The following is a 72089-nucleotide window of genomic DNA, read 5'->3' as shown; positions in this document are numbered from 1 at the left end:
CCACTATAAACTATCTATATCCACGTTAAACAGAATTGCATCGAAAGAGGAAGGTATATTGTGATCCCTTCCGCGCACACAATTATAATCCCTTATTGTAGGGGTTAACTATAGTAGTAAAAGACTTGGGGATATATAATATACATCAGAGATAACACATTTATGTTATTTCCTCGTTTTTCGTTTTGAGATTTTGAAATAAATTGAGGATTCACTAAACAACCTGGCTAAATTGGGTCCTATGCCACTTAATTGGGGCCTATGGCAACATGAAAAAATAGGGTTATTAAGAAGTAATTTCTAGAAACTCCTTATCCACCATTTATGTTAATGCCTAATATGCCCTTATTAAATTAATGATGATTAATTAAGTTAATATTTGTTAAATTAATTAGTGTTTGAGTTTGATTATAATGTTAGGATTAGAGTAGAAATTCATTTTCTTTTTTAAGGTTTGGAGGGAAAGAAGAAGCAGGGGGAAAAAGAAAAAACTAGGGTTTGTGATTTTCTTAGCAAAAATGAAACTTTATAGTGATGATGAAGACTCTAGTAGTGATGAAAAAGTGGGTGCATCAGATTATCATGATTTTGATCCTACCGAATTGGATAATTTGTTGAATGAAGCAGAGAATGTCAACCAAAGAATGTTTTAGGATATTATTCAAGCAAAAGAACAATTTCGTCAGGAAGAAGAAGGTGATAATGCTTCTAATAAACAGGTATAAGTTGTAACGATCTACAAACATGTATTTGCATGTACCAATCCCCAAAAAGGGAAATTTTTTCAAAACCTTAAACCATAATCGGTTTATTTGATAGCACGACATAAACCGATTCTGGGTAAAATCCTCAAATTGGGTATATTAATCGGTTGTTGTTAGTCACCATATAAACCGATTGTAGTAAAATTTTGGCGCGATGGGTACGTGGAGAAAATCAGTTTTTGTTGGTGATGTGCATAATCCGATTTCTTCACTTGAATAATCACGTAGAATACACGAAGTTTACAATCGGTTTATTTACGTGTATATGTAATCCGATTTCGGAGAAACAAAGTTCCAGGACAAATGTGAACAAAAATCGGATTACATGATATGCAACATGAACCGATTGTAGGATTTGAAATTTTTTCCGTAAGTCCTGAATCGGACTTTATAGTTGCACATATAAACAGATTAATGACAATCGGTTGTCTCGACTGTAACATATAAACCGATTTTGAATCCTCAACTTGTTGATATTTATTGTAGATTGTTGTGGCGTTTGAAGAAGATCATCCCAAAGACATACATTAGCTGGGTCATGATACCTCTGCCCACTATTTCACCGATTTGGAATGGAAAGAAAGAAACCATGCAAAGCAATGGTTTATATACAAGGGAATAGAGATCAAATGCGCGTTAATTTTAGGCCGTCATTCAAGTGAAGATCGTTTGGAACTTATTTGTGAGAGAGGTGGAAAGCAAGAAAGTCACTGGGCAATGGACATAATGTACGTGAAAAAGACGACAAGGGAATACATTACTAAATCAAAGAAGTATGGGTGACCGTTTAAGATTATATTTAATAGACCCAAGGGACCCAATGGTAAGGTATACAAAATCTCTAAAGTGATGAATGGTTGTCATAATCATGATGATCCGGAATCTCTTGTTGGAAACGCGGCCGTTTGTAGGTTGAAACCACATCGATTGGAAAATGGTGAGGTCGATGAAAGCGTGTAAACCAAGTGAAATCCTTAGGAAGATTAAGTAGGGCAAGAAGGATAACTTTTCCACTTTGAGGCAAATTTACACGGAAAGATCAGCCTTTAGGAAGAGGGAATGAGATGGTAGATCGATTATGAAACAATCTCAGCGGTTAGCCGATCAACACGGATACACAATGAGGAAGCAGGTATTGGAAGGAAAATTGAATCGTATTTTCTTCGCACATCCAGAGATGATCAAGTTGGACCAATGCTTCTATCAAATTTTGTTAATAGGTTGTACATACAAGACCAACAACTACAACATGTCGTTGTTAAACATTGATTTCCATACTTCCGACAAGCAAACTTTCACTGTAGCATGGGGGTTTATGGATCGGGAGAATGATGTGAGTTTTACTTGGATGCTAGAGACCTTGAAGGATATATACAGTGGCGATCAAACTCCGAGGATCATAGTAACGGATAAGGACCAAGCACTAATGAATGCCGTAAGAGTGGTTTTTCCGGACGCTAAGCATTTTCTTTGCACATGGCACATACAATGCAATATTAGAAGTAATTGTAGGGGTCATATCCAAAATCCAAAGCCACAAAAAGATACCGCTCGTGAAAAGGCCGAAGATGAGCTTTTTCAAAAACTAATTCCGGAACAACGATAGGAGGACAAGAAGAAAAGGAATGTGGAGTATGAAGTGAATGGGTTACTATGGAAGGATTTTCAACATCATTGGGATTTAATGGTACACTCAATGTCCATGGCCGAGTTCGAATCCTATTTGGAGAGTTTTATTGGGCTATGGAAGAAGGATGAATATAAAGGATTCCTCAGGGTTTCGAATACAGACAAGAAAAAGTTTCTCCTATAAAAAGAGACAACTTTCGGACCAAAAGACCTCTGGAAAGTCAGAAAATATAAGACAATATATTACGTTTCCTTAGTCCGAGAATACTAAGTTGGAAGGTTTATTAAACACATCCGAAAATTCCAAATAATCACTTATTTTGGAAAATCATGTTAAACATGACCATTTTTTTGACTTCCATGGATTTGCAACAACCCATATACTTCCACAGAAAATTCTCTGATAATCAAGTACACAACAATTATCCTCCTGTTTTATTGTGCCTTTACCATCAAAGATTATGAGCACGAAACGATGAGAAAGCACAACATATGATGCAACTAAGTTGCATCGGACTAAGATTTTTCCAGCTTATAGTGAATATCAGAAACATAGTTCATGTTTCTTTTAGGGAATTTCTGCCCAAGATATTTTCTCCCAAGACGATGATCTTTTCTAACTCTAGAGATATGATCATGTGGAGAAAATGTACTAATGTGAGAATTCTCGGAGATAGCTAGATCTCTCTTAATTCTTTCAATGAGATTTTCATAAGATTTTCTCATTCTAAGGACTTCCTTATTATTCATATTAGTGTGATCATCTGAAACAACTATCGGAAATTCCTGATTGTTTCTTTTGGCAGAGATTCACTCTTTCCCTTCCTTCTGAACTCGTTCCTCATCAAAACCAGAACCGTTTCGATATGGGTGTGGAGGAATCTTTTACAGAAGCGATTATCAACTCTTTCCTTTGACTCCTTTGAGTTTATCTTATTGAGATGTGGTATAATCTGTCTTTCTAATGAGGAATAATCTTTCAGTTTTTAAGACAAGAAACTTCTTTCAAAAATTTTACAACTGTATGTTGAAGAAGTATAAGTTTCCTGTCAAGTGACTGAAAATTGTATTCCTTAGAGTCAACACGGAATCGGTTCAAAGTTTCCTTTGGACAAGATTTCGTTTGATCATCAGTAAATCTAGAAGCTGGTTTCTCATCCTCTTCTAACTTGATGTAGTTAGGAAAACTACCATCATCTTGATCTTTTTCAGATGTGATTAACCCAGTTTTGTCACAATCTGTAAAATCGAGCAAGGACTTTTAGTTTCCTTATCAGAAGAAATCACAACATCATCATTAGTCAGAATCATAGGATGTGTCTCTTTATCTGTAAGAGATTTACCAAGAGATTCTAGTTTGACAGCGAGATCCATTTTCTATTTGGCTAGACAGTTCAGTTGAATGTATTTTTCTCTGATCTCCTGCTTAAGAAGATTCGACTATGTCTTTAAAACAAACACTTTAGAAGACAGAGATTGTATCGGCTTTAGGAGTTTTATCAACTCTTTATCAGCATCTTCTTTTTCCTCAGAAAAAGACATGGATGTTTTCGTTACTCCTGGATCATGAGTCAACGAAGTATTAACATCTTCAACTTTTGAGCATTCAAACTCTTGCATAACGTTAACTGAATATCGGACATAAATTTAATTCTTATAGGTTGGATCGCACCAAACACAGATTGTTAGATCTTTTCGTGTTTGCCTGCTCTGATACCAATTGAAAAGGCGAGGGTACTCAAATATACCTCAAGCTAAAACTTTTCCTACCTATAAGTCTTTTCTCCGAAAGTGATTTTCTATGGACTGAGTCGAGACAATACAACTAATCGGTTCACACTTCGTGTGATCGTCTATGGACACGGGGTCGAGACAATACAACAACGAAGTATGTTTACTGGATATAAAGGTTCGGGCTTAACCAAACACAATAGGATTGCTTATCAAGTAAATAGGAATTAACGTTTGTGTAATTTACTTTAATTATAATAAAACAATTTTAATGCGGAAAATAAAAGTAAATGACACAACAAGATTTTGTTTACGAGGAAACCGCAAATACAGAAAAACCCCGGGACCTAGTCTAGAATTGAATACTTAATCGGTTGTCAGCCGTCAAATATAATTTCACTTTCTTACTTAACTACAATAAATATAGTATGTGGTAGGAAAGAGTTCATATCCACAGAGAGGCTTTTGTTGTTATAAAATTTTAGTTTCTTAAGTAACCAAGGGGGATTTTTGTTGTTTTAGCAAAGCAAATAAAATAATTGAAAGCAATAAAGAATAATTTAAATAATCAATAAGGAGAAGATATTGGTCACGGGATAGTATTATTCACAAACATGTATTTTCATAATCTCTCATCTATTAAAAGCCCTAGGATACCTTGATCGCAAGAATATCCCGCTAATTCCCTAATTTCATCACAACCACATTAAAAGATGCATATGTGAATTCTTCCTAGAAAGTAACCCAAAGTGTAAAAGCACAATTAAGTTTAACTCCCTAAAAGCTTTAAGATTTATGGAATAAGACTAATCAAAGCAATCAAACATGTAAAAGCACTAATTCGATTTAACCAAGGTTATGATTCATATATGACTAGTAGGATATATCTCTACAAGCACTACCCACAATTATGCTACTTAAAATCAGGGACAAACAACCTTTTCGTATTGAAAACCCTAATATAGCTTTAGAGATGAATGCAAATCGGATTGATTCCGGACTCAACCAATCAAACAATCAAATCCTATAACAATATAGACCATGAATCATAAACAATAAAATATTGAGACAAAACTAATCCATAGATTCAAATAACATATTTGAGAAATCAACTTTTATCCCATAACCAATAGTAGTATTTAGTTACTCATAATATTGGAGTTCATCGTAATCATAATCAATAAAATAAAGAAGATGAAAACAAATGAAAGCAAACCCTAGAAGAAGTTCTCTCCAAAACTCCAAGTAGAAAATGATACGTGATACCCAAAGTTGTAGAAGTCTCTCTCCTTTTGTAGCTTTCTTGTGTCCAAAACTAGGTCATATTCTCAAAAGTCCATTAGATAGAAGTCCTCCAAGCCCATATGTGGGAAGAATCCATGTAGAAATTGTACCCAAAAGTTGTTACCGGAGGTCCCACAAGGAAGCCGGAAGTTGGCCTGAAAGTTGTCGGAAAGTAGCTCAGGTGACCGGCAAAGTCCATCCGATCACCGGTCATAGTCAGTCAACTCGGTCAAAGCTCAGCCGAGTCAGGATGAATCATCGAGCTAACTGAGTGATGCCGGCTACATGTAGTCAGACCTGAGACAGAAGCTAGGCTAGGTTGCCAGGCCAAAGCCATTTTGCCACGGCCTACTCCTGTGTTGCACCATGATGGTGCAACACTACTCAAACCCGGACATGATGGCTGGTCATTCTTGGCAGCCACAGTTTCAAACACAACACCAGCACAACCCTTACTCAATTCTTTCTTCCAACTTCTGCACAACTGCAAATGCATAACACCTGGGGTTTCCACCCTATTGCAGCATCACCACTGCTTCAGCCACCACATCCCTGGCAATGCATACTCAGCTCCATTCCCTGCAATGCCGCAAATCTGCACAACCTTGCCATCTGCATCTCAACACCCATGCTCTACCTACAGCAGCACAAATTCCTTCTTTGCAATTTCACTATCCCCATATACTGCATCTTCAATTATCAATACACTGCCTGCTTCTTCTTGCACCTCCTTTCAACACCACTAACAGCTGCCATTTCAGTTCCTGCAAATTCAGACTCAAACAAACCCTTTAATTCTTCATTGTTCACTGATCATCACTGGCACAGAATCACTTGTAACTGCACACCCAATATCTTCCTTGTACAGCATGTAACAGCACCAGCCTTGAAATCAACATCCTACTGTAATCCATTGCAACAACAACAGGTAACATTCATGAACAAGATTAGCAGCTCAAACTCAACCAGAACCTGTAATTGCATCCATTCCCATATCTCAGTCATTCCATTTCAACCACCACCTGCAGTCTCGCATATAACCAGCACCATCTTAGCAGCACCATTTCTTCCATTGCTTCGCCAGCTGCAACCATCACATTTACCTGAGCTCCATAATCTCTCCTCAGAAACCATCAAGTTCTCAGCAAATAACACTAGCATCTTCTTGTTCTTCTTGACTTACAACCACAATTACTTCTACTGAGTTTCTTTACAGCCTCTCCAAATCTTCAATTTCATCTTTCCTGTAACTTTCATACACAGCACCAATAGCATCAGCATCTCAGCCAACACCAGCTCACAGCACCATCATATTCTACACATCAGATCAGCTTCAATGCCTTTGAGTTCCAGAATTCCATCTCCAGCTACAGCAGAAACCCATTTCTTCACCCTGTTCATCATTGAAACCCATTTTCTCACTGTAATTTCACAGAATCTAACACAAACCCAGCTCAACTCCATAAACCATTGGTAATCACCCTCAACAGCACATACCACCTGAATTTAGTTGTTTTTCGTCATCATCTTCTTCTTCCTTGATTCTAAATCTCAAATTCAGAAACCCTTTGAACAACCACAAACCCTAAATTCGTCACAAATATCAACAGCGAGAAAACATCAACAAATTCCTTCTATCCTTCATATCCAGTATCGATTCGGCTGAAAACCCATCTTCCTTGTTCACCTGAATTCAAATTCAACCCCAACGAATCTGTAATTCTTGTTGATTTTTCATCAATTCCATTATTGGCTGCAGTTCACAATCAAACCCAAAATAAAGATAAGACAACCCATCTCTGTGAAGCTCTCCTCTTTATACTGCACAAAGTCACCAGATACGTCTTCTTCAAACATCGCAGCTCAAAATCCTCCTCTCTGTAGTGATGCCGCTATTGTTCCGACCGAGAAGGAAAACTAAAACTAATGAGAGAAATGAATTTTCTATGATTTTTAGGTCTTGTGTTGGAATGGCAGTAGATACAGCCACCCCAGAAGAGTAGATAAGGGGAACCCAGATGACTCTAGACACCCAAATAATTGATACGAGCCGCCATAGAATGATGACTCCTTTCCTCCATTGTGCTTCCCGTGGCACTTGCCTATGCAACGACGATATTGTCCTCCTTGCTCCAAATGAACGTTCTTTTCTTCTCTTGAATTCTTCTACCAACAGCGGTCGTTCTTTACTTCTCAGATTTACTTTTTCTCTCTAATTTCTCTTCATCACTAAAGCTGCCATGTTTTTCAGACAAAATTTGCATCACTAAAGATGACATGCTTTTCAGACAGAAATTAAGAAATAGAAGCAAATAATGAGAAATAGTTCGTCTCCAACAGCAGTTGCACTTGAAATGACACTTTTTCCATGTTTCTTCTTCTTTTGTTCCAAATGACTCCAAACTACCTAAATACTCAAAAGCAAACATAAGATACATATTTTACAAGAAAACTTATCAAAGAAAGTATAAACAATAGAATAATATCAAGGTATTTTAGACACCTATCAATACTCTCAGGATTAAGCCGCTACATAAAATTACACTTAACTTCGTATAGTTGAGACCAAGTAACTAACCCTATAGTTCACCTAGTTTCGTATGTATTCCCACGCCTCCGAATAATGATAAGTCACGTACTTGGAACAATCCCTTTGGTTCGTATTCCAAACAGTAAAGGAACAAGAAATCTGCTTGGTATCAACTCTATTCAACCAAGTGATATGAGTCGGACAAAGGCTCTTCCGTTTATCTCAACATAAACTCCTTCGTCGGGTCTAGATCTATCTTATGTTTAATCACCCGAAGGTAATCAATTAAGATTAAGCCAACAACACCTTTAATCCGAAGAACCGTGTTGATGCCGATCTACTCAATTAATCAATCCAATCTACCACAAGGATAAACCGATTATTAATTGGATCTTATTTTACCCCAAACAAGTATTGTGCACACCAAAGATTATAAAACCCAAGTCAGATCTTCAATATCTTCTTTGTCTTGTGATCAACGCGCAGAACGGAGTCTGTTAAAAATTGATTATCACAAGATCGTCTTTAGAACTAACAACAGTCTAAAGATCCCTGTCGAAACTCTGAACTAGTTTGAGTGAATCTTATATCAGAAGAGAAGATTCTCAAGAATAAACAAACAAGGTGCAATCAGATTTCAACCATCGTTAGTCAATCAAATCAATCGAAAACAAAGATAAACTGCAATTATCTAGTTTCCCACCAACGGGTCGTGTTAGAGCTTCTCAATCCCAAATAAGACTTTAAAACGAGCGGTCGTAAGAGATTTCACCTAATCAGATTACTCTCCTCTCCGATAGGCGGCTACACCAGTAACAAATACAAAATAGGAAGCCAATTGTTACGAAGGATTAGTTTGCTAGAAAGACAAACTTCGTGTATTTATAGACAAGGAAGTTTGGACACCAAGGAATTTCCAAAACAGAAAATTTTCTCAAGATATTCATAAATGCACAAATTCGGTTTTCATAATTCCTGGAAATGCTCTGTCCAAAAATAACAATCGAAATCTCTCGGAAAATCTAATTAGTAAATGCACATTACTAATTCTATAATTTCCCTACAAAGTTAAATTAATAACCTTAATTAAAAGATTCTTAACTTACTTATGTTTCGATCCTGGGATTCTCTTCCTTTAGCCGTCAAGGAATATCTTTGAACAATTATAGAAATAAACATTCACAGCACGTGTTCAAAGTTTTGTTGACATCTTTACTTTGTAAGTTCTCTTTCACACTTGCAACCGTGAAACCGATTTTCCACACTTCCAAACAAGTTTAGAATTGGTTCATCTGACTTTCAAGAACTATGTGATTGATCAAACCAACATTCAACCACAATCATGGGTTTACGGTTCTACCAAAACAAGTTTCGGTTCTACCTCCATGTGAGTACTATGCATAGTCATACTAACTGTCCAAAAATTTGGTTGACTAGGTACTAGGATCGGTTCCCCACATATATATGGTATTTAACTTATATGTGTTGCACATGTCCATGGGATCGGTTCCCCTTTCTGCTATAAACCTTATTGGACCCCATACAAGGATCGGTTCCCCTTGATGTACTGCACCCCTTACAAGGATCGGTTCCCTTTCCCCAAGGCAGACATAATCCGATCATACCACAGGTGATTACTTAAGATTGGTTTTACTAATAAAAGTTATACCAATACAAAAGTCAGGACTTTGTGAATAAATTCTACCAAGAACACGACAATTTGTGAGTGGTTATACTTCTATCACACATATTGGTTGTTCATAAGATATGCAATGAATAACAAAACCAATAACTCCTGGAAATTTCCTTTTCGGTTTACAAACAAGCTTATGAACTTACTTCCTTAGAACACATGTAAACATTGTTCCCTAGGATGAAATCCTCTCTTCATACCCATACATAATCACAGTAGCATTCAAATGATTATGGTGATGTCTTATCTACAAAGTTTAATGGTTAAGCAATAAACCTCGTATTTTATTCCTTAATACTATGTCTATCTAGAGTTCATATACGCTTCGCAGTTATGTTTTCAATATGCATGACTTGAAAGATACGTTAGGGAATGAAACAGTTCAAGTCAAATATCACTAACCTCAAGTGGAAGGATGATTGTTGTCGTTGTATCTCCTTGCTTCTTCGCATCTTCAAGACTTAGCAATACTTGTAATGTCTCATATACTAATGCTTTCAAGCTAACCTATGCGAAGTTTAACTCTAATACATAATCAAGGGACTCTTAACATGAGTTTTGATTCACTAAAATATGACAATCAAACTTTACATACCAACGCTTGGTGGGTTCAACCGAGCAATGCTTTAATATCCTCCTCAAAATATTTGTGTTTTTTCCTTACCAGTTGTGCTAAAAACAACCAAATACATCTATCACAATAAAATGTTTCCATTTTGTAAAGACACAAAACTATTATTGTCCACTACTATTCACTAACATCCACCACCGTATGTAAAAACCAGCCACGCCCATTATTTTTTCCACCACCAGTAATGTTACCACCTCCACCACTCACAAATACCCGTCATTGTTTCCAGCACCCATTGTTTTTTTCATTGTCACCATTAAATATTATTAATATAATTTTTAACCGGGGTTACTGTAGTACAATAGTAAAGTCATTGGGTGATGATACCAGTTACCTGAATTCGAAACTCTCCAGCACCAAATTCTTTACCGATTAATATATATATATATATATGTATATAGTTTTTAATAAAAATTATTTATTAATAAAAATACGTATTTATTAGATTATAAAAAAAAATAAAACATCAAGGTTGACATACAACTTTTGTTGGAAGCCTAGAAACAATCTGGGTACCAACCCCTTTTTGAATAGCAATCCCTAATCTATGAAAAATAAAACTACCAAAACCACTACTAACATCGTTGCTGATTAAACAATTCTTCAAACGCTTGAAAAAACACAAAGTATCTTCACCGAGTTCCCCTAAGGTAGAGAAGGCTAGATCACCCAGACCATAACCATGTGAAATACACTTGTCCAAGTACTTAGTGCGTTCACGCGAAACATCACTAGAAATAGCTTTACCTGGGACAAAGGAGCGAATACCCTCACCAGTAAAGGGCGAGACACCTATGACATCCATACAAATATCTTTACCATTTTCCCAATTAAGAACAAGGATATAAGCAGGCCGTAAGTATTTGTCATCATCCAAAAAAATCCCAAGAGAAACTTTATTACCCGCAGGCACATTAGCTTTGTAACAAATGTCGGTGATTACATCACGTACATGGTCATGTCGGAACTTACTTCCCACATCCTTAGCACAATGAAGCGCGTGGTCCCAAAAGATATCCATAGATTTTTTACAACTTGAGCATAGACCGTTCTCAACAAACAACGGGATACCAAGGCGATAGCAAAGAACAACCCTGAACTGTCTTGGTCCAAGGCATTGATTAGGCCCACTAATTGGTACAGCCAAAAAATAATCTTGTGTATACTTAATACGGTTGCATTAATACAAAATAGAGTCTCTTGCAGACATAGAAAATTGGTATGGGATTTGCTTCTTAACCGCATCAAAATAAGTGACTGACAGGGAGTGCATGGAAAGGGAGGCAGTATCATCAACGCAATAAAAATAAGTAGTCCACATACCTGGATAAAGTTCTGAAGAGCCAACTGATAGGCAAACCTTTGTCTGTTAGGAATAAGCTACCAAGGATCACCTTTGCACCGAAGCAGTCTGGCTCTGTGAAGCAAGATACCTGGTTAGATTTATTAATTGAACATTTAATGTTACCACCTCCACCACTCTCAAATACCCGCCATTGTTTCCACCACCCACTGCTTCTTTCACTATCGCCATTAAAAATTATTAATATAATTTTTAACCAGGGCCACTGTGGCACAGTGGTAAAGTTATTGGATGATGATACCCGTTACTTGAGTTCGAAACTCGCCAGCACCAAATTCTTTACCATTCAATATATATATATATATATATATATATATATATATATAATATATATATATATATATATATATATATATATAGTTTTTAATAAACTTATTTATTAATAAAAATATGTACTTATTACATTCATTAAATGAACATTTATCATGAAAAATTAATTAATCATTCATCATGAGCAATTAATAGGACACTAATTAATAAAGTATCTATAATGGTTAGTTGAAAAAACCATGGTCGTAGATTTATCCATCCTAGAAAAATCTCGGCCGCTCTTCATCTAGCCTAACTTAGCCAAGCTTTGTTTTTTATTCTAGAAAAATCAATTTGTACTTGGTTAAAAATTAAAATTCTAGTTACTCTTATTATTTTTATAACATTGTAGAGCTTGATACTACTTTATGGGTGGAACCGTAATAAAGTTTGAGCTTGAAAATTGGGAACTTCTAATTGTAATAAAGTTTGTCAAAAAAAAAATAATTTGTTGCCCAGAAAGTACATATTTGAGTTTATTTGGTGATTCACATGATGTCAACAAGAAGTTGTTGCGTGCCCCCAAGATTTGCTCTATCTCATTAGTCATTATAGTATTGAGTGAGTATATGTGAAAAAAATTCTATGGAGGTCTTATAAAGACCTTTATTTATGGGTTTTTGCAAAACAAAGTCAAATTTCAATCCATTATTTAACAAGGTACTTAAATTGTTATTTTATACTCTCTTATGAATCATAGGCTGATAAAAATACTAGGTAGTATGGTTGTGTTACATAAAAATGCTTGGGCTTCAAGTTTTTAACAATTGAGTTGGTTAGGCACTTGATAATTGCACCAAGAGGTATAATGACGAAATTCCACTTGCAAGGGGGCAGTTTTTTTATTTATTTGCATAGTTACTTAGGGTTGTCGGGAAAGAAAGAAGATTGAGAATGATTTTATTTTTTTTGGAAATCTATTTTAAATATTTGATTTTGGATCGTAATGTGCCAACAGCTAATTTGTTTTTCTGTTGGAAACTTTTCATTTTTCATTGAGTGATTTGTGCTTTGTAAATGGGTAGTACTAATGCAGACGCGGTAACACGAACACGACACATATATGGATATGAACAAATTCCTAAAAAAGTAGAATGGAGACATGTTACGAAATGAGTGATATTTTCATTAAAGTTTATATATTATGAATATAATTTCTCAACCATGCTGATAAATTGTTGAAAAAATAACAAACCATTGTAAAAATAAATACATACCAATAAAATGATACATACAAAAAATAAGCCATTTACAGTACACATCAAAATAATATGTGACAAAAGCAATTAATATAATCGATGTGTCTGACATTGAAAAGTCTGTTTCAAGGGTCGTATGCAAGCATATGACTATATTAAGCGCATAGCTTTGTAATCTCTTTTGAATTTATATTCACCTTTTTGCTTCAAAAACACAGACACATCTTCTGGTAAAAGTGATTTATTTTTTTTAAAAGGTATTGTCCGTTACCTCTCATACGTAAATAAAATTAACAAATCTCCTTTCATTAACCATTTTGTCTAGATCTCAATTAGCTAGTTGTGTACATGTGGCAAAAAAATTTTTTTTGCAAAATCCCCAAAATATCCTCACCTTCTCTGATTTATTAAATCCAGTTAATCACGTTTCTTCCATACTGCCTATAGAAATTTGGGTATTTCATAGGAAAAAGAAAGGTTGGCATAAATAAGGACGTGGGATTGTTATAATTGCTTTTAGGTGATGAATATTGAAATCAATCAATAGTTCCTGATTCGATCCTATGTTTTTTTTCCTTAACTGAACACTTGATTGCAATTTGCATATATATATATATATATATATATATGTATATATATTTTTGATTAAGTTCAATATACAGATTTGGGTTTTCTATTAAATGGTTCAATTGTTCATTTTGATTTTATATTTGGGATACAAACAATTGAGTGAATTAAATTAGAAATTAGATTTTTTTTATTTATCAATTGACTAGAAAGTAGATGAATCAATCATTGTTGGATGTTGATAGGTACATGAAATTTTGGCAATGAACCGAAATTATTCTAAGTTAATAACAAATCAAGGACACCGTTTTGATAATTATGTTTTTCTATGGCCTTAAGAAGTTGATAGGCATGGAATTAAACATATCAAATATATAACCTACAAGTAATTGCAATTGTTATTGTATTTATATTCTCTATATTAAACACCGTCTTATCATTGTTGGAGAATATCAACGGGTGTAAAAATCCTGTATTTTACTATTTCAATTGATCTAATTGGAGAACTTTCGAAGGTACATTTCTTCTAAATATAATATCATTTTGTAAAATGCAAGCATACCTATGTTCTTTTTAATGGCAGATATGTTCTGTTCGAGAAAGAAGCTGACAGTTTTTTTCTCTACCGCCACCGCTAACACCACTTCCATCTTCGACACCGTCTTCTCCACCAACGACCTCATCTGGCGTCGTCACCCCCTTTATCTGTTTTATTTTTTATTTTTGAAGCATGCATTTTATTAAAAGGAAATTATTTTACAATTTTTCATGGGTACGTAGTACCCACAGAATCATGAAATAAAATTTGACTAATAAAAGATGGGATTTCCTGGTCCCATATTTTGGTTGATGAACTTCCCATTTGACTTCCATATGCCGCATGATTGGCCAAACCATCTGCTGCTTGATTTCCTTCTCTGTAGTTGTGCTAAATAACAGCATGCGGGATCTGCCGAAATCTAATTTTTATTTTCCTCAATCATCCCTGATATGTGCCAAGGTGGGGGTAGAGGAAGTGATTAAGCTAGAAGGTTCTCCGAGTCGGTTTCAAAGAGAACTTTTGGCTATTGCCTTTCTATTGTTGTTCTTGAAGCCAATAGCAGTGCCCAAGTTTTTGCAGTTAAGGCAGTCTTAATTCCTAGTGGCAGAGCTAGAGACATTAAAGTTCGTGCGTCGGAAGCTCTGCAGATGAACCATGCCCCTTGGTTGGACCCAAAACTACTTTTAGGCGCAAACACGATGAATTGTGATGATTATTAAGAATTAAGGTAAAATTAGGTTAAAACGAATCGAAGGAAAAACAAAGAAGACAAGGAATTTAACGTGGTTCGCATTGTGCCTACGTCGACGGATGAATCTCCCTAAGGAGAGTATTTTATTTTATTGATTTCATTATAATGGTTTTCTCTCTCCGCTTTTTCTTTTTAACCCTCCCTCTTTTAGGGTTATTATTTTTTATACAATTGTGGATGTTATAGAACATTCTTCTAGGGTTTCAGATGGAAACGGGCCTCTGGAAATGGGTCAGCAAACTGGACCGATCTTTATTGGCTATTGGCCGACAATTATTCCCCGCTAAAAGTGATGTAGTTAGCCCGTATCGGTACTCGAATATTATGGTATAAACATCCCCCCTCTTAACCTATAATTTATTATGGGATTAAGACAATTGGATTCTTCTTGAACCGTGTTTATTGAAGTGCATTGCCACTCGCCCCCAAGCATGTTCCGCAAATGTTGAAACCTCATGTACGGTTGATCGAAGCTACTGCAGTTCATCTCTGTTTGCCTCTTCTGCAATCCAACTGATCGCATCTGCTACAAACCAGCTTTGCTCGAAGCTGTTGCAACCCAGTTTTGCTCATGACTACAGAGGATAGTTTTTTGTGGCCATCGCAGTCCAGTTTACCACAATCATTGCAACCCAGTTCCGCAGCAACTATTGCAGTCTAGCCTACATCGCTGCTGCTATTCTGATTCATATAACTATTGACAACATATAAAATTGATGTCATATCCAGTAGCAAAACCAAGACCATTGGAGGTCCAACAACACACAAAGTCTGTTACCATCTCAACTATTGAAGGATCACACCCTTTCGCTCGCAACTACCGCAGCTCAGCCCGTAATTGACAGCAGCTTAATACCAACAACTACTACTACCTAGTTTGGTCGGAAATTACTGACAGTCTGCAAATTCAAATTTCGTTTACAACAACAGCTCACACAGATTCCAGCCGAGCGACGTCAAATATAACTCATATTTTCCAAACAACAGTTACTAGTCAAGTTCTGCGCAACTACCACAGTTCAGTTTTACATCAACAGTTACAGCTCACTTTCAACACCACTCCGCTCCAGCATCACGCTTCCGTTGCAGACCAGTTCAGCCTTCAGTCCTGTTTTTGCATACAACAATGGTTCATACTCAACTGTTTCCCTTCGATCTTCCAGTCACAATAGCCTCACTTGGGGGCGACTTGATTATGATTTCCACAATCAACGAAGGTAGTTTTCTTTACGCTTCAACAACAAAAATTTACTCTTGGGGACGTCTTGATTTTCGCAAACAACAAGATAAGGTTGCCAATCACTTTAGCAGCAATGTTCCATACTTAAGGGAGAATTTTTTCATTGATCAAAGGAAATGAAATGTTCTTAACCCCCAACAAGTTGCAGGTTAAGAGGGGGCGATGTTTGTACCATGAGTAAAAATACCACATATTGGGCAAGAATATTGTTTTGGGACACTATTATGCTACCACCAGCCTACCCACTGAAGTAGCTACCAGCAAGTCCAGGTCTCCACGAAGTCAATGCCAGGTCAATGGTCAAATTCAACCGTCGGTCAACTGTCGAAGTCAAGTTTCCAGTCGTGCTTCTAACAAGTTTCAGTTAAGTACTATGCCATACTTCCAGCCAGTCTCTACCCATGCTGTCAGCCGTGCTGCCAGCCAGCATCCATCCATACTGCCAGCCATTATACATGTCAGCCAGTCAATCCAGTCTGCCAGTCCATTATGCATGTCAGCCAGTCAGTCCATCATGCAGAATTAAGACAGGGAGGCATGGATAGAGGTTTCATGCAGAATTAACATAGGGAGGCATGGATGGAGGTTTCATGCAGAATTGATTCAAAGAGGCATGCAAGGGCAGTTTCATGCGGATTAATGTCAGGAGGCATGCAAGGGTAGTTTCATGCGGATTAATGCCAGGAGGCATGCAGAAGCCATGCAGTGCAGGATTAATACAACATGCATGCAGGGGAACTTAATGCAGGGCATGGCCAGCAGGCATGCAGGGAAATTTAATTGAATTTTATGCTACTTCGCAATTAAGAGAGGAGTGAATTCGCAACTGTATATATAAGGGAAATTGTAACCCTGAGAAGGGGAGCTAGGGGAGAAAAAAGATCCAGGTAATTCTGATATCAATAAAATATCACTCCCCAAGAGGATTCGTCCGTGGATGCAGGCAAACCATACCGAACCACGTTAAACTCGTGTATCTCCTCTTTATGCTATTTCATGTTTTTAACCTTGTTTTCATCAACAACACCAAAATCATCGTGTTTACTACCCAGAAATATTTATGGGTGCAAACACCCCTGCAAAACCTGGGTGACCTATGGATGCTCCATTTGTTTTACTCTTAATCCAGTTGAAGTTCAAAATGGACCATCATACCGATATTGTTGATATCCTTTTTTATTTTGTTGGGTGGTTAAATATCGGTGCATCTCCTGGTATGATTGGTGGTGAGGAATCTAGTGCCGCGAAGAATTCTTGTTGCAGTTTTCGTACCCAGGATAAGATTTCTTCCGAAGTTGTTTGTTTTGTTGGTATATTAGGTCATTCCTAGCTAGCCATAAGGTCTAGAATATAAAACAGAAAGAGGATATTACATATGTTGACGCAGATTGTTGAAGAATTTGGGAAATGGTTGTCTGAGGCGTTAAGGTGAAAGTATGGGGATTGGAGTTTGGTGTATTTGAAGGTTGAGTGAGTAAGGTGTTCCAGGATGTATTTTCCGTTAGACAATGAATTAGAAGGTGACTTGCCAATTATGGATCAGCGTTGCATCCGGTACATGTGTCCGAGTTGGTCAAATTGATGTGATGTAAGAGGGAGAAGGTTGGTAGTCCTTCATTGATTGCTTTCCACAAGAAAGGCCGAATATTTTGTGGACATGGTAAAGTCCATAGGAATTTGGTAGGTGGTAGAGTGGTGTGAGTTGGTTGACCATGGGTTAGACATTTGTATCCTAATGAGGTAGTGTAGTTTCCAGATTTTGAGTGTGGCCAAATAATTTATCCTAGGGGCTATTTGGGGAAGGTGGATGTTTATGATTTTTGGAATCTATGATTGGGAAGGGTGCTTGATTTTTGTTGATTCCAGGAGTGGGAGATTGGGTCGATGATATCTTCTGCCATTCAGATTGGGTAATATTGTAAGGGGTCCAGATTTGGTGAGTATGGAATCCAATTGACTTCTACCGGAGTTGATATCCAATACGATGAAATATCAAATGTTGCATGCCAGGGACAATCGATGCTAGTTGTCTCCATTGAGGACTGGAAGATGAGGATATGGAATCAATGCCTTTTAGAATTGGTTGTTGATCTAGATACTTTGCACTGAAGAGACTTCCACAGATGGAGTTAGGTTGTTCATGCAAATTCCAGATTCTTTTAATGAGAAAAGTTTTATTATGATCACTGCTCCTCATTATGCCTAACCCTCCTTCAGATAATGGTTTTGTTACTTTATCCCAGCCTATAGGGTGAAGTGAGTCATGTCCGCGAAAAAAGTTCTTGGTGATACGATCTATAAAGAAATGTGTAGGTTTTGTGTTTGCATAATGTGGGTGGTATATAGTTATACTGTTAACATCTATAAAGAAATGTGTCACATATTTGTTTGTGTTTTTTTTTCCACCTATACATAGCTGCTGACTCAGCTAATTGGGATTTGGACCAAACAGTTAACTAAATGAGATTTTCCTAATTTTATTTCCGTATGGGAGATAATGCAAATAACCAATATTTACAGGGTGGTAACACAAAATAGCCCAAATAAATAAATAAAATAAAGGGATTTTAAGAAGAAAGAAACACTACGAAATGGACAACATGGTTCCAAGGAAGATCATCCGATTCTATTTTAAGATTCACTGTTATTTAAAGAAAACTAAAAGGGCTCTTTTGTACTTTGGTCCTAGGAAGTCACATCTTCATGAATCTTCGCCTCAACTATATCAGAGTAGCCTCCCTTGACGAATCTCGTATAACAAAATCTCTGTTTTTCGCTGAAAAGCTCCAAGCTCCAAATACAGATGGCAATGGCAGCAACATCTTCAAACTCGCTTCTTCTCAAAAACCCTAATCTTCACTCAAATGGGTTCTCGCTAAAAAACCCAACAACCAAACTCACCTTCCCATCTAGCCATTTCACAGCTCAATCTCGTTTAAACAAATCAATGTCAATCACCTGTGCAGCAACTCAATCTAAAGATCTCTCAACAAACAATTCAACAACCCCATCTCAAGATCGAGTTTTCAATTTCGCAGCAGGACCAGCAACTCTTCCCGAAAATGTTTTACAGAAAGCTGAATCTGAACTTGTCAATTGGAGAAATTCTGGGATGAGCGTTATGGAAATGAGTCACAGAGGTAAAGATTTCGTTTCGATTATTGAAAAAGCTGAATCAGATCTACGAACCCTATTGAATATTCCTTCAGATTATGCTGTTCTGTTCTTACAAGGAGGTGCAACTACCCAGTTTGCTTCTATTCCTTTGAACCTTTGTAACCCTAATGACTCAGTTGATTATATTGTTACTGGATCTTGGGGTGATAAAGCTTTCAAAGAAGCTCAAAAGTATTGTAAACCTAATGTGATTTGGTCTGGGAAATCTGAAAAGTATACAAAAATTCCATCTTTTGATGATTTGAAACAAAACCCAGATGCTAAGTATTTGCATATTTGTGCCAATGAGACTATTCATGGTGTTGAGTTCAAAGATTATCCAACACCCAAGAACAAGGATGGGATTTTGATTGCAGACATGTCTTCTAATTTCTGTTCTAAACCTGTTGATGTATCCAAATTTGGGATAATCTATGCCGGGGCACAGAAAAATGTTGGTCCATCAGGGGTTACTATTGTGATTATTAGGAAGGATCTTATTGGTAATGCACAAGATATTACACCAGTGATGCTTGATTATAAGATCCATGCTGAAAACAATTCATTGTATAATACTCCACCCTGTTATGGAATTTATATGTGTGGATTGGTCTTTGAGGACCTCGTGAACCAAGGGGGTTTGGTTGAGGTTGAGAAGAGAAATATGAAGAAAGCAGAGATTCTTTATAATGCTATTGATGGAAGTGGAGGGTTTTATAGATGCCCAGTTGAGAAATCAGTTAGATCGTTGATGAATGTACCATTTACTTTGGAGAAGTCAGAGCTAGAAGCTGAGCTCATCAAGGAAGCTACCAAAGAAAAGATGGTTCAGTTGAAGGGTCATAGATCAGTCGGAGGAATGCGAGCTTCCATCTATAATGCAATGCCGTTAGCAGGAGTTGAGAAATTGGTTACTTTTATGAAGGATTTCCAGTCTAGGCATGCTTGAGCTTGATCAATGAAGGCGATGTTTTCTGAAACACTATTAGGTTTTGCTTTGAAGTTTTAGTTGCTTTTATTGTCTTTGTTTGATTTTATCTTTTTTGATCTGTTTACTGTTAGATTTTGGTTTGACATTATAAGCACTTGAATAGTATTGCATCGTGTGGGCTTGGTTGTAGTCAATTTTCATTTGGGTGATTGTAAAATCTCCGTTATCAAGTTCGTACAAGATAAATCAATGTTACAAGTTAGTTTTGTTTCTCAGTATCATTATTATATTGCATATTCACACATGAGAAATTAGTTAAATTACATTATGTGCTGTAGCCTTGTAGGTTACATTTTGATCTACAATGTCTTGGTTGGTTAGACCTTTATACAGGTTTTCAGCTTCGTGTCATTCTGGAATAGCTCTTGGAATCTGAAAACTATAGTTGCTTCTCAGCTCTCAAGGAAATTGTAACTCAGTTTTTGGTTTGTCTCATAAGACCTTACTGTTATGTAGACTTGTCTCCTTTGGTATCGTTCATGTTTGTTGTATTTTTCTAGCTCACCCACATTAAGGGCAGTTTGCAGTAACACCTGCACAGTAGAAGGGTTCATCTTTGATTGCAGGGTATTGTTATGTAAACTGTTAACCATCTTAAGTTCTGGCTGCTGAAATCAAGAGCCGATTCCAGTTCCAGGACCATGTATCTGGTTGTAGCCAGTGAAGAGAAACAGAGAACATCTATCATGTCTAAACTTAAAAAGTACCATGTACAATATATCTGAATGTCACCAATGAAGGGAAACCTAAAACATCTATTGTGTCAACATATCTGAAATGGGATTTAAACATGAAGAGAGATTCAATTGATCTAAAAGGCACAGTATCCATTGAACGTGGAACTCACTGGCTCACACTCACCGGATAAATCTGGCACCTGAGTGCTCTCGGATATGAATTCGTTGGTCAAGTAGCATTACTCGCAGTACAGGTTAAAAGAGAGAAGCAGGAGACGAAAAAGAGTGCAATGAACATGATGGTGTCTAGTTTTGGGTTCCAAAACCACCACCCTCAACCCACACGCTACGGGAAGCAAAAATCTTGTGTGCTCCTCATCCACCAACCAAACAAATTTGCAGAAGAAAATTTTAACACCACCTTTGCACGTGTATTTCACACCAAACCAGAAATCTTTATTATTTTCTCTTTCCTCCCTCTTTTACACTCCATAACGTCTTCCAGAAGCATACCTCATTCACCCTCGCCAACCCTTCACGAAACCAACGTGCTCTCCCCCCCTTCATATCATAACTTACCATCTTCCTCGTAATTTATCTTTCTTTCTTTCTTTACCATTTTCTTGTTGCATTTAGTACGCCATTGAGATATGGATGAGCATCAAGGTGATGACAACTCTGGCATGCCACCACCCGAGGGTACCCCACGTGGTGGCATGGGTAAACGCGTTGCACCCCCTGTCTCATCAGCTACTACTGCACCGTGTGGAGCATGCAAGTTCTTGCGGAGGAAATGCATCAGTGGTTGTATATTTGCGCCTTACTTTGGATCAGATCAAGGTGCAGCTCGCTTTGCTGCTGTACACAAGGTTTTTGGCGCTAGTAATGTTTCCAAGCTGTTATTGCATATACCTTTGAATCAGCGACATGATGCAGTCATTACCATATCATATGAAGCTCAAGCAAGGTTATCTGATCCAATATATGGATGTGTTTCTACCATACTTGCTTTGCAACGACAGGTTAATCAAATCTCATCCCAGCTTTACCCGCCAACGACTTGAATTTATTTTATCTTCTTTTCTTTCCATTTCGTTGTTATCGTCTGAATATTTCATATTGAGAAATAAAATCCAAGATTTTCTATTTTAGCTGCATTCCTTATGTTTAATCAGGTGGCATCGTTGCAAGCGGAACTCTCCATGGTGCAGTCACAGCTTCTCAGTAGTAGGCTGGCAGTTGCAAATGCACTTCAAAGTTCTCAGCAGCAACAGCAGGTTGCAGTGTTGCAGCCAGCCTATTCCAACAACTCATCTGCCTCCAACAACCTAGTTAACTTGACTAGTACCTTTCCATCAGACTTCGATCTCACTGGTGAAACAGTTCCCTCAGGGAGCTTGATCAACAAGACATTCCAGCAGTCTGTGCCGCCAATTCAAGATGAGGAGGAGGATGAAGAAGAGAGCAGGCATCCTGTCATTTTCACAAACCAGATACTAAACAGGAAGTAGATAAGAGCAAGTTATGTTATCTATTATTTTGAGAGAGAGAGTGAGAGAGGGTTGAATGTTGAGATGCTCTGTACTAAGGTCCAAAATGACCACTTAGCTGATCCATATTTATACCAGTTTACACTACAGAAGTACAAACCCCTCTTTTTTTCTCTTAAAATTTCTCTGACCATCTATACTAAAATCACCTATACTAGAATCAGAGACCCAAAACTACTAGTATAACATTGTTGGCCAATCAAATGCCAACAAATTGACGGTTAGGATACTATGGGACAGTTGACCATAACCCATCATTAAGTTTCCTCCGAAGGCAGAGCTCCTAAGCAACAAGAGCTTCCACAGAAACACTTGAGTCTATTTTGCTTGAGCATCGGTTCCCCATAGCTAAAAGCAAGCTCTTCACCATCTAGTATGTCTCTGGAAGCGAAGAAGCAAAGCCGGGGGAACAAAGCTCCAGAACCCCGAACCAAAACCGTTGACAAGTTGCCACCGTCACAGGAATGGTTGATGAACCGTGCAGCATTGCCAACTCTAGTCGCGTCTATGTTTACTCGTAAGCATGCATTTCCAGATGGGAGGTGCTCTCTCACAACAAGAAGTGCAGAACCAAACTGACTAGTCGATGCAATGTCATCATATTTCTTTTGCCGCTTTCTAGCTTCTTGGGTAGTCAACAGTTCACCTACACAATAAGTGAAATTAGGCACAGCCAAAAGACTCATACTACCCCCCAACAGGCATGGTGTAAACAGATTGCTAAAAAAGTATGTCACAGAGTCGCATGGTATTATTGATATATAGGCAACAAATTGCGTAGATGCTACTTAAGAAATACAAGGAGATAAAACAGACAAGTGAGGAACATTGTCAGTCACTCAAGATAAGTTCGAGAAGATGACAGCAAGCGTAATTACTGAGTTAACCAACGTTGACTTAGAAGCCTGACATCCTAAGTTGATGATTACCAGTTCCAGGAAATATGGCTAAGCTAAGACTTGCGCACAAAAAATCCTTAAATGAATAATGGACAATACTCCAAACTGGTAAGGTAACACCACATTGCACCCGAAATTTCATTCTAGTTTAGGCACAATTGAGATTGGACACAAGAGGCTCAAAACCTATTAAATCCTGTTTGGTTTGGGGTACAAATAAAAAATATGTACAACATTATAAGAAATCAAAAATTACCTGCATACTCACATACAAACTCCCCACGAGGAACGAACTGAGCTGAGTACAAACTCCAACCTTTCCTCGCATCTTTGCCAATTCTCACTTGAACCGAAACTCCTCTTTGAGGCAACCGATTCTTACACTCCACTCCACAATCACAACTCGGTCCGCACTCAGTCATCAGCCCTAATTCTGAAGAATCTGAACCCATATTAGACAATGACAAGGGTTTCAATTTCGAACATGGGCACCGGATATCTCCATTGGTATCTTCTGAACAATTCTTACAAACACAACCAGAAGTACTATCCGACATTAAACTCGTCACATTCGATCCAAATTTCATCAATGAAACCGAACTCGAAACGATTCTTTTAGGGTTCGTTCCCCATGATTGAGACAAACAAGGAGAAGAAAAGATTTGAGAGAAAGTGTAAATGAAATAAGAGTAAGGTTCAGAATCTATAGTGTTGATAAAAGGAATCGGGTTTTTTTCAAGATTTCTAGAAGCATCTGAAACTCTTCTAATGGTAATTGATTTTGATAATGAATTAAGGGTTTTACAAGTTAATGAAATTGAAGCTAACTCTCTAGGAGATAGCCATGGAAGCACAAATTCTGCACACTCGATGAAGCTCTTGTTGTCCTCTTCAGCAGAACAAGTTTTTTTGGGTTCTCTCGACATCAAAAATTCCGAAATGAGAGAGTCCGCCTCGTAAATCCGATATATCACAATCGCACAAAACTACCTTGTCGGTTATAAATAACCGGGCGTATAAAATCTTTCGGTCTGTCTGTTGGTTAATTGGAACCGACAGAAACTTAGGCAGGAATTAAGTCGGTTATGAAAACCCAGGCCCATCATGAAAAATACGCTTAATATACGTATATGTATATGAAGAGTCGTTCTGCATTTACCTCATTTCTTGGGGTTCATACACGAAACTTATTTCATTTTCTTCTTTTCATTTTCTTGAGAAAGAGAGAAAGAAAAGGAAACCCTAAATCACCTTCTACAACGGTCATTTCTAGGTATCAAATCTATCGAGATCGATACGTATTCCTTCAAATCTCGAACGACTTGTTCGATTTTCAGTCAAAATAATCAAATCGACATCGATTAGGTTACAATTTGTAAGCATTTCTGGTCAATTCGAATTAAGGTTTTTTGTTGAGATTTTCATGAAATTGAGATTTTTTTAGGCTAAATGAGGTCGGAAAGTGTAATAAACGAAAGGAATTTACAAATTTCTCCAACGAGTTCAAGATCTGTTACAGAAACTGTAAATGGATCTCATAAATTTGTTATACAGGGGTATTCGCTAGCGAAGGGAATGGGAATTGGTAAACATATAGCAAGTGAGAATTTCACAGTTGGAGGTTATCAATGGGCGATATATTTTTATCCTGATGGGAAAAATCCAGAGGATAATTCGTCTTATGTTTCTGTTTTCATTGCGTTAGCGAGTGAAGGAACTGATGTGAGAGCTCTTTTTGAGCTGACTTTGGTTGATCAAAGCGGGAAAGAAAAACATAAGGTTCATAGTCATTTTGATCGATCTTTAGAAAGCGGACCTTATACGTTGAAGTATCGAGGGAGTATGTGGTAAGCTTGTTCTTGTTCCTTTCATATCCTTGAATGTGGTTTATCTATTTTTTATAACCTCAATTATATTGCGTTAGTATAATTTAGTCCATTGATTCAATGTTATTACTACTTATTTGTTACATTGTCTGAAGTCACTTTTAAATTTGAGAAAAAAAGGAAATGAATGCTTTAGAAAGGGAAGACATAGTATACATGCTTATCTGCCAACTATTTTTAATTATTGTGTGCTATTTGGAATATACAGTACCTACTACCTACCATTGCTTAGCTTCTTTACTTTCTGCCTCGTCACTTAGCGTAAACAGTCATACAATTTGAAACATCGAAGTTACTTGATTATTCTTGGATGCACACACACGAGTACAGATTAAGCAAAGGCTATATATACACCCACTTTTGATGAATTTGATGCCTTTTAAATAAGGACTGGTGAATATCATGCTGATTTCTGTATCTTGGCGCAATTGTCGAATCATAGCTAATACAAGCAGATGCATTAATCTCCTCTAAACCAGCATACTTTGTCCTGCTATTACTTTTTCAGGGGTTATAAACGCTTTTTTAGACGAGCTATGCTTGAAACATCTGATTTTCTTAAGGATGATTGCCTGAAAATTAATTGCACCGTTGGTGTAGTGGTATCAAAAGTCGACCCCTCGAGGTTACCCTCTATTGTAGTCCCAGAATCTGATATTGGATCCCATTTTGGTATGCTACTGGATAACAAGGATGGTTCAGATATTGTATTTGATGTGTCGGGAGAGAAATTCCATGCTCATAAGTTGGTATTGGCGGCTCGTTCTCCTGCATTGCGAGCCGAGTTCTTCGATGATTTAGAAGAAAATAAGCAGGAGATTGTTGTTACAGAGCTGGAACCTAAGGTCTTTAAGGTGAAAATATTCTAGGCATTCCCATGCGGGCTTTCTTATTTTCAGAGATTATATCTGTAGGTTTGCATAATTATCATTGTATGTATCCCTATTTATTCTTGTTTCTTTTTTTAAGTTTTCCGTTGTATGTTGTTGACAGGCTATGTTGCACTTTATATACCGAGATACTCTTGTGGAAGATGAGGAATTGTTAGCATCAAGTTCATCTTGTGAATTTTCTGTATCTGACACATTGATTGCCAAGATATTAGCTGCTGCAGACAAATATGGTCTGATTAGACTTAGACTAATGTGCGAGTCCTATCTTTGTAAGGATATATCCATAGGTTCTGTTGCGAGAATGCTTGCATTGGCTGATCGCTACCAAGCTGCGGAATTAAAAGCTGCCTGCCTAAAATTTGCTGCTGAAAATTTAGCAGGTATACTTGTTAGCTTTAGTTTAGCCATTTCTCCTTTATCTAGTATTTATCTTGCGAAGCAAAGACACAAGTTTCAGTTTTCAAGATTACATTAACAGATTAGCCTGTGTGAGAAAAAAAAAACTAAATATAATAAATCATAACCTTTATGCACCTTTACATTAATAATCATGTACAGTGCTCAGTTTCAAAAATACTTGTAGTGTTAAACATATATATTTACTGTTATATCCATTTATCAACATATATTTACTGTTATATCCATTTATCATGATGAGCACTTTTTTCGAATCTCTATCCACACATAATTTGTTTGTTCTCCATAAACAATTATATGTTGATACGTGCTAATGTCCGTCTTCACATTGGTCGATAAATTGAAAGCCATCCCTTCCTCTGACTTTGGGTGTCTGATTTATGAGATAAACTCAAAAGCATCCAAGGGGTACCAAGTGCTTTGGTTAATTCAGGTGTGCTTTTTGAATTAGACGTATTGGATAATGAGGTTATATAGGTTGAATCTACTAACCCTAAAGCCATATGTATGTGTGTGTATATAAGTCATCACGTCCATGTTACCTAGAGTCCAAGTTTTTTCCACTTCCAGAATAAATGTCTCCACTAGTGTGGCATGCTTAACAAACTTCTCTAAAAGTCTTGAATTGGATGTTTACTATAGCAGTGAGCCTCAATTTTATTTCTTATAATCCTAATGCGACTTAAAATGAAAGCTGGCTCAGAGAATCTTCACAATTTGATGGCTGATACAGTAAAACTTCTATATAAGAGTAGCCCCGGGAAACCGTGCAAATTGTTCTGATAGAGAGGTTACTTTTACAAATGTTAGACCAAGTTGGGACTTGAAATTTTGAGTACGCTTATATGGAGATTTTACTGTATCATAATATACTTTCTCTTCTAGATTCTGGTCAGGATTTGCCTATTTTCCAGTTCTATCCTTGTCAAAATGTTGCTATCTTCTCTTTTACGAGGCTGAAATTTAGTTATTTCAACAACAAGGGTTGTTTAGTCATCATAGCGGATGCATTCTGTATCAGTCGCATGATTACAATTATTTATTTATTTTTCTGATAAACGGCTTGTGTTGGTTTCGTAACCTTGCGAAGCAACATCGCTGGCTGCATGGTTTTACTAGCTAAGTGGAAAAATTGTTTTGACTGGTTGGCTGATAAAGTAAACATTCTGTATAATAGTTGTAAGCAAAAAAATGTGTGATTATGTTGATAAGTTTTTTCATTTTTAGGGTAAGTTTGTTGCTTATTCATTTTCAGAGTTTAGGTTTAGTAATACTTATGCTCTCTATCTATCTGTTTAGCAACTGTTACTTCCTCTGCCATATTTGTAATGCCTCAAATGCCGCTTTCTCACGCAGCTATAATGAGATCAGATGGGTTTGAGTATCTCAAAGAGAATTGCCCAGCGTTGCAGTCAGAAATCCTGAAGACTGTAGCTGGGTGTGAAGAGGAATGCAGCAGTGGGGGTGGAAAGAGCCGAAGTGTTTGGGCCCAGCTCTCAGACCGTGGGGATACCAGTGGAAGAAGAGTGCGGCAAAGGACGACCTGAGGTACAAGCTATAGATTTCGATTCTTGTGCTTACTGAGCCTTTTTGTAAATTGTGTTGTCCCAAAACAAGTTAATTGAAAAACAAGATAAAAAAAGAAAGTAGAAAGAGCAAATACATTCCCTTCACTGTTTCAGCCCTTCTTGTTTAGTCTATATATGATGATGATGAAAAAGAATTGCAGTGCACAAAAGTCCCGAACATTGTGGAAGTTGTAAAATCGTTTTTGTAAAAACTGACAACAATTGGAAAGTGGATATTCTCACTTGTTTCACTTTTGTCTACTCTCTTTCTCTCGTTTTTTTCTTTCTTTCTTTGTTCAGCTCCTCATGAGAATCTTGTGCATCTGTTTGTATTGGCCCTTCGCTTTGTTGTGTTTGGTTTGCATCCGAATATAATATTTTTGCACCTGGAATAATCCCCTTATCCTTAGGTATAGGGGACTTCATATAGTTGAAATATAACGAAAGTGGAGATGTTCAATCCTTCCTCGTCCATGCTTATGCCCTTGCCAAGTCCACTAGGAGATTTAGTATTATTTACTTACTTACTTGCACACCTGACACCACTGGAAGAAAACAACCTTCAAACTTGGTTCCTAGAACATGGGAAAGACTTGTCTCATGTCTCCTATAAAGCTTTGGTGGATCTTCTGTTACTGACATGAAGATGCTCGCATGGGATGAGTGTTTTCAGTCCAGCCAAGATGATGCATTGCTCAAGTGGCAGATGAGACAATTAAAGAGGCAGCACATTGGCAACTCAGACTGATATCAATCTGTGGGCAGGTTGAATGTGTTCCAGTTCCAGGTTTTTAGTTGCATGTATTTTTAAGCAGAAATTGAGCACTCATAAAATGCTACTTATCACTCTATTTACCATCCAAACGTTTTATATTTGTAACATTTTTGAGGTGCAACATATTTTACTTGTTTTATAAAACACTAACTGAACCTTACAAACCCGAGGAAGGCTCCTGCTGCTGCACCATCTACCAAATCAGCATTCAGGAAATCAGAGGTACTAAACCCTAGAGATACATTCATTAGCAGCTGTCATCTGCTACTAAATTGCCTTCCCTGGAGGGATGCTGAAACCTAATCCTTCCAAACGTGGTAGCTAACTTCGTTGATGCAGAAATGATTCCACCAGTTCCAGCAGAACTCTGTCCCTGTGGCAGTCGTAACTGGGTGATCCACGGAGTTGTAGACTTCTCTCACAGTTTGCCAAACAGGATTAACATAAACATAAGAGCAGTGGCAGAATAGATGGCTTTAGGCTCCTTTTGACACAATGGGCACATATCAGCAATATCAAGCCCTCTTATTCATAAGGTTAGTCTTGCCATGAGCAAGAAGCCAAAGAAAGTGCTTGGCACGAGAGGGACACAAGGGCTTTGCCGCATTGTAACATGCTTTAACCTAGACCTGATCATCATCATTGCTATGGCACCAGATAAGATGATGATCAGCTGGCGGATCTGGACTAGTGGAAGAAATAGCTTTGGTCTGGGATAAGGTGCTGACTGTTGATGAATTGAGATATTGGACGATAATAAGATTTGATAAAATATACTACTAAGAATTTTTACCTGCTTCCTACACACACGAGTAGTTTTGCATTCGGATTAAAACCTGGCTTTGATATTACTGTCACTTGCTTAAAAAAGATTCAGGCGATTTCCAGCAGGCAAAATAATACTACTAAGATTCAGGAGTACTAAGATTTGATAAAATATACTACTAAGATTCAGGAGTAGTAATTAAGTTTCTAAAATTGGTTTGCCGATGAAAAGTAATAAACCCTAAGCTTCCTCAGTTCCGGTCCAATTTTGCAGTAGATATTTTTACAACAGCCATTCCCCAACTTCCACCGCAAAATGTTTTAACTGATCGATCACGTCACGGGTGTAAGAAAGCACTGTGTTTTTATGCAACACTGTCACTGAGAGAGAAAAGGAAAGAAGATATAAAGTCCCAAGAAAAAAAAAATTAATTCACCTTTTTTCAGGTTCGTTCAACTTTTATTATAATTAGCTGCTACTTGGGATTGCAAGGGTCGGTGGGAAGTAGAAGATCATTTTACCATTTGAGTGAAGCTCAACATAAAAGAGGGATTTTTTTGTTTTTTTGGGTGGTTTTGATGGGCTTATTGGAATTTGAATCACTACCTAATGCTGCTGGTAGTGGAAAAGGTTGTATTTCATGGGGATTTAGAAGTTTGATTAGGAGAAAACAGGTTGATTCAGCTCATGTTAAAAAATATGGAAAACATCCACAGTTGGCTAAGGAATTATCTATCCTTGAGCTCATTGCCATTGGTAATTTATTGACCATCAATATCTTGTTTTCTGCTCTTTTTCTTTTCAATCTGGGGTTTTTTCCTTGAATCAGTTGTTGTGATTTCTTTGATGATTTGAATAGGTGTTGGATCAACCATTGGAGCTGGTGTTTATGTTCTTGTTGGAACAGTTGCTAGAGAGCATTGTGGACCTGCTCTAACCATATCTTTCTTCATAGCTGGAATTGCTGCTGCTCTATCAGCATTCTGTTATGCAGAGCTTGCTTGTCGCTGTCCGTCTGCTGGGAGTGCGTATCATTATTCGTACATTTGTGTTGGAGAAGGGTAATTGCAGTGGATCACATTAACATTTTTACTTGTGTTTTGGTTTGACGAAAATAATCTATACATATTTCCACCAAAACTGTGTTGTGTTGTCTTTCAATCAGTGATTTTAGTTTGTAACTGATGGCAGCGTTGCTTGGCTTATTGGTTGGGCACTCATCCTTGAATATACAATTGGTGGTTCAGCTGTTGCTCGTGGCATATCCCCAAATCTGGTAGCATTGAATTTCATTAAGCTCCAATATTAATCTTTCGCTTATCTTGTGTGCATGGGATCTGGCTTGTTCATGTTGAGCTTTCCTAGGTTATTATTTTACGAATTGTCTGTTAGTTGCTTTTTTTTGCAAGGGTCCTAAAGAGAGTACAGTTCTACAAGAAAATGAGTTCTGCACTACTCAAAAATTTGTTTTGAAATATTTTTTCATGTGATGCGCCTAATCTTTCTAAAGTTTTATTTGAGAGATGTGGATCAGATTTGTATTAAGAAAAACTTTCTTGAATTGCCGTCTTTTAAGAAAGAGTGAGCCTAAAAGAACAAGAAGCTTCCTTAACGGTTCACCATTTCGATAATGATCAATTTTCATTTCCTTTTAACAAATACTTGTTTTTTTCACTTCCAGGCTTTATTTTTTGGAGGGGAGGGCAATCTACCTGTCTTCTTAGCTCGTACATACTTTCCTGGACTTGATGTTGTAGTTGATCCATGTGCCGCACTTCTAGTTTTTGTCGTCACTGGGCTCTTGTGCATGGGAATCAAGGAGGTACATTTTTCACTTTAAACCTCATCAACACTTTCGGTGTGAGGTTTTGATCTTACTGCCTATGATGGACCTACATCTTCTGCAGAGCTCGTTTGCGCAAGGTATTGTCACTACGGCGAATATCTGTGTCATGTTTTTTGTAGTACTTGCTGGTGGCTATCTTGGTTTTAAAACTGGATGGGCTGGATATCAACTTCCTACAGGGTAAAGTGGGTTTCTTTCTATGTTCCTATTTTAGTATGGTAACTGAAGCAATAATGATCCGTAATCTTACCTTTTAGGTATTTTCCGTTTGGAGTGGATGGAATGCTTGCTGGGTCTGCAACAGTTTTCTTTGCATACATAGGGTTCGATTCGGTTTCTTGCACTGCTGAGGAGGTAAAGTTGAGGTCACTATTGAACATCTCTGAGCCAAACCTTAGTATCTTCAAAAATTTGAATCCACGAACCTCTCTTAAATTTTGCTGTATGATTTTTATTGGCTGCAGGTCAAGAACCCTCAACGTGATTTGCCGTTGGGTATAGGGATGTCCCTATCCATATGTTGCATGTTGTATATGCTTGTGTCTGTTGTTATTGTTGGCCTGGTACCATACTATGCAATGGATCCTGATACCCCTATTTCATCTGCATTTGCCGGCCAAGGCATGCAATGGGCAGTGTAAGTAAAGAAATATTATATATTTTGTTGGCTTTGTTTATTTATTTCCATTATCTCATCTCCTTCCCCATTCTCTACTGAAGATACATAATCACGACTGGAGCAGTCACTGCGCTCTGCTCAAACTTGATGGGATCTCTTCTTCCGCAGGTAATTAACTTGAGAACCTTTTGTCTTTTTGAGTCATTCTTAGTTTGTAGTGGTGCTTAGTTTTACCGCTGCCTTCCAAAAGAGTTCAAATTTTGCTATTGATTGCTTGTTGTAAGAACTAATTTTATCTATCCGAGAGAATCTTTCATGATTGAAGTTAATTTGCTTAGATACTAGCATAGATTCATGGCAATGGCCACTGGCCTTTTAAGAGAATGACCAAAAGGTTAGGGATATTTCTCACAAAAGTTTCCCTTATTGACGTCTCTAAACGTATATAATACTGGAGGGGTGATTTTTGTTTAATTCAGTATGTGCATTTTCTGATTCTGTATTGTTATATTCACCTCATTTTCTAGTACTGTAGATTATTTATTTTTATATTTTGCTTGTTGAGATCTAAATATTCTTGTAATTGTTTTTTCAGCCTCGAATCTTGATGCTTATGGCTAGAGACGGTTTGCTCCCTTCTTTTTTTTCGGACGTCAACAAACACACCCAAGTTCCTGTAAAGAGCACAATAGTTACTGGGATATGTGCTGCACTATTGTCGTTCTTTATGGATGTTTCTCAATTAGCAGGGATGGTACGTAAAACTTTATTCCGCTATGCGCAGTATTCAGAAATTTGCAATTGTCATATGCTCACACTAAGAATCAAGCAACAATGAAAAGGTCAATCTGGAATTTGCAGGTCAGTGTGGGAACTCTTCTCGCGTTCACTATTGTTGCTATCTCTATTTTGATTTTAAGATATGTTCCACCAGATGAAGTGCCTCTATCATCGTCAGATCATGAAACATTTGATTCAGTTTCAACACAGTACAGTTATACTACTCCAGAAATTGATGGAAGTAACACTAAGGATCCGATAGTTTCTACTAAGAATAACAAATGTTTCCAACCTGAAGCTGAAACATCTATTGGCTATCCTCTTATAGTAAAAGACATAGATTCTGGTCATGGTAAGTTATGTTTTTTATTCTAGAGGATGTTGACGCAGTAGAATATCGGGTTCAAATACAGGATTTTGGTAGATTTGGCGTGACAATGTTTTTTTTCCTTCTCTTGACCTTTTTTTTTGTGAATTGGTCATAGTTTCTACCTGTTAATTACTTTTCTGCTTTATGCTGATTGTTGCAGATAAATTGAATGAACAAAAGAGACGACGAGTTGCAGCTTGGAACATAGCCTTTGTTTGCGTAGGAGTGTTTCTGGTCACCTCTGCAGCTTCTTCAGCTGAAAACTTGCCCGGGTAATATTAACTATAACTTTCATCCTAATAATTGAGCATGATCTAAAAGTCACCATTTCTAGTAGTTAATAGTTAATACTAATGCAACGTTATATCTGGAATCATTTTTTGTGGATATTATGATGGTTGTTTCCATTATCGGTCGTGGAGGTTCTATATTTCTTTTGGCCAAAGGCTGTTGTCGCAGCTCTGAAAGATAGTTCGATTGGTCCTACGCGACTTCTCAATTTTCTTTTCTTGTTTTTAGAACTGCTCGCTACCTGTTGTGCGGAATTGGTGTCTCTCTTCTTTTGTGTGGTCTAATTGTGCTATCGTGGATTGATCAAGATAATGCGAGACACAGCTTTGGACACATTGGAGGTATATTTCACTCCATTATTCTCATGCCCTCACTAAGAACTAAAATTACGAGGTTAATTCAAGAAGATGGGTAGCTCACCTGGGTTACTGCATTAGTAGACTACTCTAGTCATCATACAAATACATTGATAAATCCCATCTTGGCGATCTTTAAATTGAATAATCATCCGCTGGTGGATCGTAGGTGGATCATAGGCCTGCTAGATATTCTAGCATTTGATTGTATCGCCCTGTAATGAGTGAACAGACCCCTATGGGTTGTCTGAATTTTGTTTTCCAAAATAGAATAGTTTATATTTTTGAAGTTGCATTTCCCGAAAATGCCAATGTGTTTATTAACCCACCTTTGGAGTGGGGAGTGGGGAGCAAATTAAACTATGTATGTCGGGGAACCACTTACCTTTGTAGGTTCATCTAGATATTGTTCCAATTTGTTGTTGCTTTCAGTATATTACGCACAGAGCATAGTCTGGTCTGGTGTAATGGTTTGTAGAGTAGTCAGGATAACTGTTTGAACTTATGCAGGTTTCACTTGCCCTTTCGTTCCTCTCCTACCAATTGCAAGCATTCTTATAAATGTCTACTTACTGATCAATCTCGGGTTAGTTTCTTGATCCATTTTATATGTGCACAATTTTAAACTCCCTCTGTTTTTAAAAATAGAGGGAGTATTTTATTGGTGGGTAAATGAGGCTTACACCTGTTATCTGATCACATTTTGCTCTTTTTGGATTCAGAATTGGCACGTGGATTCGTGTTTCTGTGTGGTTGATACTCGGTGTCTTCGTTTATTTATGTTATGGGCGAACCCATAGTTTGCTGCACAAAGCAGTGTATGTGCCAAAAGAACAAGCCGAAGAGATCTGTCAGAGATCAGGGTATCTCACTTAAGAGAAACACCAGATCATCATTGACTCTACAACTCAGACATCCAGATTCATCATCAATTTTCGTGTTTCCCACACAGATCATGGAACCTCATGCATTTGTATTCGTGGCGTTTTCTGGACTGCTTGCAGTGATGTACATTTTTCTTCTGTATCTGCTTATAACAGCAACTATTCTTTAGCAGGGTTGAACTCATGGTATTTCATGTATATACCTATTGAGATTTGAGACTCGGGACAGGTTCACCAGCAGTTCCCACTGAATTTAAAAAGAAGATGTAAATACTTTTACAAGTTCTATTTTGCAGACGAACTAAAGAAATAAAAATAACCATTTTAAGCCCGAGTGCCTACAATCTCATTTGCGTCTTATGTGCTTCAGCTGTAGGCGGTGAAAATTCTATATAGTGAAAATTCAGAGCTGCCTTGTAAAATTCAGATTACTAGAGTAGAAACTACCTTCTTTTTTTGTTTTTGTTTTTTTTGATAAGTCAAATTTAAAATGATTGTCAACAGAGAGTTGAAATTACCATTTAGTCCTAAAAATAATATAATAGAGTTAGTTTGTTTGGTCCTAGAAATTGTTGTTTGGATTACACTATTAGAGAATCAAAGATTTAGGAAGATCCGTTGGATTTTTTTATTTTTTTATTTTTTTTTGAAGGAATCAGAGGCTACTGCCCCAAACTTTTATTTCAAATAGGAATAGAGCACGCGCATACGCGCGTGATATATATCTTATTATCGACAACAATAACAACAATTCTCAAAAAATGTAAACTCTAAATGATCAGTTTAATCAAAAGATTCAAACACTCACAAACTAAAATAAACCAAAATTAAGATGCACCTTAGCAGTAATAAGCTTCCACCCTTTTTTTTTCTTCTGATATGCTTTTTATCAAACACTTTATGTGAAATAACCTACCAACAAATTCTCATCTTCCAAGAATGCACAGAGCGGTTTCCCATCCGAAATCAATACTATCACTGGATCACTAAAATCCCGAAAGCACAAACACTAAATCAGTCACTTCCAAAAATAAATTTCCATAATAAAATTAATAGCAATTCAACCTTCCAAAAAGAGATAACAATCAAAATTAATAAAATTATACCTATCAAATGTATCAGTGGCAAGAATGATGAAGGAGTTTGAGTATGTTATGTAACTATGTATGTGTGTCCTATGTGTACTATTGAATAATAACTTTTGCAGTTATGTAGTAGTTATCAAATAGGTAGTTACGGAAGTAGTTTCTTCTAGGATGCTATATATACGTGTGTTATGTAATAATAGAAGGTTATGACTTGAATTATGAAAAAGTTGGAGTTCTTCTATGATTAGGAGTTTGATTACACTCGAAGTAATCGGTGGGAGGTCTGGTATCCCTTGAATGATACCGGAGGTATTGGTGTCCCTCTAATGAGACCACAACAATCGGTTCCTTGCCATGATCATACTTAACTTTGTAGGCGAAATCAAGACGAGTTATGTGAGACCATAACAATCGGTATACAGAGCAGGTTTTTCTTCTTCCGCACCAATCTTACATAACATGGCAGTATCCGATTAAACTATCCAAGTATCTTATTTTGCTTAAATTTTATGGTTTTGGTTTTGTTTTTAATATAAAAAAACTCAAAGTTGCGTTAGTTAGAGGAGTTTTTTCTTAAAAAAAAATATCGGTCATATTTCTTGCTTGATTTTGTGCAAGAGTTTCAAAAACTTAAAACATTGTTCTCAAACACTTTTCTAAATCAAATCTTCAGAGAATATTTTATGGTTTGCTGGAATTCCTTCTGATAGATTTTCTAGACTTTGGGTTTGAGATATTTGTTAAGTCTTTCTTGACGAAAAGGAAAAAAAATGTATCAATATGGTTTTGAAGTTAATATGCAGTGGATCATACTAAAACTTCATGATACGTGGGTTCTTGACAGTTTAAATGAAATCAAAGAAGAATATTATGATATAACAGAATCAAAGTTTCCTTGTAATTTGTATTCATGTCACCATTACATGCATTTCCAGAAAAGGAAGAATTTACATTTTTTGAAGTTCAGACCTATCTACTTTGTTATCTTCCTCAAGGCAAACGATAGAGTTATGGATATGCTGAAGGGATGGAACTATGCATAACTGATAGTGATAAGTCTTCTAACTTGCGGAGAGTAAAACATTTGATCAACAAGAAAATCTACAAAATATTGATAATAAGACAACACTTATACCAGACAAAAACTTCATCAAGCAAAGAGTATTGGCGTTTACAACCTTGAGGACAAGGTTGTTTTCAAGGGGGAAGGAATGTTATGTAACTATGTACGTGTGTCCTATGTGTAGTATTGGATAATAACTTGTGCAGTTATGTTGTAGTTATCAAATAGGTAGTTACGGAAGTAGTTTCTTCTAGGATGCTATATATACGTGTGTTATGTAATAATAAAAGGTTATGAATTGAATCATGAAAATGCTGGAGTTCTTCTCTGATTAGGAGTTTGATTACACTCGAAGTAATCGATGGGAGGTTTGGTGTCCCTCGAATGATACCGGAGGTATTGGTGTCCCTCTAACGAGACCACAACAATCGGTTCCTTGCCATGATCATACTTAACTTTGTAGGCGAAATCAAGACGAGTTATATAAGACCATAACAAAGTACTCTTGAGAAGTTGAGCTCCTGAAATAATGGTTCTTAATTGGGTTCCATTAAACCTTCCCCTGAAATTTTAATTGTATGATTAAAAGTATTATGGTGAAAAAGATGTAGAATGAACGAAAGAGAGAAAATATAATCACACGGAGAGGGAAGAAATTAAATAAATTTCTACGGGTAGATGTTCCATTTAATTTCTTATAGAGAAATGCGGTTTGATTATAAAGAATCGCAGATTCTTATAGAGTCTATAATTAAAATTTCCTCTGGATTATAAAGAATAGATCCTAACCTGCTCCCACAGTAAATGTTTTTTTTTCATAAACATTGAAACTTAAAAACTCAATTACAAAACAGTCCATACTTTCGGCTTTTGATAGGCATTTGAAAAAATTGAATCAAAGGCAATTCTGGAAAATTAAAATTTACAGCTTCAAACATTGTTGCTAAGGGGAGTTCCCTTTATATAATAGAATAGATACCTCATTATATTGAGGTTAGAAGGGTTACATTGGACACTTGGAAGCCATGAATACATGCAATTACATCAAAGAGATACAACATACAAATTGAAATACATGAAAAAATACTAAAATACAAAAGCATTATATACATGTACTTCATTGAGGAATTCGATTGAGAGATGGTATGAGAACTTAGAATCCACCATTTGAAAATCTCTTCAAATTATTGTCTTCAATAAGACTAGATGCTCCTAAAGAGGAGTAATCAGCACAATTAATCGAAATCGCGATCAAATCTTTTCGCCAAGGATCCACATGTAGATCTTCGTCTAGTCGACGTAGATCGCCCTCACATATGTATTTGAAACAATTATGAGAATCGTTGGAAATACCTAAAAGGTTGTATGAAATTGCAATATATAATAGAAAATCTAATTGTCTAGAACAGACAATTAGATGTAAAAATAAAATAAGATATAAAAGAAACATAATAATACCTAAATAGGGATTATAGTTTAATTGATAATAATTACATACTATTAAAAATATATACTTGCTAAGATTCTCTAGATCTACCCGGTTGAACCGAGCAAATCTAGGTTAAAAAGATGGAGATGGTAAGAAGAAAGTTCCGAGATAATTTTTGGGAAAATACGGTTATTTTTTGGAAGAAGACGAGAGAGAAATCCCTGAAAATCTGTTGGATATTATATGAAGGGTCGGGATCCGATAACAAAACCTTTTGACAAAACTCATTTACCGTTGGATCTTTTACATCCGACGGTTAACATAGTTGACGACATGGCACAAAATTTATTTCTAGCACGCGTTTAGGTAATAGGATGGAGGAATTTTAGTTAAATATGATCGACAATTTTGTACCAGATGCGAATATGTTAAGTGTATTACAATCATGATGATGATTAGTTTGATACTTCCTCCGTCCCAAAATTGATGAGCTAGTTGTTTTTAAATTTGTCCCATAAATAGATGTTTATTTCACTAATCAAGGGGTATTACTGAAAGTACCCTTTTAATTGATTATTGTTACTATAAGAAATATGCATAATTTGATAGGCATGTTTATATTCGTTACGTAGGTGCTTTAAAATAATTTTCAACGGTATAAAGTTTACGAAAAACCGTGGTATAGTTTAAGAGATAAATCATTTCTAAGTTTTACTAGTTACTATCCATGAGGGTATAATTGTAAAAAATAATTAAATATACCCCTCTTTCCTCACTGCCTTAAAAATTGTGCAAACTACAACTAGCTCATCTAATTTGGGACGGAGCGAGTATATCTTAGAATAATTATTCAATGTTATTTGATAAAAAATGTTGGTGAAGTACGTACCGTATTTACGTCATTGATTTTGAGTTAATGGTGAGCAAGAATGAAAAATCCTAACGGATTAAAGCTTGTAACAATTATCTTTTTTTTTTGAAGCATAGAATTTATTATAATAAGTTTAATTTACAACTTGTCGTGGGCATGTGGTACCCACAGAGTCTTGAAATAAAATATGACTGATAAAGGATGGGATTTCCCGGTCCCAGATTTTGGTTCAATAGTTTCCTGTTTGGCTTCCATCCGCTGCATGGTTTGCTAATCCATCCGCTGCTTGATTTCCTTCCCTGTAGTTGTGTTGTATAGCGACTTGTGGGATTTGCCTAAGTCTCATTTTTATTTCTTCAATCATTCCTGCTATGTGCCAAGGTGGTGAGGTAGTTGTTGTGATGAAACGCAGGAGGTTCTCCGAGTCTGTTTCAAAAAGGATTCTAGACCATTGTCTCTCTGATGTTGTTCTTGAAGCCAAAAGTAAGGCCCATGTTTCTGCAGTTAGTGTTGTCTTAATTCCTAGTGGTTGAGCCATAGATATTAATCTTCGTGCATCAGAGTCTCTACAGACGAATCCGGCTCCTGCAAATCCCGGGTGGCCTCTGGCTGCTCCATCTGTGTTAATCTTAATCCAGTTGATATTCGGAGTGGACCAACCCACCGCTATTGTTGCTATTCTTTTATCTGTTATCGGGTGGTTGAATGTTGGTGTATCTCCTGGTATGATTGGTGGTTAAGCGTGCAGTGCCCAAGAAAATTCTTGTTGTAGTTTTTGTGCCCAGGCTACGATTTCTTCTGAAGTTGTTTGTTTTTGTTGGTAAATTAGATCATTTATGGATAGCCATAGGGTCTAGAATAGGAAACAGACTGAGGAGATTTTAGAAGTTGATGTTGGCTGCTGCGGGATTTGGGAAATGGTTATTTGTGGAGTTAAGGTGAAGGTTGGGGTAGGGTTGGTGTTTGGTGCATTTGAAAGTTGGTTGAATAAGATGTACCAAGAAGAAGCCGTCGTTGGACAATGAATTAAAAGGTGGCCTGCTATTTCCATATCAGTATTGCATCTTGGGCATATGTCTGAGTTGGTCACATGGATTCGATGTAAGAAAGAGAAGCTCCTTCATTGATGGCTTTCCACAAGAAAAGCCGAATTTTTTGTGGACATGGTAAAGTCACATGGACGCTTGAATCCAAATCAATTGTTTTCGCACATATCCAAAGTTGTAACGTTGATGGTCGTTTACATATTATTTGGCTTATAGTATATTATTCGTCAAATTTTGAGAAATTGATTTTAGGTTTTTGTAAACACAAAACTGGTTAAAAAGACCAAAATCAACAATTCCTGGGTAAAAAAGACATGTAAAATTTGATACTATTTAAATGGACAACAAAAAATAGCCAGGATGTAAAGAGTTTCATCCTACCCATTTTGAAATGCTTTTTATTATTTTTAATTTACATCAGGATGCATCCAGTTTCATCCTCACTCTTTTTTAAGTTTAAGCCAGGATGAATCCAGTTTCATTCTTGCTATTTTTTTGGTGTCCATTTCACCCATACTAATTTTTACTCGTCCATTTGAACCATGTTTTAAAAATATTTGGACAAATGAATCATTTTCCGTTTTGTAAATTATTTTGTGTCTGTGAATTCTTTTGATCATTGATAACCGTAAGTATAGGTTTTCTTTTTATCTGATCTAAAATTAAATCTACCAAGAGCTTCATACGAGAATGATAGATTAGAGAGAATAAATATGTTGGAGAAGATTGATGGATTTTTAATTTCATTTTTATATCCTAAACCTTATTCATGGCCAAACACAAACTTAGACTAAATTAAGTGTCGTATCGTCAACTATCCCAACTGTCAGATGTGTATGATCCAATGGTAAATAAGTTTTGTCAAAACATTTTGTAACCGTCGGATAATTCAGAGTTTATCTGAATTATTCAGATTTTCCAAATAGATTTGGATACAATACGTAAATATATTATTAGTATTTTAATTAAATAAAAACATCGCTAATGTATGCAATTTATGGGTTTTCCCAGTTTCAATTTCATTATCTCTCTAATGGTTCTCTTAAATTCATCGGAGGTTTTCCATAGCATTATAGGCGTTTCTAGCGATTGTTACAACAATTGTTTCAAATACACCAAGGACAATTTCTTTCGGCTTGACGTATATCTACAGTTTCATAAAGATCTATGCCTACCGGATTTGATTGTGATAATGATGTTTTGTGGTTATTGCTCCCTTTTGGGACAACATCTTAATGAAGAAGACAGTGAAGAAGAAGATAAATTCTTCAAATCAAAATGGCATAATTCTAATTCAAAAGTCATTCCACAAGTATCATCAATTTCCTTTTTGAAATTCATGTAGTTAATACGTTTGTATTACAATTTGCTTATTGTTGTGATACAAAAAAATTGTATTTTATTATTTTTTTCAATGATGTATCTGAACAAGATCTATATAATATTTCAATATTAATGAAATTGAGAGGATTACCTCTAACCCTTCTCTTTTCAGATCTACTTTCTCTCATTTTTTTCTTTCTTCTTTTTGCTTATGAAGATGATGAAGACGACGATGATGGAGATGGTGATGACGACGATGACGATGAAGACAATGATGAAATGATTCTTCTTCTTCCATTTTTTCTAGGTTTTTGACGACGAAGATGATGATGAACGATGAAGATTTTTTGTGTTCTTCTTCTCTGCTACTGTTGTTGTTGTTGTCGAAGATGATGAAGACGATGAAGATTTAGAGAATGAACTCTATTTTTAGATCTTTTTATTAGGTGTTCATTCGAAAAAATGAACTCTGATTTTTTGTTGTGTGTTCGTGTTAAAGAATGAATTGTGTTTTAGTTCTTGAACTATTAGATGTTCATTCGAAAGAATGAACTCTGTTTTTTTTTATGAATTCTTGTTGTGTGTTCATGTTAAAATAATGAACTATGTTCTAGGCTTGAATTAGTTCATTTTGACGAATAAACTCTGATCTTTGTCCATAATTATGAACTTTGATTGGATGTTCATTTTGACGAATGAACTCTGATTTTTGTTCATGATAATGAACAAAGATTGGGTATTCATTTGAAAGAGTGAACTCTGATTTTGTTCATAATAATGAACTTTGATTGGGTGTTCATTTGAAAGAATGAACTCTGTTTTCAGACTTGATTTAGTGGTTTTGGTTAGGTGTTCATTCGAAAGAATGAACTCTGTTTTTTGTTCATAATAATGAATTTTTTATTGTGTATTCATTCTTGAACTCGAATCTATAAAACAGAATGAACCTCTATAAGAAAATAAGTAGGAAGTTCAGAATTCATCAGAGAGCATGAACTCAAATAATAATGGAAATTGAAAAGTTACGGAAATTAATGCTAAATTAGTAAGAAAGGGTATTTTTATCCATTTTATATTTTCAAATAATTATGGACCAAACAGAAAACGCTTTTTCGCACTGGAACAAATAGTCTTGGGACCACCTAAAAAAGGACCAAACGATAATTTCCCCATTACTAGATTGCACTAAATTTTCAGATTTTACAAAACTAAAAAACTAGTTCTGATATTACAGGAAAATGCAGAAAATATATTCTAAAGCTATCCACAGTGTAATCTTGTTGAACAACAAAAATATTTCCCCACCAGTTTACAAAATTCAGAAGCAGTAAATAACTCACAGCGTTGTCATGATAAAGAACTTACAAAGATAAATAAATGGTACTTCACAAGTAAGATATGATGGCATCATTGAATTGTTGAAGTGATAAATAAGATTAACCTAGGAAGATTTTCCAAGGCCATTGTGAAGTACATCCAAGCAGAAACAACAAAACCAAAGAAAGAAATATCCTCCTGAAATATTAGTAATTGGTTTGAGAATCTAAAGAGTCTATCGTGGATCTTCTAGTAGGAGCAGAACCATCTGATTCTGCCGAATACACAAATACATCAAGTTAAACCAATCAGTATCATACAAGCATATTGTAGTAGGGTAAAAACTGATTCTGGAGAAAAGAGTAAAAATGGGTAGGTTGATGAGAAACGAGTCTAGACCCTAAACAAATGTACCGCACATGAGTACTTTAGACTCGAGAGATCAATATGTACAATTCTGGCCTAAACCAAGAAATGGCCGTTCCAGTCTCTCTTCGATCACAAAATGAAGGAGAAGAATTGATATTAGTGAGGGAAGCAGAGAATGTGTTAAGATCAGATAGACAGCTCCATAGGATGTGACTGTTTATGACTTATCTCAGAAGATGAAACTCGCTTTAAAAATGGTAAGCCGTAAGTTCTATGTGTTCTCTGGAAATTTTTGTGTTAGTTTTTTGAATAGATTGAAATCTATTTGTATTAAGTCATAGTCGAACACCCCGATCTCATAGGAAGCGAGAGTTGTGGAGTAGTGAAGTTGTGGAGACGTGTGAAGGTGGTAAAATCGTTCCCTACTATGAAGGTAGGAACGACGGTTGTGTACCCACTTCTCCTTTACTCATTGATTGTCCGCTCTTCCTGTCACTTTCTCAAAATGGGTATATTGCACATCGCATGTTGTAAACCGCCAGACCAATACCCTGACGAACATCCCTCAATTAATTGTGACATGTTTGATGTCTCGAGTATTTTGTAGAATTTAATACCTAGTCGTTACTTGCATAGTCATATTACTTGCATGGTAAAGTGTATGTGATATGGAGCAAGTCACATCATGACTAATAATGAAGAGTGAAGCAATTCCTCCATGGTAACTGATGAGTGGGCCCACCACTATGACATGCGAGAAGTGGTCATAAATATATGATTATTCCAGCAACTAACATATATCGTGGGTCTTGTTTGTAAAACCTAATATTTCCACCAATCATGTGCAAGTTAGGCAGTAGGTGGCCATAAGTGACAAGTCAAACACTGCTTTTCATGACATCAATGAGAGGTGATGAGTGGTCATAAAAGAATGGAAAAATATATATATGAGTATGAAAGTAGTCACGCACATGTATCAATACATATGGTCTCATAATCACATTAACCCACCTTTTGAACGAAAGAGCGAACGAAAATTTATGTTAATACATGAAGAAACTCGTGGAATTTCGTAGTCAGAAAACTCAGATGTGAGACCCTTCACTAAAACTGTTGTAGAATTCCCAAACGAACTCGGATTCTAGTGAAACTCCCATCCATTCTTATCAGAAAAGAATTTCTTATCTTTGAACGCGGGAATATTTAGGTTTTGAGATCGTCTAAGAGGTGGAAACTGCCCAACAGTAAAAACTTAGGGAGAATTCAGAAGGAATTCTGTCAATTTTCATCCATGAACTAGATCGTTCTTTAGGTTGTATCTTTTAGATCATTAATCCGATTGATGTGATTTTTTAGTATGTTTCGACCAATAGGGATCGAGATATCGTGCTTGCTCCATTTTAGGGAAAAAAATCTAATTTTGTGAGTTGACACAAAATTAAGTTAAAAAATTAAATTTTGTGAATTGTCACAGAATTAATCAATTTAGGCGAATTTCGTACGTTTATACAAAATTACTAATTTTTTACTCTTGCAACTAGCGCAACTCTAGTCTTGTTGGCGCAGCTTGCGCCGGTACTTTCATGCATATTATAATTCAGACACTTCGAGGGATTCATGATACTCAGCTACGAGTGAATCATTAATCGTCATGTCATGTCATGTCATTATTAAGGGTTCAGCTAGGCACACATCGTAAATTAAATACTCATTAGGCTCTATACTAGTGAATAATTCATTTAGGAGCTTGAGTTTCAATACAATAAAATTATAGAATGTCTGGGAATATTGCAATATGCATTATTATTCTGATAATTTGCGTATATGCAGATACTGAGTTTTACAGTAAATACAATTTTTATATGTATACATATATTTTCTGAATCCAACCGGGCGAAGCTCATAAATATAGCTATACACATACCGGAAGAGCGGCATAGACACTCACCATATTTTTTATTTTCTTGCGTAATATAAACATATCAAGATCTGCTACTTCTGATGTCGGGTCAGGGAGACAGACTTTTACAGTTTTCGCCCTAAACCAAAAACCACCATCAATATTAAGTCCCCTGCTTAGCACGTAACCGTGACCTTGTTGCGCGGTAAGCACTAGATGCTGACAGGTGAAAATAAAATTCATAAGATAAAGTAGACAAATGTTACTAGGAGAGAGCAGCTGGCTTGATCCCTAATCAAGACACGTCCAATGAAGCATCGAGGCGAATAAAAATCATCCCTCTAACATGTTGGTGTCGACTGGTCTCAGGTACAGCAGGAAAATAACCGGCTGAGATCTCAAACCGTATCCACGCGGGAAAAGAAGAAATCATTCCATTTTCCGGATCTTGCAAACTTGTTAGATATAAAAGGGAGCACTTGGATCCTTCGTCTCGCACCGATCAACACAAGAGCTACTCCTTTATTCTTTCTTCTGCTGATAGGTAAGTATATCGTCTTCCTTTGTCGTCTCTTTCTTCTCTTTTTATTTTATTATATATATACATATATGTTGTGTTAATTGCTGATGTAACTGTAATTCCATGAATTCTGCAGCGCATGATGGGAACCCTTAGCAATGATCATACTCCTAACTCTTCAGAAGAGCAGTTCGAAGATGACGAACTAGAATTACTATATTTGAAGAAGTATTGGCTAATAGATCGTCCATTTCGTGAAGCTGGAGAAGATATACAGGGTATGTCCCTTGCGCATCTAAGCATCGTTCGAGAATGTTTTCATGCTTTTTTGGCTTAGGTGAGTATGGAAGAAAAGTGGAGATGTGATGAAGCATATCAGCAGACGAGCGCTAGAGCTGAAATATTCGCAGCTCATCAAAAGTGGCGATGTGGTTGAGCAGGAGAAACTTATGGGTAGACATGAATACCCTATTCATAATGGGGTTGTGATTCTGGACTCTGATATAGACGAACCCTTTTCTGGGGTAATTCTCAAGAGGATATTGAAGTAGCTTCTGAAGGAAACTCCGATGAAACTGGCTCTAATCCCGATAGTTAGATCTTCTGTTATCGCAATTTCCTTTATAGATGAACATCCTTATTTTCCGCCATTTTGTAGATGTTTCTTTGATATTTTAGCAATTTTGCTTTATAATGTTGGAGCCAGATACTCTTTGAATAATAATTCTTTAATCATATCGCATTATGATTATTCTTATATTTACGATTGAATGGATGAATGAAAATTCCAATGATTAGGGAATCCAAATTTACGGAAGATGAAAAAGCGGGGGGTCTAACAACCACACTCAATATTTCGTTTAGGCAATCTGTATGGACAACTTAAACAAATATAATGCAAGAGAATCAACTAGACAGTCAGACTCAATCAATGGAAATATATCCAAAAGTTGTATCTATGTTTCTCAATGTAATCAGCAAATCAAACAGATAGAATCTATGAGCCTGATTGTTATGTGAAAAAAGTTGAACAGTACCAAAGACCAATATTCAAGTGCCAATCAATTCATATCAACAACCAAAGGTTGGATTATCTAATTGATTGAACTACGCACAACCTATGATATTTCAATTATTTAAACAAATATAATGCGGAAAAGAAATAACACAGACACCGGAAATTTTGTTAACGAGGAAACCGCAAATGCAGAAAAACCGCAGGACCTAGTCCATATTTGAACACCACGCTGTATTAAGTCGTTACAGACACTAGCCTACTGCAAGTTAACTTTGGACTGGAATGTAGTTGAGCCCTAACCAATATCACACTGATCAAGGTACAGTCACGTTCCTTACGCCTCTGAATCCTAGCAGGACTCTAAACACTTGATTCCCTTAGCTGATCTCACCCACAACTAAGACTTGCTACGACCCAAAGTCGAAGACTTGATAAACAAATCTGTCTCACACATAAAAGTCTATTGAATAGATAAATCTGTCTCCCACAAAAATGCCTATGAGTTTTGTTCCGTCTTTTGATAAATCAGGGTGAACAGGAACCAGTTGATACACCGGACTTAATAGTATGGTAGCGAAACAAAATATTTTGGAATCACAAACGATGAGACGAAGATGTTTGTAACTACTTTTTATCTTGCCTACCGGAGATTAAATCTCGATCAAATCTTATAGAAGATAATACTCAATACGATATCTCTAACTAGAGAACACGCAACTACCGAGAAAATAGTTGGTCTGGCTTCACAATCCCAGTGAAGTCTTTAAGTTGTTAACCTATAATGGTTTTAAGAAAAACCTAGGTTAAAGGATAATCAACACTAGTCGCAACTAGTATCACACAAGATTGTGGATATTAGGTTTCCCGGTTGCTAGATTTCTCCCTTAAATAGTCTTCAAATCATGGTTTGCAATGAATGTTACCTTGGTAACAAAGCATCCAATATTCACCGTTAGATGAAAACCTGATTAGAATCAAGCTAATATCTTTCAACCGTTATATCGAACTTAGCTTGTTATACACAAATGAAAAGTGACCTCATTTCGATAAGAGTAACCGTACCTAAACGTGTACACCTTATTGGATCAACAATAGTTAACCGAAGTTAGCCATATGAACACTTTCATATTAACCTTGTTCATCTTAACACAACTAGTTCAAATGACTCAAATAAGACTAGTTATAGAGTTGTTCAATTGTTTGTATTCTCATAGAAGTACACAAGACACAATTGAAAGAAAATCAATTTTGATTCACTCGAATCAATTCATGAACATTATAGCCACGATTTTCAAATTATTGCATTCCTTAATTTATAAATGTATTAGTTCATAAACAAACCGATTTTAGAACATAACCTACTCAAATATGCAAACGGGTATGCATACCTAAGTGGCCGGATTTGGTCTGGGTGGCGTATGCGGATGGGTACGCATACTGTCATACACCACCAAACTCAGTTGAATTCCCGGACTTGAACTTACTCCGGTACGCATAGGGGTATGCATATTAAATTCTCAGACTTCAACTAACAAACCAGTGAAAAAGCGGGGGCTAACAACACCACCCAATATTTCGCTTAGCAATCTGTATGGACAAACTTGAATATACTTTTAAGAGAATCAACAAGACTTAATCAATTAAAAGTATATCAACGAGTTTATATCTCTCTCTTGATTTGATTTCCTCAAACAGAAACTGTGAGTACTGATCAAATACAAGGAATAACTTGGATGGTACCAAAGACCAATATCCAAGGATCAATCAAGGACAATCAAAAACCAAAGATTGGATTACTCTAATTGATGATCTAACTCACAACCTGTATTACTTCAATTATAAAGATAAAACTATATAATGCGGAAATTGAAATAACACAGACACCATAAATTTTGTTAACGAGGAAACCGCAAATGCAGAAAATCCACGGGACCTAGTCCATATTGAACACACACTGTATTAAGCCGCTACAAACACTAGCCTCCTCCAAGCTAACTTTGGACTGGACTGTAGTTGAACCCCAATCAGTCTCCCACTGATCCAAGGTACAGTTGTACTCCCTATGCCTATGATTCCAGCAGGATGCTGCGCACTTGATTCCCTTAGCTGATCTCACCCACAACTAAGAGTTGCTACGACCCAAAATCGCAGGCTTTAACAATAAACAAATATGTCTCACACAGACAAGTCTATCAAAGGATCAATCTGTCTCCCACAGATAAACCCTAAAGGTTTTGTTCCGTCTTTTGATAATAATCAAGGTGAACAGGAACCAATTGATAATCCGGTCTTATATTCCCGAAGAACAGCCTAGAGTTATTAATCACCTCACAACAATCTTATGGTAGAGAAACAAGATGTTGTGGAATCACAAACAATGAGACGAAGATGTTTGTGATTACTTTTTATATCTTGCCTATCGGAGATATCAATCTCAAGTCAATCAATCTGATTGTACTCGTACGATAGAAGATGCAAGATCAGATCACACAACTACGATAAAAGTAGTATCGGTCTGGCTTCACAATCCCATCAAAGTCTTTAAGAAGTTAACCTGGTTTTAGAAGAAGAAAACCAAAGGTTAAAGGAGAAACGACTCTACCACGCAAACTAGTATCACAGGTAAGGTGTGGGGATTAGTTTTGCATAATACTAGATGTCTCCTTTATATAGTCTTTCAAATCAGGGTTTTGGCTTGGTAACAAAGCAATCAATATCCACCGTTAGATGAAAACCTGATTTAGATTCAAGCTAATATTTCTCAACCGTTAGATCGAAAACTTAGCTTGTTATACACACTTGACAATGCACGTTTTTAGGTTTGTTAACCGTACCCAAACGTATGCACTTGTTGGTTCAACAATAGTTAACCAATTGGTTATCCATATGAGCAATTCATATCAACCATGTTCTTCTTCACCATAATTAGTTCAAGTGACTTCAAATGAACTAGTTAGAGAGTTGTTCAATTGCAAGGAAATCTCATGTACTACACAAGACACAATTGAAGCAAAGATGATTTGATTCACTTGAATCGGTTCATGAACTTTTATAGCCATGGTTTGCAAACTGCATTCCTTAGTCTTTTTAAGTTTAAGTTCAGAAATCATCTTTAGATATATAACCTTCTCAAGTTCGCAGACTACGTTCGTAAACTTAAGTTACCAGGAAGAGTTTACAAACTCCAGCAGAAATTCTCGGGAATGAGAACTTCGCCGGTTCGCGGACTGAGTTTGCAGACTTGTAATCACGCAACTAGTTTTTAACTCCAGCATAATTTCTCGGGATGAGAAGTTCGGAAGTTCGCGGACTTGGCAACAAGCCATTCTTCCGGTTTCTCTTGATCAACAAAGTTCGCAAACTTTGGTTCAAGGAACAGGACTTATGCACATATGTGTTTCTACAACAATACTTATGTCCATCATTGATTATGTAATCTAAACTCTTCCAATCATTAAGACATTCTTAGAGGACGTTATATAGTTGTTACACCATTTCTCGTCAAAGCAATTTTCAAGATGATTGAAATATACTAGGTAGAGATAAACTTGATTGAGGCGAAAAGATTACCAACACATATTTCGAGATATAAATAGGGTATGTATACTCGGATCGAAATACCAAATGTGTATAATCCAAGTCTATATATATATAAGATACGACTTCTTGTCTCAAAGAGTAGGAAATAGAGTAGAAGACTTTTGAGTGACAGATAAGTTGAAGTCTTCACATACCTTTTTGTCGAGAAGTTTCACCGGTTTTTCGAGTATTTCTTCTACTTGTATGATAAATCGCCATGAAGTCCTTGAGCTCAGCTATACTTTCTATCCTAGTCCGAGACTTATTTATAATAGACTAGAAATCAAGACTTATAGTTCTGATCACTAATATTGACAAACATGCTTGGGATAGCAACGCATGCGAGTTCGACCGAGCAATGCTCTAACAATATCCCCCTTTGTCAATTTTAGTGACAAAACTATCAATACATATGGAATACAAAAAAGATAAAGAAACTTTAGTAGATCATATTCCACATGTCTAATCTTCAACATTCCTCGAAATCTTCGTCGCTTCCAAGTACTCCAATGATCCCAAAGGTTGTAAGTTTAGCATCACCGTTGTTGAAGATCCGTAGCTATAACAATGAGAAAGCATCGGTCTCGATCATTTTATACAGTGTCATAGTATTATTACACAACGTCAAAGTTCAATTATATCACAACTTCAACAATAATACTATGGTGATATGTATCACTCCCCCTTAGTCAATATTCCATCTCATATGGAAACCACTCCCCTTTACACAATGACCCGAAAACCATATGTATTTGTAGTATGAACTACATATTAATTCTCCCCCTTTTTGTCAATAAAATTGGCAAAGGTACAAGAACGGGATCATAATAAAATTTCCGAAAGAGGCATTCCATGACTAAAAGAAATACATACCAACTAATTTAAATGCAATCATAAAGCCGAAGCTAAATTCATTCATCAAGGAGTTTAAAGATACAAGATAACCACTCTAAAATTCCACAGCCGCACACCCCTCAAGATATGACCATTAAGCACAAGTTCAAAAGAACTCTCCCCCATTCGATGTCATTCCCGAAAGAACAACAAGAGCGACCTTAATTTCAACAGAAAATAATGATTTTTAGTGGACACCAAAAACCATGAAAATGATTTCCTATATCCAAAAACTCAATCAAATTAATCACAAGTAAAACCCATGATTAATTTAATCGGAATACGCAATCAAATTAAACATAAAAAGTGATCAATTCAATTGATTATGCTCGACATAAGAGAACTTACGGAGCATACGACTAACATAACCATTAGACAATGAATATGATAGTCGTTCATATACTCAACATAAGAGAAATCTTGCTGAGTATGAAAATACTTAACTAGATTTATTACAAGAGAACTCATATTAATCTAATTGGAATACACAATCAAACTAATTACAAGAGTAATCAATTTAATTGTCATTTGTTTTGCTCGACATAAAAAGATTTATGGAGCAATAACTAAATAACCAAACAAGATGATTAATTTAGTTCAAAAATGCTCAACATAAAGTACCTTACGGAACAACCAACAAATCTAATCAAAATAATCAACTTGGTTGTATCGTGCTCAACATAAGACACATTACGGAGCCTCACAGTATTACATAAAATATGGATCAGGGATGATCAATACTTCAGAATACTCAAGGATTCATTCTATCTTCCCATCACTATTTGCATAACGATATTAATAGACATAATCCTTGAAAACAAAAGATTTTAACCTATATTCCATCAAATAATTGACACTATATGCTTAACTTTTGTATTTGTCAAAAGTCCATTCATTCTTTTACCAGTGTGTGAATACCGACCACGAACGACTTTACTTTTGACAAAGTATGGGACAATCAAAGTTCAAGGACGTAAACACCAATATCCCATAACAAATTCCAATATAACAAATCATAAAGATTAATACTGCAAAGACATCTTTTTAATATTTTTAGAAAATAAACCCAAATCTAAAAAATAAAAGATGAAAATAATAGCTATGTGTAGTCACAATCATTGCTATTCAAAGCACTAGTTATTCTTCCAACTAAACCAAAAAGAAGACATACTAGGCAACAATATCTTTGAGAAATTCCTTATCATTCCCGAACTCCTTGTCGTCAACAGCCATTGGAATATAAGGTTCGTGGAGGAAGAGGTCAAAACCAACAAACCGTCTTGGCTGATGATGTCGAACCAGGGCCTTCTGAATTTCCAAATATCTTAAAACGCAAGCCTTTATTTCACTAATCTCCTTTCTTACTTCCTTAAACTCATCAAGAACATCAGAAAACTTCTGAGAGTTAGAAGGGACATCCCTTGGCTTTCTTGTATTCCTCCTCTTTCTTTTCAAGGACAGAGTTACTGGAGAATTCTCTTTTTCCTTGATTGATGTCTTAACAATCATGTTGACATCTTTTCCATCCAAAGACATGATGCTTAGAGAACAGTTATAAACAACTGGTTTTTGTGAGTGGAATTCACAATCTCATCAAGCAGTCTTAAGATATAAAGGATATCAAAGAGGAAAAGGAATGTAGGGTTCGCAACCTTTAAACAGGTTCGTGGATGTCCAACTATGAACCCTATAAAGAGTAGAATTGTCGATAATAACCCTTTATTTGATAGACAGGAAAAACAAACCTAAGAAAAAAAACTTTTCCTAAAGCCTGAGTGGTACACAATCTTATCTCTTTTGATCAGGCACATGAGACAAGATTTACCAAACAACATAATTAATTTGTGCTGTGGTGAACAACAATTTGTCCACCATTTTCCTCTTGAGAGGAATCCTCTGACTTCTGTCTATCAAAGCGATTTGACCATACCTTCTTCTCTAATGGTCTTATTTTGTCTTTGGAAACCAACTTCTTAGACGAATATAAAATCCTACATACCTCAGCAGTCTTCTGAGAAAGTTTAAGCTTCCTTGCCAATCGATTTGATCCTCGTTGAAGTTTGTTGGCATGCCTCACTTGATGTTTGTACTTGTAACATCTTGATAGTTCATGACCCTTCTGAGAACAAAACGAGCACGTCAAACTTGGATAGTTTTCAGGAATCTGTGGTGTGAACGCAGCTAGACACATAGTAGATCCTAAAACATTACAACCAGATTTTCCAAAGAATGGGTCAATTGATTATTCCAGCTTGATTGGATTATCTTCTTCACCGAAACCATCAAGGTTGATATATGTATTGCTATAATTATCATCAATGTTTTCACATAGAAGACCGACACTTGATTTCCTATCTTCATCAGAATCATAGATCTCAGACATCTCATCAAGTGTTACAACAAGACCTTTGTTCCCAGTGTATTTTCTATGATTTTGGCCCTCGTTTGCAAAATGACCAAAACCTTTACACTTAAAGCACTGCGGCATATCCTCGTCATCAGCCTCGTCAGCATCCCTATTTTTAGGAGGAACGCGATTGTGAGGTTTATCTGACGACCTAGGTTTGTCTCTTGAAAACCGTTTACTTCTCTTCAGTAGAAGATCTCTAAACCGTCTTGTGATCAAGGAGACTGATTTCTCAAGATATTCATCCGAAAAATCACCCTCAGACTGATCATCCTCAGAGACATAAACACTTTTACTTTTATCAAGTAACTTAGTGTTCTTATGTGCTTTAAATGGAACATCCTTTCCGCTTTTGGATGTATGCTCATGATCAAAGATCTTTAGCTTTCCAACCAATATATTTCTGGAAAGATTATCAAGGTTATTTCCCTCAACGATGGCATGCTTCTTAGATTCGTATCTAGATGGCAGCGATCTGAGAATTTTCATCACAATGTCCTTTTCAGGAATAGTCTTACCCAATGCAAAAGATGCATTAACAATTTCAGACACTCTGTGATTAAACTCATCAAATGTATCTTCATCTGCCATACGAAGGTTCTCCCAATTGGAATTAAGGTTTTGAATCCTGGCTTCCTTTTCACTAGAGTTACCTTCAAATACGGTTTCTAAGATATCCCAAGCATCTTTAGACCTAGTGCAGTTTGACACATGGTGCTGAAGATTTGGGGTAATGGCATGTATGATGGCATTCAAACCGTCGGAGTTTTGATTTGCAGCAAGTATCTCGGCAGGATTATATTCACCAATATTCTTGGGAACGTTTACATCTCCAACTGCCACAATGGGAGCATCATAGCCATTAACAACATATACCCATGATTGAAAATCACGTGCTTGGAGAAAAGCTCGCATAACAATTTTCCACCATAAGTAATTAGAGCCATCGAAGACTGGTGGTACGTTAATAGAGATAGCACCTTTGTCCATAGAGTCAGATCACTACAAACACAGACTTGTAAAGTCTTAGAAGTGTTTGCCTGCTCTGATACCAATTGAAAAAGCGGGGGTCTAACAACACCACCCAATATTTCGCTTAGCAATCTGTATGGAAAACTCGAATATACTTTTAAGAGAATCAACAAGACTTAATCAATTAAAAGTATATCAACGAGTTTATATCTCTCTCTTGATTTGATTTCCTCAAACAGAAACTGTGAGTACTGATCAAATACAAGGAATAACTTGGATGGTACCAAAGACCAATATCCAAGGATCAATCAATGACAATCAACAACCAAAGGTTGGATTACTCTAATTGATGATCTAACTCACAACCTATATTATTTCAATTATAAAGATAAAACAATATAATGCGGAAATTGAAATAACACAAACACCAGAAATTTTGTTAACGAAAAAACCGCAAATGCAGAAAAACCCCGGGATCTAGTCCAGATTGAACACACACTGTATTAAGCCGCTACAGACACTAGCCTACTCCAAGCTAACTTCGGACTGGATTGTAGTTGAACCCAAATCAGTCTCCCACTGATCCAAGGTACAGTTGTACTCCCTACGCCTCTGATCCCAGCAGGATGATGCGCACTTGATTCTCTTAGCTGATCTCACCCACAACTAAGAGTTGCTACGACCCAAAATCGCAGGCTTTAACAATAAACAAATATGTCTCACACAGACAAGTCTATCAAAGGATCAATCTGTCTCCCACGGATAAACCCTAAAGGTTTTGTTTCGTCTTTTGATAATAGTCAAGGTGAACATGAACCAATTGATAATCCAGTCTTATATTCCCGAAGAACAACCTAGATTTATCAATCACCTCACAACAATCTTAATCGTATGGTAGCGAAACAATATGTTGTGTAATCACAAACAATGAGACGAAGATATTTGTGATTACTTTTTATATCTTGCCTATCGGAGATATAAATCTTAAGCCAATCAATCTGATTGTACTCGTACGATAGAATATGCAAGATCAGATCACACAACTACGATAAAAGTAGTATCGGTCTGGCTTCACAATCCAAATGAAGTCTTTAAGTCGTTAACCTGGTTTTAGAAGAAGAAAACCAAAGGTTAAAGGAGAAACGACTCTCGCACGCAAACTAGTATCACATGTAAGGTGTGGGGATTAGTTTTGTACAATACTAGATGTCTCCTTTATATAGTCTTTCAAATTAGGGTTTTGCCTTGGTAACAAAGCAATCAATATCCACCGTTAGATGAAAACCTGATTTAGGTTCAAGCTAATATTTATCAACCGTTAGATCGAAAACTTAGCGTGTTATACACACTTGACAATGCACGTTTTTAGGTTTGTTAACCGTACCCAAACATATGCACTTGTTGGTTCAACAATAGTTAACCAATTGGTTAGCCATATGAGCATTTCATATGAACCATGTTCTTCTTCACCATAACTAGTTCAAGTGACTTCAAATGAAATAGTTTGAGAGTTGTTCAATTGCAAGGAAATCTCATGTACTACACAAGATACAATTGAAGCAAAGATGATTTGATTCACTTGAATCGGTTCATGAACTTTTATAGCCACGGTTTGCAAACTGCATTCCTTAGTCTTTTTAAGTTTAAGTTCAGAAATCATCTTTAGATATATAACCTTCTCAAGTTCGCAGACTAGGTTCGCGGACTTAAGTTACCGAGCAGAGTTTACAAACTCCAGCAGAAATTCTCGGGAATGAGAACTTCGGCGGTTCGCGGACTGGGTTCGCGGACTGAGTTCGCGGACTTGTACTCACGCAACTAGTTTTTCAAATCCAGCAAAATTTCTCGGGATGACAAGTTCGGCAGTTCGTGGACTGAGTTCGCGGACTTGGCAACAAGCCATTCTTCCGGTTTCTCTTGATCAATAAAGTTCGCAAACTTTGGTTCAAGGAATAGGACTTATGCACATATGTGTTTCCAAAATAATACTTATGTCCATCATTGATTATGTAATCTAAACTCTCATTCCAATTATTAAGACATTCTTAGAGGACGTTATACAATTGTTACACCATTTCTCGTCAAAGCAATTATCAAGATGATTGAAACATACTAGGTCAAGATAAACTTGATCGAAGCGAAAAGCTTACCAACACATATTTCGAGATATAGATAGGCGAGGTATACTCGGCTCGAAATACCAAATGTGTATAATCCAAGTTTATATATATAGCATACGACTTCTTGTCTCAAAGAGTAGGAGATAGAGTAGATAGACTTTTGAGTGACAGATAAGTTCAATTCTTCACATACCTTTTTGTCGAGAAGTTCCACCGGTTCCTTGAGTAGTTCTTCTATTTGTATGATGAATCGCCATGAAGTCCTTGAGCTCAACTACACTTTCTATCCTAGTATGAGACTTATCTATAATAGACTAGAAATCAAGACTTATAGTTCTGATCACTGATATTGACAACACATGCTTGAGATAGAAACGCATGCGAGTTCGACCAAGCAATGCTCTAACAACCAGTATGCATAAGGGTATGCATACTATGGTTCCCGGACTTTGAATAACTTGCAACAGTTAAGATACAAGTACGCATACTGTGTTATATCCAATTAATGGTTAATTGTTCTAAACTCCCATTTCAATCATTGAAACATTCTTAGAAGACGGGAATAGCTATCTCACACAAACTATTAGCTTCGAAGCAATTTTCAAGTGATTAAATGATTAATACGAAACATTCTGAGTCTACAATAAATGACTGTCTCACAAAAATCATATAAGATGTTACCGGGCGATTTTCACATGATCATCTTTTGACTTTCTTCAAGAATATAAGATGAACTTGGTTAAAGAAAAGCTTACCAACAAATATTTCGAGAAATATGTAAGCGAGTTAAACTCAACTCGGAATATCAAATGTGTATAATCGAAGTCTATATATCTATATGAATTTTGTCTCAAATAGGAGATAGAGGAGAAATAACTTTTGAGTAATAGATGAGTTCAAGTCTCCACATTCATTTTTTTGATGAAGTTCCACAAGCTCCTGATTAATGATTTTTCGTGGGTTGTAGTAATGAAGTTCAAACTCTCGGACTTGTGAAGATTAAATTTAAAGGTTTAATAAAATTATATACAAAATTATTAAAAATGGTAACCAAGACACTAGATTCCACTATTATGCAAAATTGAATGATAAATATTTCAAAACTCTATTCAATTCTTAAGTCCTCTTTTATCTTTAATTCACTATCAATCATACAGATTCTCAAACATTATTTGTAAACCTTAAGCATAGATTATCAAGAGATTAAACCAAGCATAACCTATCAAATAACAAATAATTAAGACAATCATTCAAACAATTTAAAACTCTGCAAAAGCAGCGATTAGGTGAATTATATAATTAAATGAAATAGTTACCCATTTATGTTGCGTGAATAGCTTCCTCCATTGCCTTGGTTACGAGGGAATTAACTCATCATAGTAAAAATGCTCTCAAAATAATTTATTATGGCTCAAAAATGGTTCACAATGATGAAACGGAGAGAAAATGGTGAAAATCAGGTGTTTGCAACGTTTATAATCATTGCATAAACCGTTACAAAGAACGATATCTCTTAAGTGCTGTAGTCGTTGGAAAATTACGACCCACGTTCCGTTGTCGCTGTTATAGTTGAAGAACGACTGCTCTGGCAGGTCCGTTCTTCGTGTTCTTCACGTTCTTCATCATCATCATCAGCAGCAGCAGAGTTCTGAAAACTCTTGATTTCTGCTTCTCTGGCCCTCCTATCGACTCCCAAAACTCTCGACACCCTCTCTAGAAGACCCAAAGAGCCTATTTATACCCAACAACAGCTCCAAATCTCGCCAATAACTCCAATATAATTCTTCATTATGCGGGCAGTGAATAACAATATTTTCCGAATATTTTCTTACCAAACTTGGAATTTCTTGCGTAAACTTCCTCCCTCCACGCTCCAAATCGATTCTTCACGACCCAAAGTGATGCTCGAGCCATTCCACATCATCAGAACACGTCCATAACTCTCCATGACGCGTGATTATCATCCTCCAGTGCATGCTTGCCCTGTTTTGAACTCGAGAATCAAAACACGTATTCCAGCCAAATTTGATCGAAACCACCACCCAAACTTTGTTCCTTATGCCAAATCACATCTTTCTGCCAATTTTCAGCGATTCAATCGCACTCTAACCCATTCATTTTGACAATCAAAATTCTGCCAGTTGAAAACTTCATTTCCCGCCAAAAACACAAATTCAAATTGTTGAAGAAGGTGCCCCTTATCCAGAGTGCTGGGGTGCGAATATCAATTGGGGTGGAAATAGTAATTTTTCTGGGTTCCTCCGGGACATTTCTGGGACGCTTCCGGTGCATTTCTGGGGTGCCTACGGTACATTTCTCCGGGGTGTAAAACACTGCTTTTTGAGCCCATTTCGCCGCAAGGGCTTATTTCTCTAAAATTTCCTACAAGAACACAAAATAACACAATAAGTACTTAATCGAGTCTAACAATACAGAACATTGAGAACAAAATAGACACATAAATGCGTCTATCAAATACCCCCAAACTTATTATTTGCTAGTCCTCGAGCAAATTTATTCTAGAAAGGAAAATCATTTGAACCCCTAGGTGGCCCTAGTGGCGGAGTGTTGTCTCCGGAGGGTTTACCAGAGGTGTACCCACAAAACCTTTACTCCAGACCCTAGCTATCTACGCAGAACCTTGGAAGGCACTAAAGAACCTCATTGGTTGGCATACTTATTGCTTATGGGAGGAAGAACCCTGATGCGAAATTCCAATTGCTGTACACGAGTTTGCACTCAAGCATACTAAAGTTCATATAAAGTGACAGAGCTCTACCCAGCAGGATACTACGCACTTGATTCTCTTAGATGATCTCACCCACAACTAAGAGTTGCTACTGTTAGAGCACTGATCTGTCGAACTCTCATGTGTTGCTATCTCAAGCATGTTTGTCAATGTTAGTGATCACAACAATAAGTCTTGGTTTCTAGCCTATTTATAGATGTCTCGGACTAGGACATAGATTGTGTAGTTGAGCTTAGTTTTCACGGGGTTCATCATTTAAAGACGAAGAACTACTAAAGGGAGCTTGTGAAACTTCATCGACAAAAGGCATGTGGAGACTTGAACTCATCTATCACTTGGAAAGTCTATTTCTACTCTATCTCCTATATTGAGACATACGTCGTGTTACGATATAATTCTCTATATACACATTTGAGATTTCGAGCTGAGTTTATCTCGCTAACATATTTCTCGAAATATGTGTTGGCAAGCTTTCGCTTCGACCAAGTTCATCTTATATCATGATAAAATTTCCGAGTAACATATTACATGGTTTGTGTGATACAATCATTTGGTGTAGGCTTGGAATGTTTTGATAATGATTATTTCAATATCTTGAAAATTGCTTTGATGCTAATAGTGTGTGAAAACGGCTATTGTCATCCTCTAAGAATGTTTCAATGATTGAAATAAGAGCTTAGAATCATGTAACCATATTTGGACATAAGCATATAGTGTGTTCACACATTTGTGTATAAGTCCAAAACCGGGAACCAAATATATAAATACGTGTGTGTACAAAATGGTTGATGGAGACTGTCTAAGTATGCGTACCAAGACACATACTGGCGGAAGTTCACGTCCGTGAATTTATGTTGAGTTTGGAAATCAAAAACCAACTCAACCAGTTACCAGAGTATGCTAACCCGTACGCATACTGGCAGAAAGTTCACGTCCGTGAATTTCTGCTGAGTTTGAAAAGTAAAACAGACTCAAAACCGGTTACTTAAGTACGCATACCTAAGTGGTTAGTTTCTAAAATCGGTCATGTACATGAACCTAAACATTTATAAAATAAGGAATGCAATCTTTGCAAACCGTGGCTAAAATGTTCATGTATTGATTCGAGTGAATCAAACTGATTTTGCTTCAATTATGTTCTTGTATACTTCTATGAGAATATAGCAATTGAACGGTTCTTCAACTAGTTTCGTTTCAGTCATTTGAACTAGTTATGGTTAAGATGAATAAGGTTGATATGAGAGTGATCATATGGCTAACCTCGGTTAACTATTTGTGAACCAACATGGTGTATACGTTTGGGTACGGTTACATAAACCCAAATGAGGGTACATTTCATTTGTGTGTAACAAGTTAAGTTCGATCCAACGGTTGAAAGATATTAGCTTGGGTGAATCAGGTTTTTCATCTAACGGTGAATATTGAATGCTTTGTTACCAAGGTAACTTGGATTGTAAACCCTGATTTGAAAACTATATAAAGGAGAACTCTAAAAACTGGGAAACCTAATCCCTACACCTCCTGTGTGTTACTAGTTGCATAACTAGAGTCGATTCTCCTTTAAACTTAGGTTTCTATCAAGACCCTGTGGTTAGAGACTTCAAAGACTTCATTGGGATTGTGAAGCCAGACCCAACTATTTTCTTTATAGTTGCGTGTTCTGATCTTGCCCGATTTTATCGTATTGATAAACAAATATGTCTCACACAGAAAAGTCTATGGATAAACCAAGAGTTTTTGTTATGTCTTTTGATAAATCAAGGTGAACATGAACCAATTGATAAACCAGACTTATATTCCCGAAGAACAACTTAGTATTATCAATCACCTCACAATAATCTAAATCGTAAGATGGCGAAACTAGATATTGTGTAATCACAAACGATGAGGCCAAGATGTTTGTGATTACTTTTTATCTTGCCTATCGGAGAAATTAATCTCGAGTAAATCTTAGAGAAGATAGTACTCAAACGATAGAATCATGCAAGATTAGAACACGCAACTACAAGAGAAATAGTTGGGTCTGGATTCACAATCCCAATGAAGTCTTTGAAGTCGTTAACCTACAGGGTCTCGATAGAAACCTAAGGTTAGAGGAGAATCGACTCTGGCTTATGCAACTAGTAACACACAGAAGTGTGGGGATTAGGTTTCCCAGTTGCTAGAGTTTTTCTTTATATAGTTTTCGAATCAGGGTTTGCAATCTAAGTTACCTTGGTAACAAAGCATTCAATATTCACCGTTAGATGAAAAACCTGATTCAACCAAGATAATATCTTTCAACCGTTAGATCGATCTTAGATTGTTACACACAAATGAAATGTAACCTCACTTAGGTTTATGTAACCGTACCCAAACGTGTACACCATGTTGGCTCAACAATAGTTAACCGAAGTTAGCCGTATGATTAACTCTCATATCAACCATATTCATTTTAACCATAACTATTTCAAATGACTCAAATGAAACTAGTTAAAGAGTCATTCAATTGTTATATTCTCATAGAAGTATACAAGAACACAATTGAAACAAGATCGGTTTGATTCACTCGAATCAATTCATGAACATTATAGCCACGGTTTGCAAAGATTGCATTCCTTATTATATAAATGTTTAAGTTCATGTACACAACCGATTTTAGAAATTAACCCACTCATGTATGCAAATGGGTACGCATACTTAAGTAGCCGGACCGAGTTTGGTTATGCCAGTATGCGTACATGTGCGCATACTACTTCACACTTCCAAACTCCAGCAAAAATTCACGGGGTGAACTTTTCACCAGTACGCATACTTGCCCAGACATCAGCAGCCGCCAGTACGCGTACGGGTACACATATAGGCTCCCGGTTTTGGACTTGCACACAAATGTGATTAACACACTATGTCTATATCCAAACATGGTTACTTGATTCTAAACTATTTATTTCAATCATTGAAGCTTTCTTAGACGATGACAATAGTCTTTTTCACATACTATTAGCATCAAAGCGATTTTCAAGTTATTGAAATTATCATGATGAAACATTCCAAGTCTTCACCAATTGATTGTATCACAGAAAACATGTAAGATGTTACTCGGAAATTTTCACATGATCATATTCCGATTTTCGTCAAGAATATAGGATGAACTTGGTCGAAGCGAAAGCTTGCCAACACATATTCTGAGAAATATGTAAGTGAGTTAAACTCAGCTCGAAATATCAAATGTGTATAATAGAAAACTATATCGTAACACGACTTATGTCTCAATATAGGATATAGAGTAAAAAAAAACTTTCCAAGTGATAGATGAGTTTCAGTATCCACATACCTTTTATCGATGAAGTTCCACAAGCTCCCCTTAGTAGTTCTTCGTCTTCAAATGATGAATGCCGTGAAGTATAATGCTCAACTACACAATCTATGTCCTAGTCCAAGACATCTAAGTAGGATATAAATCAAGACTTATAGTTTTGATCACTAACATTGACAAACATGCTTGAGATAGCAACGCATGGGAGTTCGACCGAGCAATGCTCTAACACATAGTATTATTACATAACATCAAAGTCCAATTGCATCACAACTTTGACAACAATACTATGGTGATATGTATCACTCCCCCTTAGTCAATACTTCATCTCACAATGAAAGCCACTGCCCCTTAAATAATAATCCGTAAACCATATATATTTATAGTGTGAACTACACAATAATTATCCCCCTTTTTGTCAATATAAATTGGAAAAGGTACGAAAACTAGCAGGATCATAATATAATTATAATAGAGATACTTCATGACTAAGAGAGAACATATCAACTTTGTTTCGATGATTTCACATAGTCGAAATTTAGTCTATTCATCAAGGAGTTTATAAGGATACAAGAAAACTCCTACAATATTCCACAACCGCACTCCCCATAAATATTTGGCAATTAAGCACAAATTCAATTAAGAACTCTCCACCATAAAATGTCATTTCCGAAATAACAACAAGAGTGACCTTAGTTTTACAAGAAAAGAAGGATTTCTTTGGACATTAACAAATTACATGAAACATGAACTTGTATCCAGAAAACTCAATTAAATTAACTACAAGAGAACCCATGATTAATTTAATCGGAAATTCTCAACATAAGAGAACTTACGGAGTCGCACAGTACTTTCACATAAAAGTGGATAACGGAAAGATCAATACTGCAGAATATACAAAGATTCATTCTATTTTCATCGATATTTGCATAATGATATCATAGACTTAATCTTTGTCATCAAAAGTTCATTCTATTTTCCATCAATATTTGCATAATGGCATATAATAGACTTAACTTTTGACATATATGGGACAATCATAGTTTCCGGATGCAACCACGCATATCCCATAACATTATTTGCAATACATAAAATCAATAAAGATTAATACTACACAATTATCTTCCAACTAAACTTTGAATTTAAATAAATAAATCTAAAAACATTGCAAGATGAAAATCGTTGGCAATACCTATGTGTAATCACAATAATTGCTATTCCAAACCCTAGTTATCCTTCTTAAAACACAAGAATATATTCTTATAAAAAGTTTCATATACATTAATACCTTTGAAAAATTATTTGTCTTCCGCAAACTCCTTGTCGTGAACAACCATTGGAACATAAGGTTCATGAAGAAAGGAGTCAATTTCAACAAACCTTATTGACTGATGCCAAACCAGGGCCTTCTGAATCTCAAGAGTCCTAAAAACAATAGCCTTTATTTGCTGCATCTCCTTTCTTGTTTCCTTCAACTCTTTAAGAATACTAAAAAACTTCTGAAGATTTGAAGGGACATCCCTTGGTTTCCTCACATTCCTCCTTTTTCTTTTAAGGAAGAGGGTACCGGGGATTTATCTTTTTTCTTCATGATTGATGGCTTAATAATCATAATAACCTATTTTCCATCAGAAGTCTTAATGCTTGGAGTCTCCATACAAATATGGGTTTGTGAGAGAAATTCACAAAGCAAGCTCTACAAGCAAACTTGTGATAAAAAGAGTTTTTCAAGGAAGGAAAATTAATGTAAGGTTATGGAACCTTTATAAAAAGTAAGGAAATTCATGTACGCACAACTCTCAACCCTAAACAAGATATAATTGTCGATTTTAACCCTCTTTTAATGAATCAAAATATGGAAACATCTTTTCAATACCAATCTAGGATATGAAAAGATCAACCGAAATCCAAACAAAAACAAAAAACAACAACAACAAAAAAAACTTCTTTTTTCTCAAGGCCTGAAAGTGCTAAGCTCTTGTCTCTCCGGGGTCAGGCATTTGAGACAAGAAGCACAGCCAACACAATTAAGTTGTGTTGGGGTGAACAATAATCTGTCCACCATGACCTTTTTGGAAAGAGTTCCTAAAGTCCTCTTTCGTAGAATGTTTAGACCATGTTCTTTTCCATAGTGGTCTAACTTTTTCTTTAGAAATTAACTTATTTGGAGAAGAGTTGAGTTTACATAACTCAGATGACTTCTGAACAAGTTTGAGCTTGTTTGTTAATCGATTTTCTCTCCGTTGAAGTTTGTTCACATATCTTAGTTTATTCTTGTACTTGAAACAACTAGAGAGTTCGTGATCCTCAATAGTACAATAAGAAAATGTCAAAGTGGAGGATGGTTCAGACACCATAGCGGAGAAAGTTGCTAGACAAATTGTAGTACCTGAAACATTAGAATTAGAATTTCCAATAGACAGAGAAAAATCCATTTTATCCTCTAAAGTAGTTGAAGAAGTTTCTTCAGGAAAAATATCAAGATTGATGTGAGTATTGCTACAATTTTCAAAATCAACGTTTTCGGAAAGGAGCACAACACTTGATTTTTTATCTTCATTTGAATCATAGTGATCAGACATTTCATCAAGGGTTGCAGCAAGACCTTTGTTCCCGGTGTATTTTCTACGATTTGGACACTCATTGGCAAAATGAGCAAAACCTTTACACTTAAAACACTGAGGCATACCCTCATCATCAATATTGATTGTATCCATGTTTTTATGAGGAACACGGTCATGAGATTTAACTGATGATCTAGGCTTATCTCTGATGAACCGTTTATTTCTCTTCAAAAGAAGATCTATAAACTGTCTTGTAATTAGAGAGACTGAGTTATTAAGATCTTCATCTGACGGATCAGTCTCAATAGGATCATCCACATAATTGCCAACACATTTACTTTTGTCAAGCAATTTCGTGTTCTTTTGTGCTTTGAAAGCGATATCCTTTCCAGATTTGGATGTATGCTCATGATCAAAGATCTTTAACTTCCCAACCAGAGTATTTCTGGATAGAGTATTAAGGTTATTTCCTTCAACGATGACATGTTTCTAGAATCGTATTTTGACTGGTAACGATCTGAGAATTTTTGTCACAATGTCCTTTTCAGGAATATTCTTACCTAATGCAAAAGATGCGTTCACAATTTCAGACCTCTGTGATGAAGATTCATTTCGAGAGAGTTTGTGTTTAAGAGGATATGATTTGCAATTCAAAAAGGGCTTGCGGCGCAGCTTGTTGCGCGTTTGCCTATTACGTCGATGTAATTTCATTTGAGTAATAAAGAAGTATCAAGATACCGATAACGATAAAACAAGAAGAATATTTATGTTTTAAGAAATAAATTATATATATATATATTTATATATGAAGTGTACAGTTTTCATGAAACAGAATGAACTCAAATCTACAAAAAAACCTGATAGTTCATCCGACAAAATTAACTGCTACAAAAAATAAAAAAGGGTATTTTGGTCCATTTAATATTTTTAAATAATTATATGAACCAAACATAAAGTGTATTTTCCCGTTGGACCAAACTGTCGTGGTCTCAAATATAATTTGCACAAGGAGAATACCATATAGGACAAATAAATATTAACACATCCTGATCGTCGGATCGCTGAATTAGTATCAGCCGCTAATAGTATCCCCTTTCTAAATCCCGATAAATTGGACCAAACCATTATTATCCCCCTCCCATAGTGCTTGGAGGGATTTCTAGATGAAGAACCATTTATTTGTAAACCGACAATAACTATTCCTACCAACGGCTATAGATCAATTTCATGATTGCAATTACAGATTTACCCATCGTGTGAAATTTAGTGTTAGCGGAGAGGAAAATATCTCATTTTCAGTTTCTTTCTTCTCTCTCCAGGGTTTTCTTTCGTAGGAATTACCAATAGGTACTATTATGGTAGTCTTAGTTAATGGCAGGTCCACCCACTAAAGCCCAGTAACCAGAGGTCCATAATAAAAATAAAAAGAGGAAATTGGACCAAATTTTTTATCCCCTGGTCCGGTACACGTGCGGGATGTCATAATCCACTTTTAAAAATACCCAAACTACTCATTCCCTGATAGTACATATATATTTCTTTAAAAAAAAATCACCATTTTTTCCAAATCTGAGTTCCGTCTCCTCCTCTTTTCTACTTCTGCTCAATTTTTGCTCCTTCTTTTGGATTACGAGCTAGAGTTTTTTTGAAGATCTCTTTGAAGATTTAAAGGTATGTTATGTAATATCTCTTTTTACTGTTCTTGTTTGTTTTTTTTCAACTGAATCTGTGAAGATCGGGTCGTTTTGATTACGTTTTCACTTTATTGTTTCGTTTTTTGTTTGTTTTTTGCGTTTATTTTGGTTTTGGTTTGTTTTTTATGAATCTTGATCGTAATTATTCAATTTTTTGGTTAGATTATGATGTTTTTAACATATTTGAACTTTCGATTTGATTATCTTGTTGTTTTCGCTTATTTATCAAAATCGTGCTTGTTTGTTGTTTCAGGGGTATTATCCAACAGTACATATGTTGCATACTGATATGAATTGCTTTTGATTCTGTTTTGTTCTTAGTTTTATCACTCGTTGTTGTTTGATTCATAAGTATATATCTTCGATACTGAAATAAGACTCTCTCGATTATGTTATTTTGATAGATTCTTTATATACAATTATTTTTTAGTTCATGTCAGCAGTACATATGTGGCATACTGATACAAACTGTTTTTTTTTGGTCTAATCGTTGTGGTGTTTGATTAAGATTTTGATCTCCATGTTTGATTTCTTGATTATTTACTAGATCTAGATGAATAATCACGTTTTTGGTTCATTTCGTTATTAGATTTGATCATACTAGTTCCATTTTGTTGTTTTTAGATTTGTTTTTTTGTATGAAACAACATTACGTATATCTTGTATTGACAGAAACCTAGCTTATTTTGAATGAAGAAGAACAAGATGGTGCATCGTTATGATTTACGAGGAGAATATTTGTTTTCTGTTTCCAGGTATGCTTTCTAATCATCTTGTTTGATTATTTTGTTCGGTTTTTATTCTTTTGATTTGTTTTTTTGATTGTATTCTGATAATCAAATCGATTTGATTGACGCTTTTATGGTTTTTAGGTTTGTTACAGTTGTTTTTCGTGTATGAATTGACAGTACATATATGGCGTACTGATACAAAACTCTTCTAATTTTGTTTTATTTGAAGTTTTTCCAATTTTTTTGGTTCGATCCATGAGTATGTATGTATAACACTGATAAGAAGTGCTATTTGCTGTGTTTTTGCTCCTTTTTTAGTCTTACCCTTCAGTATTTATGTGAAATACTGTAATATGTCTTTCGATTCTCTTATTTTTCATAGATCTGTCACCTGTTGTTGTCATACTGTTGATTTGTAGTTCATGAATCTTCAGTACATATATCGCATACTGATAGGAAGTGCTCCTTGTTATGTTTGATTCAGTACATATATGAAATACTGAAATAAATGCTCTTTGCTACGTTTGATTCAATACTGGAATTGGATATGGAGGTGATATGGAGCTGCAGTTCAGAACTTATTGCAAGAAATGACAGATTTTGAATGATAGGAACAGGAGTTGTTGTTGGTTCAGATTTGCAAGCTTGTGAAATTGGTGGTGATCTTGATGAAGTTACAAATTGGTTGTGATGTGTGTTTGATAGAAGGTGTGCTGCAAATGGATTTGGAGGAACATAGAAGGTTGGGTTGCTGATGTAAACTGAAGATACAGATGAGATAGAGGAGGAATTGTAGGTGGTGATTACTGTGAACAAAATCAGTGGTTGAGATGTTCGTCTCAATGGGTTTATGAAGATGGTAGTGCTGTTTAAACAGGGAAGAAGAACAAGTCTGTGTTGCAGCTGAATTGAAATGACAATGGTGTTGATGTAGCTGTTGCAGTTGTGGTTTAAGCTAAGAAGATTGTGATGCAGCAAGATAGAAGATTACTGAGAAGATGGAGCTGAAGGCAGTGGTGAATGGTTGACTGCAGAGGTGCTGGTGCTGCAATAAAGTAAAGTGATTTGAGGAGTACTCAGATTCCTAAGTAGTGTAGCAAATATGTACTCAAATTTGTAAACAGTGTAGCAGTTATGTACTCAAATCTATTTTATATGTTTTAATTAAATTTGGACCTCCAGATAAATAAAATCCCGATTTGGTAAAAGTATGTTATTTCACACGTACTTAAACAGTGGGATATATTAGTTATTTCCATGTTTTCAAATAACTTTAGACCTTAGAATAAGAGTAAAATCTAGTTGGACCCTGCTATAAATAACCTTATGGGCTCAGGACCAAACAAGAAATTTTCCTTTTCTTTCTCTTCCTGGGTTTCAGAAAAGGGGGAGAAAGCTAGGGCTTGTTGAATAGACAGTGAAATCCCCAGGAGATCGTAGTGCCAAATTCTTCTGTTTCTTGTACCACCCTAGTAGATCTCGTCACATTATTTGAGTATGCTGAGGTAAGTAGAAATTTCTTGTTTGGTTAAATATCTGTGTTAAACCATGGTCTAACTTGTTCTACACCTAATTTGTGTTGTTTCTTCTTTCTCAGTTTACATCAGAAACCAGATGAATCATCATCACCTGGACGAGAACCATACAGAAGAAGTCACCTAATACACGTACATGTGGGTTCATCAGCAATTGGGGATGCGTGGATTGAACTGCTCGACGGAAGATTAAGCCTCCTACTGGAGAATAACAGCGAAGTGAAGTTTACATCCTTCTCGGAAAGTAGCGAACGAACCCCTCCTTTGGCGGTACTTTCTACCATCTCTACGCGTGGTATTAGTTTCACTTTGACTCCGGTGTCTAACACTGAGGAATGGCGTTCCTTGCACGATACTTGTCTCAATCGCAGAAAGGTATTAACTCTTTTCTGAACTGCTTAAACGTTTTTATAGAAATATTATTACTCATTTTTACATAATTATTAATCAAGTTTGGAAAACTGTAACTAGTATTACACTTTGTTCTACAGACTATACGTCTGATACATGGGGAGCGTGAAATTCATGTGGTGGCTGTCAAACCAAGTATAGATTCATCTAGCTTTGGTTTCTGGGCATTTTTTTCCTCCCCAAGGACTTTATGATTCTTCTGAGCTGATGTTAAACCAACAATATCTTCAGATTGTACTTGATTTAGATGGAACACTATTAGCTGCCTATTCTCCCCCAATTTATGATAGTCATATAAAGAATTTAAAGCACAAATTGGTAAATCAGGGAGTCCAGCATCAGCTTGCACAGAGGATAAAGCAATATGAGGATGACTTTACTATCTTGAAACAGTATATGGAAAGTGACAAGGTTGAGATAGGTGGGGCAGTGTATGAAGCCCGAAGCGAAACAATGCCAGCTTTGCCTGGTAGATCACAAGTTCTTCGCTCGGTTATCAGGTTACATGATCAAGGGATCATCTTATAACTCGGATTCATCCATTGGTATGTAGCTTTTCAGAATTCGTTAACATCAAAGCATTTGCTGAATTAAATACTATGCTGTTTATTTTTGCTGTTGCTGGACATTGTTTAATTGCATCTTGTAGGAACCCGACTTAAGTGTCTACTCAAGTGTACTCGTAAAGGTGAGGCCGTCCTGGCAAAAGCTGAAAACAATATTGTCAGGCATGGGTGAAGGTGGGTTCAAACGATTTGAGGTTTTTGTATGTACTGGAGGTGAGTGTGACTATGGGCTGGAAATGTGGCGCCTCCTTGATCCTGGTTTTAATCTAATCACATCAAATGAACTATTGGATCGCGTTGCATGCATTCCCACCACGGGTGAGTACTTTTCTGCTGTCTATTGCTTGATGCCCTTTTTATGTGATCTGAACTTTTCTACATAACATTGTATAGTAGTATTGTTACGTAGTTTGAATTAGTTATCCTGTATGTTCAATCTATGTAGTATGGTGATTGAACTGTGAGGGCCAGCTAACCACCGCTAAGAAAACTACCTTACAATTTTCTCACCATGCTAAGTGCTTTGGCCTTTCTAGTCGACTACTTAGCTAGAACACTACTGGGTGCTCCTAGTATGTCTGTTTAATTCCTTGTTAGGGTTTGGATGTAGATCTTGAGAGTTACGTTTTTGCTTTAAGGTCATTTTACTAATGTTACTCTCTTTGTATCGTTCTGTGATTTTTGATTAACAGAGGACAAATCGCTGTCAAATGTTCTCCGGATGAGCAAGCGTAATAATAAGATTGCCTTGGTCATAGATGATCATCCCGAACGCTGGGGGGCGATTGATAAACAGAAGGTGTATGCTGTTTCTACATATGCTCCATACAATGGTTCGGAAGCTTAGGTATTTTGAGTATGCCATGTGCTTAAAACGTTATCTACTAAGAATGCTGTCTGCTCACTGTGACTTTTTGTTTTATAGCCGGTTCTCGAGAAAGCAGGAGCCTTTGCACTCCAAGTTAGAAGGAATTTTTTGAGTAAGATTTGTTCATAATAGTTTGTTTTACTTCTGGATCCACTTGTTTGTTACTTAAGCATGATAGAATCTATAACATTTTATGGCAGTCGTTTTCTCATTCATAAGAAACTGTTTGGTGATACTACGCGTGAAAACCAAATTCACATGGAAAAAAGCCTTCCATCTCCTCCCGACTTGGGTAGCCATGTCACTATGGTAAGTGTGTAAATGTAAGAACTATCTGGATACATGTAACTTTACCTCATGTAACTTCACCTTATGCGATATCAAGCTATATTCATACCTGAAGGTTTCAGTTGGCGGACTTGGTCCAAATAGATAAAAGCTTTCAAACAGCTTACCGTTTTTTTCTTTTCTTTTTTTCTTTTCTTTTTTTTGTTGTTGCAGATAACAGAGTCTAACAAAGCGTCTTTAAAGAGAAAGAGTGCTTGTGGACTGGGGCAGATGGTGAGGAGCATTGGTAATTCTTGTATGAATAACAATGATGTGCAGGGGATGTCCGCCGCTCACACTGCTAGCAGTAACAAAAACTTGGTATGTGGTGAAGTGTGTAAGCTTCATTTTTCTCACCTCTCTTTCTTGTTCATAAGTATCTTTTCTTGTTCATAAGTATTGTAGGGGAAATGTCCTGCATTGACATTCACTAGGGTCTCCATAAGCTACAAGGAACATTTGTTAAGTGGAGTATAT

At 36.3% G+C, this 72089-nt stretch overlaps 6 protein-coding genes across 8 annotated transcripts in view; 5 read left to right on the top strand and 1 right to left on the bottom strand.

The window, feature by feature from the left end:
- The first annotated feature begins 18923 nt into the window (after positions 1–18923).
- On the top strand, positions 18924–20600 carry LOC113298868 (phosphoserine aminotransferase 2, chloroplastic-like). The gene has a single exon (XM_026547731.1). The coding sequence runs from the start codon at positions 19036–19038 to the stop codon at positions 20335–20337; it is 1302 nt and encodes a 433-aa protein (XP_026403516.1). The 5' UTR covers positions 18924–19035; the 3' UTR covers positions 20338–20600.
- Positions 20601–21161: 561 nt separating this feature from the next.
- On the top strand, positions 21162–22586 carry LOC113298867 (LOB domain-containing protein 20-like). The gene is made up of 2 exons (XM_026547730.1): positions 21162–22078; positions 22232–22586. The coding sequence occupies exons 1-2, from the start codon at positions 21707–21709 to the stop codon at positions 22565–22567; spliced, it is 708 nt and encodes a 235-aa protein (XP_026403515.1). The 5' UTR covers positions 21162–21706; the 3' UTR covers positions 22568–22586.
- Positions 22587–22770: 184 nt separating this feature from the next.
- On the bottom strand, positions 22771–24431 carry LOC113298866 (histone-lysine N-methyltransferase SUVR3-like). The gene is made up of 2 exons (XM_026547729.1): positions 23762–24431; positions 22771–23252 (listed from the first exon to the last, which is right to left on the bottom strand). The coding sequence occupies exons 1-2, from the start codon at positions 24429–24431 to the stop codon at positions 22864–22866; spliced, it is 1059 nt and encodes a 352-aa protein (XP_026403514.1). The 3' UTR covers positions 22771–22863.
- A 247-nt stretch (positions 24432–24678) lies between these two features.
- On the top strand, positions 24679–28520 carry LOC113298865 (BTB/POZ and MATH domain-containing protein 4-like). Its single transcript, XM_026547728.1, has 4 exons — positions 24679–25352; positions 25900–26245; positions 26385–26664; positions 28058–28520. Exons 1-4 carry the CDS (start codon positions 24955–24957, stop codon positions 28246–28248), a joined length of 1215 nt encoding a protein of 404 aa, XP_026403513.1. The 5' UTR covers positions 24679–24954; the 3' UTR covers positions 28249–28520.
- Positions 28521–29875: 1355 nt separating this feature from the next.
- On the top strand, positions 29876–35284 carry LOC113298864 (cationic amino acid transporter 2, vacuolar-like). Its single transcript, XM_026547727.1, has 14 exons — positions 29876–30566; positions 30670–30871; positions 31002–31086; positions 31492–31632; positions 31718–31836; positions 31914–32010; positions 32121–32293; positions 32377–32443; positions 32871–33029; positions 33137–33407; positions 33586–33697; positions 33945–34057; positions 34583–34658; positions 34795–35284. The coding sequence occupies exons 1-14, from the start codon at positions 30389–30391 to the stop codon at positions 34946–34948; spliced, it is 1947 nt and encodes a 648-aa protein (XP_026403512.1). The 5' UTR covers positions 29876–30388; the 3' UTR covers positions 34949–35284.
- A 33983-nt stretch (positions 35285–69267) lies between these two features.
- The window catches only part of LOC113298863, a 5931-nt gene continuing 3109 nt past the window's right edge, over positions 69268–72089 (top strand). For 2 of the 3 annotated variants that reach the window (XM_026547724.1, XM_026547726.1), the window contains exons 1-8: positions 69268–69410; positions 69503–69815; positions 69932–70396; positions 70501–70735; positions 71110–71264; positions 71343–71397; positions 71486–71594; positions 71787–71933. In XM_026547724.1, coding sequence (XP_026403509.1) covers positions 71544–71594; positions 71787–71933 — 198 coding nt within the window. In that variant the 5' untranslated portion in view covers positions 69268–69410; positions 69503–69815; positions 69932–70396; ... (2 more) ...; positions 71343–71397; positions 71486–71543. The remainder of the gene's footprint in view (positions 69411–69502; positions 69816–69931; positions 70397–70500; positions 70736–71109; positions 71265–71342; positions 71398–71485; positions 71595–71786; positions 71934–72089) is intronic. The other variant, XM_026547725.1, reaches the window with a different exon arrangement.

This window comes from Papaver somniferum, chromosome 7 (assembly GCF_003573695.1).
Source record: "Papaver somniferum cultivar HN1 chromosome 7, ASM357369v1, whole genome shotgun sequence".
In the NCBI taxonomy this organism is placed as follows: Eukaryota; Viridiplantae; Streptophyta; class Magnoliopsida; order Ranunculales; family Papaveraceae; genus Papaver; species Papaver somniferum.
This window is presented reverse-complemented; position numbering and strand designations above follow the sequence as displayed.

Bases quoted from the DNA above. Each gene is read 5' to 3' on its own strand.
- LOC113298868 (XM_026547731.1), top strand. From the start codon at position 19,036: ATGGCAATGGCAGCAACATCTTCAAACTCGCTTCTTCTCAAAAACCCT.
- LOC113298867 (XM_026547730.1), top strand. From the start codon at position 21,707: ATGGATGAGCATCAAGGTGATGACAACTCTGGCATGCCACCACCCGAG. The intron at 22,079-22,231 runs GTTAATCAAATC...ATGTTTAATCAG, and splicing joins TACTTGCTTTGCAACGACAG to GTGGCATCGTTGCAAGCGGA.
- LOC113298866 (XM_026547729.1), bottom strand. From the start codon at position 24,431: ATGTCGAGAGAACCCAAAAAAACTTGTTCTGCTGAAGAGGACAACAAG. The intron at 23,253-23,761 runs GTAATTTTTGAT...CTTATTGTGTAG, and splicing joins GTTTGTATGTGAGTATGCAG to GTGAACTGTTGACTACCCAA.
- LOC113298865 (XM_026547728.1), top strand. From the start codon at position 24,955: ATGAGGTCGGAAAGTGTAATAAACGAAAGGAATTTACAAATTTCTCCA. The intron at 25,353-25,899 runs GTAAGCTTGTTC...TTACTTTTTCAG, and splicing joins AAGTATCGAGGGAGTATGTG to GGGTTATAAACGCTTTTTTA. The intron at 26,665-28,057 runs GTATACTTGTTA...TTTCTCACGCAG, and splicing joins TGCTGCTGAAAATTTAGCAG to CTATAATGAGATCAGATGGG.
- LOC113298864 (XM_026547727.1), top strand. From the start codon at position 30,389: ATGGGCTTATTGGAATTTGAATCACTACCTAATGCTGCTGGTAGTGGA. The intron at 31,633-31,717 runs GTACATTTTTCA...CATCTTCTGCAG, and splicing joins TGTGCATGGGAATCAAGGAG to AGCTCGTTTGCGCAAGGTAT. The intron at 33,408-33,585 runs GTAAGTTATGTT...TGATTGTTGCAG, and splicing joins AGACATAGATTCTGGTCATG to ATAAATTGAATGAACAAAAG.